Genomic DNA, 64,237 nt, shown 5'->3' on the forward strand with positions numbered 1-64,237 from the left:
CTCACAGACTTCTATGCCCATCAATTCCTCTCTGATTGGGAATTAAAGGGATGTCATGTTCTCCACAAATCCGAGCCAGTGTTTTGTGTCTTCCGGTTCTTTAAGGTTGGGAGTTATGAAGGTACGTCAGATGAAATTGATATTATGATAGAAGCAAGTACATGTAACTTGTCTATCAACTCAATTACGTAAATGTGTGTAGGCGTACCATGTCTTGTACACACCGAAGCGTCTTCTAAATTCTTCATTCGAGCAGATTTTGAAGGACTTCGACATCACAAGGAGATGTAAGTTGATATTATATTAATACTTGGTATGAAAGCGTATGTGTTCTTATCTGTTCACAGTCTCACATGTACATTTAATTTTTAAAACTTATAGAAGTGAGTTTGCTGCACAACACCACATTAACAATGTGATGGGACACGATGGGACAACAATTGAAACAATTGCCCAGGAAGGAGAAAGCTCCGGAACCCATACAGAATCTGCAAAGACGTTCGTCAGACTGTCCGCGGAATGAGGAATGAAAAACTGACGAGAAATAGAAATCAAAATGTTGTTTTCTATTTCAAATATTGGTTTATTTTCGTGAGAATATGTACACTGGTTTTATTGTTAAAACGTACTCTATCCTTTTTATTTTATATTCTAATAATTATTGAAATTGAGATAGAAAATAATGTGGAATTTTGAATATTAAAATTGTTATTATTAGTAGCTATTTCACAAAAATATTAGAAAATGTTCATTTGTTTTTGGACATTAAATAAAGTAAAAGAAATGACCGATTGCTTGTTCTTATTCCTAATAATAAGTAGAATCTTTAATGTTGTATTGTCTTATCAGAAGGATAATTTATTCCCCACACCATAGTTGATGTACGTTGGGAGTCATAATATATTGTGGTAGTCGTCTACGTACAGAAGCTTAAATAATCGTACAATCAATACAAGTGAATAGCAACCCTTCGGATTGATCTAGTTGAGAGGAAGTGATGATAATTACGTAACTGGATACACATCAAATAAACATAATGATGAGAAAACTATCATATCTAAGCAACAATAAATACGACTCTCTTCGAAGTTGTCACATTAGAGAACATACAAATGTCATAGTCTAGGCTTAGGGTTAGCTGATGGTTGAGTTAACGAATTCGAATATAATGAATTTGAAATCCGATAATACGAAACTGACACGTGGTTCGCACTACTTATTTGTTTTAGTAATTCTAATCGAGTAGGCGTGCATGAGAGCTCATAAACCTAAAATGGGTTCCTTCGTAATTAAGTAGTTAACAATAGGGTAATTTAAAACGACGTCATATAGAAACTAGTATAAATTTCCACGATTTTCGCCAAACTCCCCAACCACCTCTCACATCGTAGGTTTTATTAGTGGGCAGGCGGTAGTTTCCGTCTATTTGGTTCTGCACATACTGCACATATTGCTATTAACTCCCAAAAAATGGCGACTTCTAGCCGTAAGAAGACTGATCTGCCAGACAAGATCTTGATAAAAATAGCCAAGCATCTCGTAGTTGATGGGTTCTGGCGAGCAGGCCCATTATTAAAGGCTGGTCGGCGAGGAGTGGATACGGTGCTTGCCCGAAAAGTTCTGAAGGTTGCCAGCATCTACCCAATCTGTGAACATCCTTCTTCATTCCAAACGACAAGGAAGCCAAATGGTGAACTCCAGGAAGAAGGGATTCACATGCGTATTTTCGAAAAATGCTTGGACGCAGGGAACAGAATAGCAATCTACAACGAGGGGCTACGGATCGTTGCCGAGGAGCGAGACATTGAGCGCGGTATCGCACTACTAAAAAACAACGTTCCCGAAGATGCCGAGTCCACTCTCGCATGTGGAATTTTCTCTATGTTATATGGGGACGAGCAGATGGCGGTTCGTTTTCTTCACCAATTTGAGGAACATCACTATCCACTCCAATCAGAGGGAGTACGGCTTATCGGGGAAGATCTGTTCCAACGGTTGAGTATGTTTAAGAAGGCGCGTAAAACACGTACAAAGATTCTTTTGTATATCCCTCCAGTTCGTTGATCCCTTTCCCGGACTGTGCCATGAGTAGTTGTTTGAGATGGGGCAGGTTATCGACCAACACACGTTATTATGACATCATCTGTGTAAATTGCGGAGTGTGGTGGGTGGCCAAATCTATATGTGAAATCCTCTAGGTGTATCGTCGGTTCCCTTCTGTGTTGCGTTTCACCTTGCCACGTATGTTTCATTAGATAATTAAATTACTATGTAATGAAGATGTTAATTAACGTGTATGCCAATATCTGTCGTTTTGGTCGTTTTGCTCCTTTTGTTCCGAAAATGTGTACTAGATGTCGTATTGCTCCTTATATTCCGAAAAAGGTCTAAAATGGCAATTCCCTAGCTTCAAACCATCCATATAGACGACGTGTACTTAGTTTCACCGGGAAAACACACAAAACTATCAACAGTGCCGGCCCAACCAATTTTGCCCATTAACAAACAGTAGGAAAAAAAAGTTCCTACTACAACTTTACAAGGGCTCGAACTCGTGACACTGAAGGACAGTCAAGGCCAATCCTACCACTGTACCACCGCACCTTTTTTGATATTGATTCCCCTAAAATCGCTAATATAATATGTAGCATAAAGCCCTTGATTTACGGGCTTTGTTAAAGGACCGGCACTGTATCAAGCTTACGACGCCGTTCGTATCTAGTGGAAAACGACACAACTTGGAAAAGTTCATGTTGTTTTAGAATACAAAAAACGACACAAAACAGAATGTTCTATAAAAGCTAACCGAATATAATCGATATCTTATAAAATTCAGGGAAATTAGGGTTCATTGAACTGATTTGGGGGAAACAGAGAGAGCCGCTGCCATAGATGTTGGATTAGATTTAGAGAGTTGGATATTCGGTTAATAGTTTAACGTTCCTCTTTTCTTTATTTTCCCTCCTTCAATTACGTTATCAGTTTCGTTCTTAATGTCTGCTTTGGCAAACACGAGTCCAGTCGAGTATGACGATGCAGAGTATGGGATCCCGGCTGTTTGTTATTGTGGTGAAAGGCCAAACCTACAACCTTCTTTTACAAGGACAAACCCAGGGAGGCTCCACTACACTTGTAGAAATAGAGAGGTAAGTAACGTACAGTTTCCCAGAGGTTGATTAAAGATCAGATTTATTTGCATAACTTGAGGTTTTCGTTTTAACAAACATTATAAGCAAAAAAATGCAGGATGGGGACTATCACATTTTTAAATGGTGGGATGAAGCTATGATGGAGGAACTGAAAACAGTGAAGGAAGATCTTCTAAAGTTAACTAGTTTGAATCAAATGCGTGAAGCGCTTTAGGGACAAAAAGAGGAGATTGCTAACATCTTAAATATGCACAAGGAAAATCAAATGGAGTTGGAAAGGATGAAGGCGTTGATTGCGTACAAGAGTGATGGATTAACTATGAAATTAAAACTGACCAATGTGTTTGTTGCGACTTTGGTTATACTAGCAACAATGACCTATTTTTTAAAGTAGTTTGGTCGTTTTATTAGTAGTACTTTGGGTTGTGGTTTAATTGTTTAACATCAAGTTATAAACGTTTTATTTGGTTTACTCCCATTTTTTTATCGTCTAAAAAAAAGACTGTTTGAAACCTTGTCGTGTTATTATTATCGACCAAACCCTTGAAATTAAACATAAACATAAACATTTGTACACGTTTGTACACATACGTCTAATATTAAAGGTTGGCACTATTAGGTAGATGCTTACCAAATAAAAATATATAATTAACCATGCATAATACACACAAACATTTTACATCAAATTATTCCTATCCACGTAAGATAGATTGTTGGGATGTAGGTAATGAAGATAATATAAAGAGTCCAGCAACGTGGTTTAGAATTTTGGAATATAAGCAACATTGACAAATGGAAACATAGGCTACGAATCGTCGTCACTCCGCTCGCGCTGGTCGAAGTATTCCAACCGGAGTTTGAAATCTCTAACCTCAGGGAAGGGTGGTTCAAATATCACTTTAGAGACACCCGGTTGACTAACCACTTCCATCCCTCCTGCGGTGTGGAAAAATAAGGAAAAAGGGTAACCAAAATTAGTTTTATGCAGTAATCTTATATTTAAAAGGTGATTGAATTGTTTTAAATACGTTTGCCTAATCATTACCTCCATCCTTAAACTTGGGCCTCCAGAATCGCAAGACTACAACTGGTTTGCCTCCGCTTAGCCAAAAATTGCGGACGAAATCATCGACCATCTCATCATAAGCCACACATTGCAAGTGATGACCCCTACACACAGAGACACCTTACGTTAATAGCCCGGTATATCTTTAAAGTGTGTGAAAGCTAATAATCGCGAAAACGACTCACTCAAGATTCGTCAATGAAAACCGTATCAACCGGGTTCTCTCGGCAAAACGTGGAGCAGTTAGATCGTCCACCAATATTCTTCGTTCGACGTGAGTAACTTGCCCCATCGTGTCTATGGTGTCATGTCATTAGAATTATGGTACTGGATATGATATTAAAAACCGGAACAACACAATGCAACGTTACCTAAGCAGCAGTTCTGGGTCCAACGAGGCCATCGTTCGTAAATTTGGTCGAAGTGGACGTAATCGATGTAGTGATTGGTCGACAAGCAACGAATGTTGTCCACAACCGTGTCAGCAGTGAATTTGATCCGGTAGTTGGCAGCCACGACCTTCACAGCGGATGTGTCGTCAGTGACGACGAAATTAGAGAAGGTTTTCCACAAACCCTCCTCAATCCCCGCACAGAACTGGGGCAACAGGTCCTCGCTGATTGTTGACTGCATCTTATCTCCCTACGGTGGGGGAAAAAAGTTCAACCATGATGTACATGTATCATTTAATATTAAGTGCATATAATATGATGATGAGACGAGTCACTTACGAAAACATCCGAAACAACCATTTCAAAGGTGACGATGTTCGCTTCTCTCTTTCTCCACTTGCGGATGATCTTAACAGAAACCTTCCAATCAGATTGCCACGTCTGGAGATCGGATAGCCTGTCGAAATGCACCATGACTTTGTTGCACTTATGATTACTTTGTGATGTGATATTTTGGTTTTTGAGAGACGAATACATAGTTCACTGGGTGTGTATTTGTCTTATATAAGCAGCAAACAAACACAAATGGATTATCAATATTATGGCTTTTCAAACGTCGTGACTGCATTCCATACAGATTCATCGCATTTAGATATTTAACATGTGTAACTGCCGGTTAAGCGAAGACGAGAAATCACATGCACTACTTAATTATGACCCTATAGTCGACGTTATATATTGGCGGAAAATATATTGGTTCATTTAACAAACCAATTCAATGTAAAACTTTATAAAACATCAAGGAATAGTGAATGATGGTTTAACCAGACGAATAAAGGCTGATATATAGTGTAAATGAACCAATAACGTTGAAGAACTGTATAATTTGAATAAAAATATTTAAAGAAAAGCTCAGCCATTGCACTATTTATAAATAAAAAAATATTTTAAAATAGTTTAGTAGTAGAGGCAAAATCTTCGTTCTTAGTAATAGACGGAAAACTGAGGCCTCAGGTGCGACGGCGCATTCGGATGTCCGATAGGGTTGTTTTACATCCCGATTTTTTGAATTAAGGTGTTTAGATCTGGGATAAGTACTACAAAACGACACTCCATAGAAGTCGGCGACGGAACATTTAAGGAAGAAGAGATTACAGAGGTCGGGTGAAATCAGAGAAAGGCGACTAGTTTCGATCCCTCTTTCATCACCGGTGTTGAATCAGAAGGTAAGTGTTTCTCTTGGCTTCTTACTTTAAATTGGAAGAGAGATTGTACCCCCAAATTCTATATTAGGTTGGAAGAGTATATAGCAAATACATTTAAGAATTGCTTTGAGTAGCCCAGGATGTGAAATCGATGAATAGTAGTGTATCTGTGGCGGGCAGAGGATAAATAACCGTAAACGTCAACAGAGTTAAACTTTGGTAGACATTGGTATTAGGGTTAATTGGTTTAGTGTACGTACATATTAATATGTACGTTACTTCATGGTGATAGGATGGATCCCGAGGCTGTAGAGATCGTTCCTCAATTGAGCTTGGATCTACCGAGGAGGTTATTTGCTCTTGACCATTACCCTCTCAAAACCAAGATAAATGCGTATTGAAAACCAGAATATCTTTCTACAATACCGAGGGTGCTGAGTGGAACAAAAGAAATGGAAAACTTGTTAGAGTCTCCATTTGGGCAGCTTTTTCGTATCCTTGCTAACAAGATCTCGTTCTCCGGTAAACTAGTTCATGGATTTGTTTGCCGTCAATTGGTGACCAAAAAGCGGCATGAGATGTGGATTGTGTTTGGTGGCAATCCAATCAAGTTTGGATTACAGGAATTTGCAGAGTTGACAGGTCTCGAATGTGGAAATTATCCAAAAAAGAGAGATGTGGAAAGAGCTACAAAAACGGATAAAGGATGTATGACTGTTTGGGAAGTTCTATTCGGGGAAAACATAGAACCAACGATCTCCGAGTTGGTCAAAAGGTTGGAGACTGAGGAAATGGAAACGTGGCAGAAACTAGCTTTAGCGCTGATAATAATAGTTGATGGAGTTCTAACATGCGCCACGCAACCAGTAAAACCAGATCTGAAGACAGTGGAGTTGACCAAGAATATTGATTTTTTTTTCAAATATCCATGGGGAAGGCTGTCATTTGAACGGACGCTGGAGACTATTACAGGATTTAAATGTCCAGCAGACGTAGACAGCTTAGTAAAAACTTTCAAGCAACAATCAGTTGCTGTTCATGGATTTCCTCTAGCACTCCAGCTGCTGGCTTTCCAATCTGTCCCAGCAATTGCAAGATTAGTACCATCTGACGTTCAAGATCAGGCGTTTAATCAAAGATCTATCCACAATCTGGCTAAACTGCGGCCAATCAAGACAGCAGACATCTTCGCATGCGAGGCTGCTAAAGAGGTATGTACTTGGTTGATATAATACGTTAACGACCTGAATCTATCAGTTTCGTCAAATGTATATATATTTGTAATCATATTATAGGTGGTTATTAGACGGATGGTTGGTAGTGGGGAGCATTGTGATAGTGGAGAATTGGAGTGGCGTGACGAAGAGGAAGACCATCAAGTTGACAACATTGAAAATCTTATTAAAGCTGGCCACAAATGGGATGAGGCAATATGGATGGGAGGTGATGTAGGTGTCCAAAACAGACACGTCCCGAAGAGAAAGGTATTAAAAACATTTATACATTACAAAGGGCTTCACTATAAAGATAATTTTTTAAAAAATTAATTGTTAATTGGTGATATAGGTACAGTTGACTGTCGGAAGAGGAAAAGAGCAGACACCGCAACAATTGAAAATAAGAAAGAGAAGAGCACGAGAACTGATGGGCGACCGGGGGGTACGCCCATTGTTGATGAACGTTTGGACGATGACCAATTTGAAAGGTATGCGGCGGAACTAAGCCGGTTCTACAGGAAACAAGAAGCACTGATAAAGGAAAATCAGGCAAACATGGAGATTTTTGTACGTACAGAGATCCGCAAGGAGATAAGAGCTGCACTATTGGAGGTTAAAAGAAACGAACATGGGGAACCTTCTTACGCTTCGCATACAGTTTCAGAGAAGAAGTATTCAAAAAAAAGAAGAGGGAAAACTATAAAGTTTCGAAGAATGAGTTCAGTAATGGTTATGAAAAAAAGGGAGAGAAGGTCAGAAACAGGGGATGCGCTGACACTGCTAAGGTTGATATGACAAATAGCTTAAGGGTTGTAATTTTTTCACTACTTACATATATTAAATTATGTTGCTATCGTGGTGTGCACAGGGTGATCGAAATACTGATGGTTCGAAGGATGCCATAGATGGTCAACACTCTGTCAGTGGTGATTCTTTAGTTGGAGGCCAGGTAATGGACAACAAGATCCTCTTTAGAATGCGACTCAATCAACGTAATGGGGGTGTTTTTGCTTATGCACCTATCATATACGCTTTATATATTTGACCGTAGGATACAACCCGTACTCATATTAATGAGTGGTTAACCGATAATAACGACTGTGGCATGAACGAACCATCCCCGGACAATGGATTTAATGAGTGTCGCCAAGATTATGACGCGGGGGACATTGCTGTCGAGCTATCACCAACTAAAACCGTATCCGATGTAAGTATTTGACACGGAATGGAGATTACAACACTATATTCGTAATAAAGCATTGTCCACCTTTAATTGAACAAATATTGCTGCAGCTGAATACTAAAATGGAACCTGATCTGCATTGTAACAAAATGGTAGGTCAGGAAGTAACCATAAAAGGGATAACCATCTGTGGGTCTCATATATATTCGGTTATTTGTTTATCTCCTCTAATCTACACGTGTGAAAAATTGAGCTTGTACCAAGTTCCTACTACGAACACGCGTCTTAAAAGTTTCATTATTTTGAATAGGAGGATGGGGAAGAACTGCATCAAGAAGGCGGGAAAGTCGAGTGGTTTAACAGTAACGGAGGGGACATAAGACGTCAGGAAGACGAGTCAGATGAGGGTTGTAACAAAACCAAAATACCTGTAGAAAATGAAACTGCAGTTGACGGTCAACAAGAGGCAAGTGTCTAACTTTGATGATTTCGAGTATTTGTGACATTAGTGTACGTAAGTATGAATCTATGTACGTACATCTTATTAGGCCGAAGTCGAAGCACTACAAAAGGAAAGCGATGGCGAGGAGGGCTGTAACAAAACTGATGGACATGTACAAATAGAAACAACAGTTAACCTCCAATAGTGCAAAATTATTTTTTATTTCGAATATTTGCCATATTTATAGTGTCTACTTAGATGGTCCAGTGTACGTCACAACTAATCTATGTAAGTGCATCTTATTAGGCCAGAGACCAAGCAATACCCAACGAACGCGATGTCGAAGAGGGCTGTAAAGAGACTAGAGGTCAACCAGATCAAAGTCCCGGGGAGGAATGTATTCCCGGTGACTCAGACAATTTAGTGCCGCAGTCGGTTATTATTGTGGATGAAACAGGACGCGCAGAAGAAGTGATAATGGAGATACGTGCGAGTCAACCATCCGAAGCCATAGTGATAAAAGCAGGGTCGGTTTCATACGACCCTATGGAAGATGTTGCTGATGGGAAATTCGCCAAATTCACCGAGATGATAAAACAAGATAATGTGTAAGTGTAGTATATATTACTCCGATGACATATTGATATGCTCAATCATTGATATAGGATATTCATAATTACAAAATTTCGCAGGGTACACACCTTTTTCGGATTCCGCAAGGCAGATATCCTATTCTTCTCTACTCTTATATCGTCCCAAAAATGGGTCCATAGTTAGGTACATATTTTAAACTTTAACTACATGATTTTGGGGTGTTCATGGTTTCTTGTTGGATTTAAATCCGACCGGTTTGCGTTTAACTGCATCTGCAGCACATGGAGATGATTGCCCTAACGCTGTGGCACAAAAACGGAGAAGAAATGATAAAACAAAGTACCGTAATTTTGGACTCCGTTCTCTTTTACGAGTTGACAAGAAGGTTCCAAGCATTCAACAGGAGCACGGCGAAACGGAATTTCAGATGGGACAAAGTACTCAGACGGAATTTCAGGATGCACCACGAACCAAGGTTGAAGTGGGTTACAGATGTCGACGTTATATATGCTCCAATGAACTGGAAATCTAAGCATTGGGTAGGAGTGGGCATAAATCTTATAAAGAGACATGTTTCCATTTACGATCCTTTGATGACCTCCTCCAGAGAAACTCTTGCAATGTCCCGGATCAAGCCGGTGTGTGAGATGATACCGTACCTACTTCAGAGGGTTATCGATGTCAATTACCCTCTCGATCCATTTACCGCTGAAAGGGTTAGCCAAGTAGGACAAAACTTGAGGACGGGAGATTGTGGACCTTTTACTATGAAGTTTTTAGAACTGTTGAGCATGGGCAAACCGATGACTGATTGCTTGAAGATCACCGACAACAATATTGACAATTTCCGAAAGAAGTTCGTGATGGACGTCTACGAAGCTGCTATTGGTCCGTTAAATTAAGTAGCGAATAAACATTATTCCTGGTTGTACTTATTACTTTCACGCAGGTGGTCCATATGATCCGTAACAGTCTGTTAGGATGATTATGGTTCGCTGAATTTGAATACAATTTAATCACATCACGCTCATCATATCATAGGATTGCCAGTAGGGACAAGTTAGTGTGCTCAAAATGGATAGAAACTAAGCACCAACCATGGACCTAAAAATCAATTCTATAACGTTAGAAAATCGATTGTACGTACACTGATGAATATACGTACGTGTGTACACAGACCATAAATATACGTACGTGTGTACACAGACCATAATAAGGCCGTTACTTAGTTGATGGTACGTACACATATGAATATACGTACGTGTGTACATAGACCATAATAAGGCCGTTACTTAGTTGATGGTACGTACACATATGAATATACGTACGTGTGTACACAGACCATAATAAGGCCGTTACTTAGCTGATGGTATGTATACATCTGATAAAGGCCTAACATATACTAATACTGGTTAGAAAGACGTCATAATGATACATATCTAGACCCTCCAATATACAAAAAACACTACACCTGAAGAGGGTTTACAAACAACCGATAGGAGCTATGTGAGTGACCAGACCTCGGAAAATCTAAGAACGACATCCTCAAATCCCACATGTTACCAAAAAAATGACCAAACACGCATCTTCTATTAGCAACACGCGTAAAACCAATCTTCAATTTTGCAAAATCATACTGCTCCGGTAATGTACATGGAACCTCTTCAACTTTTTGATCCCGAGTTGAACTCAGCTTCCGGATAATCTACTGTCTCCGACGTAGCATCTAGTTGGAGAAAGCAGTCTCGGTCTGGGACCTCATCAAACACGTCTGCAGCAAGTTTCATCCTAATAGAAGGCATGGTCGCATCACATAGGCCTGTGTAATTTACTCCAAGAGCTATACACTCTAAGCACTTCAACGTGTACACACCACAGTCACCTTGTTGATAGTTCTGTGGGAGTGTTTTCACCCGGTAGTAACTAAATGCCGCCGCCCCGATATGCTCATCTTTGTACCTCCGGTTATATGCTTGTATCAAGCGTGGGATCATTTTTGCGAACGGTTTGCACTTCTTTTGTAGACTCTCGTCGGTTCTACCGCTGTTTATGCTATCGTAAACTCTTAGCCTCCGCTGGACTAAGTCAGCTTCGATGGCTACCCAATGGTTGTTATCGAGGTTGTATGGGAAGAGCAGGGTGTCTACATCGTCAACCCACACCTTGTTTGTCATTCCGTATTTTGGCAGCCTTCCCACGTACGTCTCAAAATAACCTTCTCCAAAAACCCATTGATTAGAGGCTTCCATTTTAGGGAATTCGAATGCCCACATACTAACAAACAAAGGATCAAGAAAAGCAATACGATCTGTTTTATATGGGGATGGCGTTTGCGTCCCCCTAATACGGAACATATGCATACATGTAACCATGTGCTGCAACACGAGTGACATCTATCAGGCATTAGTATACCATAGTTAACTGCGTCAAATGTTATGCTACGAAGCTTACCGCATCCCATAACCAGCCGAATGTTGTAGTTGGCCACAATTGTTTAGGGGTCAGGAGGCGAAAATAAAATTCGGCATTTCCAGTGCAAGGTACTTTAGCCCTAAATACCAAAATTAACAAATCAGTTATAGATCGTAGTCCTCAAATCCGAATTTAGACACTAATTATATACAACTCTAAATGAAGACTTACAAATCATCAGTTAGGAAGGACATCAGCTTTGCAATTTTCTCAGGACTTGCCTCACTAAAAGGATCGTACACTGCGGGAGATAGGACTACAATGTGGCTTTCACGTCGGGTCATTAATGCAGCTCGCATTGATTCGTCATTAGGGTTTAACCCTATGTTGGTGCCCACTGGATCTACTAATAGAAAATCAAGCTCTCTTGATGGAGGAAACACCTTTTGTAACAAATATGCAAAATACCTGGCTTTCTCCTTATCTTTCACTGTATGAGACGATGCAGGACTGCTGGTCCCCTTGGTTAAATCCACAACAGATTCGCACTTTCGATCCGACGAGCCAGGGTTACCACCACTTACCGGATGGATAACATTAATAGGAACGGGTTGAGCACCTGCTCCATCAACTTTGTCATTATACTTTGCTCTTTTATCGCCTTCCTCTGTCTCCCAACTCTGTACTCTTTTGACACGCTGTACACTGTCTACCATCTGCTTTGAAATTCGCTCTACACTGTCCTCTGGTTCGATTTTAATACTCCCAGACCACATGACCTTATCCTTAATGGCTAACGGATTCCTAACACAACTAGCAACTTTATAACCATCCTTGTCCGAATGCTTTATCTGATATAGCCATGACTTGAAACAAAAGACATGTATTTGACGTTATATACAAGACATTTGAAATATAATATGACGCTGTTAAACTAGAGACAAAGTATACAAATTGCTAAATTGTGTGTACGAAAAAAATCATATATCAAAATAATTACAAAATTATACAACTTCACAAAACTGAAATTGATATTGTTTCCTCGAATAGATAAATACAAAGACTTCATACTGAACAATAGATATATAATAACAATTTTATCAATACGGTACGCAGATCATACCTCCTCTATTTTTTGTTCGTCATTTCTTAATGTAAGAGGTCCTTGTGTATGCGCTCCTCCATCCGTTGTGTTGATAACAACTTTCTTCAATAGTTGAACGTCACTCTCAAAGTTACCCATCCTACTCTCCATACCTTGAAGTTTGAACACAACTTCCGCTATTGCTCTAGAAAACGATATCTGAATATTATCCATTTTCGCCCCTAGTGTTTCAACCATAGTAAATAACCTTCCACTACCATCTTCACCCTGCACACCTGAATGCTTATCTCTAGACGCCTTCTCTGCTGAACATTTGTCCCCAACACTTTCTTTCTGCTCCTTCGCATTATTGGGGACATTACGGATGCTGGTTGGGGCTGTTTCAAGGAAATCATCGTCACTTACCCCTGCAACATGTTGCCTCCTCTCCCTCTTCTTCGTATGTTCCCCCTTCCTTTTTTTTACACAATCCCATTCTCTTTCATCCACTTCGCCATTGATCACGTCTAACAGCAGATTATCCAGTTTCTTCTTCAAACCTTCTCCTACACCATACACACAATACTGTCTTGGCCAATCTGGATATATGAACTCCAAAGGTTTAGGTACTAAATGCTTCACCTGAAGCTGCATTTCAGATACCATAACTTTTAATAATCTATCACAAAGAAAAAATGCAGACAAATAATGTATACGTAAATTGAAGGCATACCTCCCCATTATTAAGGAGTTTGCTCCCGGATATGAAGGCTTCGATATCTTTCCTTGGCCTCCCTCCTCTCCACCTTAACAGAGGCAAATCTACACCTTCTCTTACATTCCCGTAGCTAGCCCCTAGCACCTTCACGCTCTCAAATGCCCATATCAGCAATACATGGACACATCCATGGAGGGTATAAGCATTGTTAGGTAACCCAAGGACTTTGATGGAATCAACTAAACTCTTGAATCCAACCCTACCCCATTGAAAACTCTCAAATGCTTCTTCATTCAACGCCCTTTTAGCGTATTCCAGAGAAATCCGACTGTTCCTTGATAAACCAAGCACTCCAACATGAACAAGATACAACCGAGCTATCTGCGTCTTCATTTCATCAGACCACCCACGGCAGCTTCTCAAACCCTCAACTAGCTCCTCCCAGTTGGGTCCATTAAAAGCTTTCACCTTTAAAGCCGCCCATAAAGGTGTATGATCGACTTCAAACTCTGTTTCATCAATCTTCTCACAATTCAAACCACTAATTTCTTCATATTCATATAGAGAGAACCTCAGCGGCTTTCCTCCAACCAAAAACCATACCTCCGAAGGAATGTTTATTGCCAATTGATTGGACAATAGATAATGGATGGTCTTCCCACAAAACAGGTAGTCAGATTCGGCTAGATCCAATAGAACTCCCAGCTGCGAATTCTTTCTTATTTTGTCATACACCTCATCACCAACAAAGTCTTTCAAACCACCAAGATTGGACAAACTACAATCGTGGTGCATGCTTCTCATCGGCAGTGGAAAATTACCAACCCCATACAACCTACTTGGATACCTCTTGCTTGACCCCATATCTAAGACAGAAGCTTTAGTTTAGTTATTAATTCAATATCACAAAACATTTGTTGCTTAGATTAGCAACGAAGCAACATGAAGTCACACAAATATCTTCCAAAAAACAGAGCTCAACAACATACAGAAAACTAACATACAATATACAAGGCCTACTATGTAATACTCGGGTATAAGAAAACTGTAAGCAATAGAGACTAAACCACGATATAGAAATTTACCTCTGAGCAAATCGCTTTATTTCCCTCCTCCTCTACTTCAAACCACCTCGCCGTCAACTCGCCGTCAGTGGTCCTCCAGCCAAACGTCCTCCACACAGATTCTTTTCACGCTGCAAGCTATCTAAAAATAGCTGATCTCAACCCAACAATCGTAAGACAAACAACACAAAGATTCAAGGGATCGACTTAGGTTTATGATCTTTTTATTTTCCCCTTTTAAGATCTTCGTTTTAAAAGAGAATGGCATAAATCGTAATAAAACACACAACTCAGATATAGAAGTAATTTGCAAACTTTTATGTGTTATTCTAGTAAGGCAGAAATCTCAACGTGTTAGTCTAGTAATAAACCTACTTTTATGCAATATTCTAGGTAATTTCCCATTTATGTATTATATGTTACATAAGTAAAAAAAAAACATACAAAATTATGGGCTATTCGTAAAAATACTAGTATATCTTTTGTTCAAAAAAAAATTACTCCTTTTGTTTCATATTATAGGATGTTTTAGAAAAGTTATATTGTTTCATAATATATGATGTTTTCAATTTTCTATGCAACTTTTAAATTAGTTTAATATTTTATATTATGCAGTCTTGTTTATTATTGGTTGAATTTTTTAAAGAAGCAATTTCTTAATCTGCGTGTTTTTACTCAAAACATCCTATATCACTTATTTTCTTTCTTCAAACCAAAAAAAAACTAAAACTAAACTTTACACTTTCAAACTAAATCATATACCTTAAAAACAACCCGTAAACTCTAAATACTAAAATCAAACCCAAAACTTCTAATTATAGATCCTTAATAGTCACTTTTTTTAAGGTAGAGCAAAATACATAGTTCTAAGATAATTTGTTAAAAATACCCTTTTTGGTATATCTCTTTTCAAAAATACCCCCTTTTTTGGCTATTTTTATTTTTGCCCTCCTTTAATTTTTAATGACCATTTTATCCTTAGAAGAAATATATTTTAATCAATAAAAAGAAAAACAAAATTTTCCTGCCAAAAAAATTTCCGACATATTTTCCCGCCAAATAATTTTCGAAAAAAATTTCCCGCCAAAAAAATATTTTGTCAAAAAGACTTTGATAAAAATTTTTGACAAAAAAAAATTTTCCCGCCAAAAAACATTTACAAAGTTTTTAAAAGGTTTTATAAAGTTTCTACCTTATAAAAGCCTTGTAAACACCTTGTAAAGGCTTTTACAAGATTTTGTAAAGAGTTTTAAAAGGTTTTTTAAACACCTTGTAAAAGCGTTTACAAGGTTTTTAAAAGGTTTTTAAAAGGTTTTCAAATAGTTTTTAAAAAGATTTTTAAAAAGTTTTTAAACACCTTGTAAATGCTTTTACAATGTTTTTAAAAACCTTATAAAAACGTTTACAAGGTATTTATAAGGTTTTTAAAAGGGTTTTAAAAGGTTTTTAAAAGGGTTTTAAAAGGTTTTTAAACACCTTGTAAACGCTTTTAAAAGCTTTTTAGAAGCATTTACAAGGTTTTTAAAAGCGTATACAAGGTTTTTAAAAACCTTTTGAAAACCTTGTATACGCTTTTAAAAGTGTTTACAATGTTTTTATAAGTTATAAATTTCAATATTTTTGCGGGAAATTTTTTTTATTTTTGGCAGGAAAATATTTTTGATTTTGATGACTGTACATTCTTGCTATCACTCAAAAAGGGTAATTTGGTCATTTTGTATATAAAATGGGGTAGTTTTAAAAATGGTCAACATGAAAAAGTATTTTTAAAAAGGGATATGGAAAAGGGGCATTTTTGAGAATGCCCCGTTCTAATAGATTTTTTCAGAAGAGGAATAGGATGCATCAACCCTGAGAAGGAGGAAGTATACATGGCGCGAGCAACATTAAATGTTACATTAAGGGAGAAATAATGTGAGGGATGTCACTACAAGAAAATAATTTTATTAAGACGAAATATTTAGTCACAATACAAAGTATTTAGTCACAATATAAACATTGTTACGAATTTGTGACGATTTTTGAATGGTTGCAATACTATGGTCACAAATTTTTATTTGTTACAAAAACGTCACAAGAGTTGCAACGAATATATTAGTAACCATTTTGTCATCAATAACTACGACACCAAAAAGTAACAAAACTGTCTGAATTACAGACTAACAAAACGTCTTTAAATCGTCACAATTCGTGTTTAAAATAACGTTTTAATTATGTATCTTATTGTTACGAAACTATAATCTCAAATGGTCACAAATGATAATTAGAAATTTGTCGCAAAATTTTAACAAATACTCAAAAAACATGATATTTTGTGATTATCGTAATGTCCAATTTTATCATTAGAAGTTATTTTCAAATGGTGTTATTAATAAAAATTCATTGCATATGATAAAAATTATAACTAAAAAATCAATCTCAAAACAATATTATTTTTTAAATTTATTATCATACAAATTTTTTATAATCATAAACATTAAATATACATTATAAGCTATCTTTATTCTTACAAAAAAAAAAATCACAAATTCATCCAGATGAACATATTCGATGATAACTTCCATGTTATAACTCCTATGGAAACGATTTCAGGCATTCTGGAAAGTTAAGACTCAGATCTTTCCAACGGTTGGTAGATCAGCTTCTGGTTCAATTTGTAGCAGTGGGAAACGATTTCACAAGATGACTGATGTTAATTCACGGATCTGCGCAGAATAGGTTTGAGAAAACATGTATAACTTTTAATCTACAAAAGGGGTTACAAAATCTTTTGGGGAAAACTTACATCTATGGGTTGGGAAATTGCTCACCAAAATTCGTCCATAAAAGAGTATGTTTACCCCTTATTTTCCACCATCTCCTAGAACATGTAAGATCTGTCCTTAATCTCAATTGTGGCTCCTTGTTCTCTTTCTCTCAAATGGTTCACTCTCTCTCTCTCTAGGTTATGGAGGCACGAAATTATAAAGAATAAAACCCTAATCATCTCTTAAATAAGTCTGGTTAAATTAGGGTTAGAGACTTGGCTTAATGGGCTTTGTATAAATGACATAACAATTTATACTATTTTATGACTAATGTTTACTCATTTTTATGTCACAAACTGTGACTTGCAGTCATAAGAGTGACGATTAATATTATCGTAGCATATTCGTCACTAATTGTGACAAACTTTTGTTACTGAGTTTTTTCGTCATAATATAGTGACGAAAATACTATGAATTTGTTACAAATAAACTTAGTCATAATATCGTATTTAAAGTGTCACAAATTTGTGATGGAAATTTTTTGTCTCAAAAATACGTCTCAATAAACTTATTTTCTTGTAGTGTGTGGTGTGTTAGCGGAATGGATACGCAGTTGAGATCACTATTCATTTTAGAACGAATACAAATAAAGTATAAGGAGATATAAATGAGAAAATATTATATATACAAAGAATTGAAATTTAATTTAATGACTAAATAGAAACACCGAAATTTATTTAGATAAGAAATAAAACATATAAAAGTTTAGGGATCATTTTAATTTTCTCTTAAATAAAATGAAATATTGATATTATTGATAGTCTCATTTTTCTCCCCAAAATCATATAGCAAGTAAGAAAAATATTTTCCTCATTTTTGAAACATTTTTTCCTCGTTTTTTGATATTTTCTATCAAAAAAAAAAAAACAATTCCTCATGATTAAACCATCTCTCCGTTGGATCGATACAAACATGTCACCATGATTAAAGCTTTAACCAACAACAACAAAACAAAACAAAAAAACGTTATGGCAATTTTTTATATAAATACGTTATGGGTTTCATGTACTTTTTGTACTGTAAAGTCTGTAATGACATCGGAATTAAAACACAAATTCTGTGGACGTACAAATCAAAACAACGAAAAAGATATATAGTTTAATATATTGAGTGTGTATATGAAATACACAAGTATTTGGGACTTTCTGCGCGCGCCTACCAGACTTGGAATTTTCTAGTCATTTCAACTGACCTGTTACACTCAATCTCATCCGTCACTTAATCTGTTCCACTCATCCCAACCGTCAAAACTCCTTTTTCCCGACCCACACGACCTGTCAACAAAATAAATCTTTCAGAAGGCCCATCTCCAAAGTTTCCCGGAAGATCCCTAGAAACCTCCAATGAACCATCCACGACCAAAGCATTCTCTTCTCTCTATTAAAATTATATAAACATTTAATGTTACTACTTACCTACCCAAATAGATGAAGAGATGGCGAGCTTGAGCACGAGCTTGCTCGGAATAAGACGAGGGTCAAGTAACAAGAACAAGGCAGACGATAAGACCAAACACGCAGTGTTTTGCAAGAAGCACCCAAAGCATAGACAATCACCTGGTGTTTGTTCCCTTTGTCTTAACGAGAGGCTCTCTCTTTTTATCAAAGCAGCTTCTTCACGTCGGCCAAGATCTCGTCAAGTCTTGTGTTCTTCCTCAACTAGTTCCTCTCTTTCTTCTTACTGCTCTTCATCTGTATCTTCTTGTCCTTCTCCTCTTCTTGATCGCCGACGGTACTTGCTTATGGCTGCTGGAGGCAGCGGGAGAAGAGAAAAAGGGATTTCGTGGATGACGAAAAGCCGATCGGTGACTTATAAAGTGGATGATGAGAAGAGAAAGAAGAAGAAGAAGAAGACTACGAACAAAAGTAGTTTCTTTTTTGGTTTGATAATGGGCACAAGAAGGGACAATAAGAGAGTGTTGTAGATTTGTTAGATTAGATTGTTCTTGATTGTGTATTTTATGATGCGTTCTTGATTCTTTCATTTTAGTTCGATTGCTACATATAGATCATGACTAGATCAGTTTAATGTTTTTGGTACGTGAAAGTTAGAGAGATTCTTGATTAACAACGATATGAGAAAGAGAAGAAAAAATATACTCTGTGCCTGATAGATTAATTAATGTTCTATAATTTATTTTTGTCCCTCAAAAATTGATGTTGTAGAGTAAAAAACTAAAATAATTATATTACTTTATGCTTTTCGACATATGTCATTTGTCTATTAGTTTATGGTTTCTCTATCTACCAAAAAGTAATTATAAATTAATTTGTAACTAAAATTTAAATTTTTCTTAATATGTGTGATAGTGTTGAAACATGATTTATTAGGGACCGAAGGAGTATATAATTAATGAGGTTGCAAAGTCATTTTTATACGTACTGCAATTGATTCCTTGAGCTTGCAGTTTAGGGGTAACGTAAAATGTATGCTAGTCCAGGTTTAGTATGCATTGAATTTATAATTGTTTACGCTAAAACAAAAGATTTAAGACACAATTTTTCGATGTTGTTTTTAGTTTGACCCAAAAACAAAAAAAAATATTCTTGTTTCACACTTACTTGAAAGAAAATTTAGACTTTTCTTTGATAAATTATAGTATAAAATTATTGTTTGCCCAAAAGATAAAAGCATAGAACTAATCAAATATAAAATTATAAATATTTATCTTTGTATTCATACTATTGAGAAACTCTTCTCCAATTTGATTTAGTAAAGCGTCTTCTAATATATTTTTTTTTATCCCCCGTTATAAAACATATATAGAAACGCAAAACTCTACATTCATATTTTGTCGATAACTATGTCCTATCAGGCCAGCAGGGTTCGAGATACCAATGTTTTAATTCTTTTAGAGCTGCGTGCTCTAAATTGTCAAGATCTTTGTTTATAAACCATTTCATACCAATTTAATGTTTACGTAAAATTATTTGAAATTTTAAACAACAAATATTGAAGGGGTCGGGCACTGTTTTTTTTGTTTTTTGTTTTTTTTTTTTTTTTTTGAATATGGAGGCATGACCAAAATCAAACCGTAACCGTATTTCGGACCGTAACCGGACCGTATTCGAACCGTAACCAGACCGTAACCGTATAAAATGGTTAAAAACCGTAACCGTTAACCGTAAATAAGTGGTTAAATTATATTAACCATAACTGTTAATTAATCGTAACCGTATCAAAACCGTTGGTTAACCGCATAGTTAAACCGTAATTTATTAACCGTAACCGTTTAAAAATGTAATAAAATATACTAATAATTATTTATTTAATATAAATTATATGATATATAGAAATATGAATACACTAAAAAAACATATTAATTATAAATAAATAATATCAGTTATACTATATCATCAAATAATATTAACCGTATCATATTATCAAATAACCGTAACCGTATATAACCATAACCGCTTCAACCGGAACCGTATTCAACCGTAACCGTTTAACCGTTTACTAAACGGTTATGGTTAAGGTTAAACAGAATTTCTAACCGTAACCGGTGGTTGATAAACCGTAAACGTGATAACCGTAACCGTGGTCATGCCTAAGTAGTTCCATTAGAACTACCCTATAGGCAACTTGTCGAAGGAAAAAAAACGTATATACCTTCTGAATCATTCAGATGCATTACGTAATGTAAAATTAGATAGCAAACTTGTCAACAAGTGAAACTACTTTCAGATGTTCACAATGTATAGTTATATATTTGTCAGTCAAGCTCCCATGTATTTATCTGGAAATTCTCTATTCCTTTTCTTTGGAATATCGAATACCTTACTTTGTACTTGTTGGGTTTTCCAAGCCCAAACCAACTCTCCTATTAGTATGATATTGTCCGCTTTGAATCCATGTGGTAAAACCCGCACGGATTTCTTATTGGACTCCTTCCCAAAAAGCCTCATACTAATTGGAGTTGGTCTTGGCTTATATATTAGAAACTTATTTTATAATCTTCAGATGTGGGATATTGTTTGTATCTCCCTTCAGCGAAACCAGGTACCTATGCTCCGGTACCCCTTTATTCCTGAAGTATTCTTGAGGCACCCTTAATCATGTCATCTTTTTTGAGAGATCCTCCCACATAGCCCACACCTACTCCCCTAGGTCCACTTTTCGATCTAGGCTCTGATACCAATTATTGGGCTTTCCAAACCCAAGCCAACTCTCCTATTAGTATGATATTGTCTTCTTTGGGCCCATGTGGCAAAGTCCGCACGGATTTCTTATTGGGCTCCTTCCTAAAAGGTCTTATACTAATTGGAGTTGGTCTTGTCTTATATATTAAAAACTTATTTTCTAATCTTCAGATGTGGGATATTGTTTGTATCCCAACAGTACTTTTTTTCCACAGTTTACAACCATCCAGACCTCTCTCTTTTGAGTACAATCTTGCTTTATAACTTTCTTTATTTAAGTTCAAAAACCTTATAGAATTAAGTATCTTTTTCAAGGAAACCTAATCAGTAAACACATTTATATAAGGATTTAAAAGTAGTCTTGTGAGATTTTTTTTTAATATTGAAAAACCCTAAAAGACACCACTAGTCTTCGTCTCACATCTGAAAATGGCCTCCAAATATTGATCCGACTAAAGCATGGCGACGGTGGCACCGTACAAATGAATGCCAATATAATGTGAAAAGACTCGCTGCCATAGCCGCCTCATGTCCATTAATCTCCTTCCAGTCACTCTACGCCTACGGAAGCATCGCCATCACTACAATTCCAGTACCAGCCGTAATGATGGCTCCGGTTAGAGATGTCAATTGGTCTCTAAAACCATGGGCTGTCCGGTCCAAATTAATTTGGACTGGTTTGGTTATTACCAAATTTAAAACGGTCAAATGGGCCTAAAACCAATTTAGCCCATTTATATATGGTCTAAACTAGTTTGGACGTGGGCTGTCCAATAATCCTAAAAAATTGGGGTTTTTACTATTTGGGGGATTTTTTTTTTTTTATTTCGCCGCTTCTCTTTTTCTTCGTGTATTTATGAGTATTATAAGTGTATTATGAGTGTATTATGAGTGTATTATGAATTTATAAATCTTTAGCTTTATAATTATGAGTTTATAAACCTTTAGCTTTATAATTATGAGTTTATGAAATTATGAATTTTGCTTCAATCTGCAACCAATGGACAGACCAATTGGTCATGGTCCTATTTGGTTTGGACATATTTGGGTGTGGGTGTATTTGGGTCTTGACACATAAATGACCATAAATTGTATGTGTCCAAATAGACATGCCCATTTGGTTATGGACAGACCAATTTACAACCCTAGCTCCGGTCCATACATTGTAAACTACGTCCACGCTCAAATCTCAAACCACAGCCGTCAACCTTAGGTCATGCCATTTCCCATATCCCTCGTGTTTCAGGTGGTGGTACATACCGTCCGCGTCCTGGTCAAGCAACTTACGGAAACATGTGTCGTAGTGGCCGAGTGTTAACTCCGACTAAAATCTTACGACGGTTACATCGTCGTGTTAATGTCAAGATGAAAAGGCACGCCATTGTTTCCGCAGTCCCTCCTACCGCGGTTTCCTCTTTAATTATGGCTCGTGGTCACAAGATCGAGAGTGTTCCAGAGTTGCCACTTGTTACTTGTAGTAATTTTATTGAATCCGTTGAGGGAACTTCCCTAAGTGGTTATGTTTTTGAAGCGGATAGGTGCTTTCGCTGACGTGGAGAAGGCCAAATGAGGAATCGTCGTTACATATCTGGGAAAGGTCCATTGATACTTGATAGTTTATGATACTGAAGGATCGTTTTTGGTCAAAGGCATTTAGGAAGATTTCTGGAGTTGACATTTTGTAATGTGACGAGGTTGAATTTGTTGGGTTTAGCTACTAGTGGTCATCTTGGTAGGTCTGCGTTTGAGAAGGTTGAGTCTATTTATGGTTTCTTTGAGAATAAGAAAGGATATGTTTCGCCACGGACGAAAATGTTTAATGCTGATCTTGCTAGGATTATAAACTCTGATGAGGTTCAGAGAGTGTGGTGAAGCCAATGAAGAAGGAAGTGAAGAAATGAGTGATTATGAAGAACCCTTCGAAGAATTTGAATGTGATGGTGAAGCTTAATCCATATGCTAAGACCGCAAAGAGGATGTATTTGTTGGCTGAAGCTCAGGGAGTGAAAGCAAAGAAGGAGAAGCTTAAGAGAAGAAGAGGAAACTCATCTCTGAGGTATCTTTTGCTTAAAGCAACTCAACAAATTTTCTGGTTTTTGCATCTTCCTGTTCATATGATTAACGTTATTTTCTCTTGTTATCATATGTGGTGTTTACAGGAGGAAGCAATGAGGATCAGAGAACAGCGCAAGGAAGTCATGGTCCAAGACAATGATCTCTGACAGTGACTACACCGAGTTTGATAACTTCTCGAAGTGCTCGGTTCGAATTAGTGAAACTGTTGTATCTCTAAACTAGCTCTTAATCTAGAGAGAAGCAGTACCTTTTTTATCTTCTCTGTTACTAGTAGGTTTTGTTTTGTTTTGTTTGCAATGGCCTTTGTGTCTTTTCTTTACCAGAATAAGGAGACTGCTCTACTTTTTTCCAGCGAAACTATGAGATCAAACATTTCTCAATTGGCGAAGGGTTATTACAAAAATGCAAAGGAGAAAGTCGTATATGGATTTTGTGCATCACTTCTAGTGAACCCTATAACGCAATTTGGGTTAATGATCGCCCGCACCAACGAGATGAAGGTTTTATCACATGAGCGGCGACCAAACTTGTTAATTTACATTCTTTTGTCTCATTACAACATCTCGTAAACCCATGAGTCAACAAGTGTGGCTAGTATTGATTATAAATGTAACAAAGACTGTAGGTTCTTCTCAAATTCGTACAGATACAAAGATTGAAACAAGACATAAAAGCATGTGTATCCCTGCAAATGGAAGGGGTGTGCCGTAAACTTCACTTACATTACGATCTATTTGAGGACTTTGCTTTGAGCATACATCCAAGAGTGTAACAACGAACACTAATTTACTTTCTTTTTTTTTAGACTCCCTCCTACTGTTGATTGAAAAGAGCATTCATGTTTGTTGGTGGTAGATGCTTAGCTCCGCATGTGTTTCGTTGTAACGCTGGGTGAGGTACGTCGAACATTTGATCGGTGGATATCTATGCATGCATCAAAATCATTAACAATTTTTAACAACAGTTGTTACCACTCAAAAGGTCTTGGTATAGAACTAGCTGAAGTCTTACTTAGGGAGGGTACTTTCTGACTTGCATGTTGGGAGACACTCCACTAGACAGTCATGATTCGGTTCCAGGAAGAATGGAATCTGCGTTGAGAAAAAATTAGATGCAACATTGATGTTATACATGTTACTTTGCTAGACTCGGTTCTGAACTCTGAACATGTCAAACAAAAAACTAAACTGTTGAGAATATTATGACCAAGCATATGGCTAAAAAGCAAAAACCCTCTCTAATAACCCTGAAAGATCAGAAACAGATAAGTCTAGTAAGAGCCTTACTGAATATCGTTCCTGACCGTTCCCAAGAACCCGATGTAATGTGGACATGTAAGGTCACAATGTATGGGAGAAAAATGTCAGCTAGAAAAATTTACTTCAAAATCACAATCCCTTGTAAAGCTAGAAGTATTACTTGAAAAATCCATTGCTCCACCGTTCCAGCATATCGCCAAGATTCACAATAAATGCCCTGGAGACAGATGAAACAAATAAATCCACCATATTGACACTGAGTTTTGATCAGATGCTCAGAGTTGAACACATATGTAATAAACAAAAAATTCTTAAGCTAGTCAGTATATAGGATACAAAGTTGATAAGATGATGATGGATCCAATGAACCACTAGAAAGGTCTTTCGTTATACCCTCTAATTGGCGGTACATATTCCCACTTCTGAGGCGTCGCCTTCTTATCTTTGCATATCTGCCATCAAGTTTTAGCAAATTACATAACTAACTAACCAGACTATCTCAAAAAGGTATATAAATAACAAATCTGTGTTGCTTAATACCTGGAGTCCTGTTACACTATCTGTGGCTAACAGAGTCATCATCCCGAAGTCAGAATGTGCTCCACATGCATATATTCCATTTGAGGGATCAGAAACCCCTTAATATAACAGAAGAAGCCAACGGGTAAGTATAACATTTGACCATACATACAAAAAGCTTAAGGAACAGTAATGCTCTGCGATCTCTTCATAAGAAAAATACATTACCCTGATAGCGCAACAAACGCATAGTTGCAATAGGCTTTCCAAGCATTTCCGTCCTATCACATCCAAGTCCAGGGCTAACGCCAATAATCTTGCAATATCCTTAGAAATCCTCCTGACCATACCAAACTTTCAGTAACATGATTCGTTCCTATAGAGTTATCTTTCTTCAGATTTTGTCAACAATTAAAACAGATGAATGTTTCAACTAAACCAACGAATTCGACTAAAAGGGCAAACCAAAGATGAGGACTTACAATGCTTCTTGATGATATTTCTCCATTGTTTCTCGCCAACCGGGTAAAACATCTACCAAAAACATCAAAGTTTATTCAAAGAAAGTGCCATGAACAAAATCAACAGAGAGAAAAAGAAAGAAAACACCCTAACCAGCATCAGGCCAAGGGTTAGGGCCATAGAATGGTTTAATCCAGTGAGGGTCATCTTTAGGAACTTCAATTCCAATGTAATAACCTTCTTTTTTATCCCATGAACTCTTCGTCTATCCCATGGTTAATCACATAGAAAAATCCAGAATCCAAACATGCCTAAACCCAAAATTACCCATAATATCATGGAATCAATATTTTTTTTCTTGATTCTAATCAATGATCAAAACATGCAAAATCGAAAAAAACTGAGATTGGGGGACAAACCTGTTTGAGGGAAACAACTGAGTTATGAAGATCATCGTTGGATAGATCGATACAGTTAAGAGATGAAACATTCATGGTCGAGTCTTTCGTATGATTCTCCATCTCTCTCTCCCTCTCTCTCTCTCTCTCCCTCTCTCTCTCTCTCTCTCGCTTTCTCTGTCGTCTGTTTTTTTCCTCCACTCGAGAAAGAACTAATAAAGAAGGAATTGCAGCCGTCCCGACATATCAGCTACCTTGTTGTCATACATTCAACGTAGTCAACAGCCTAATAATTAGAATCTTTTTTTTTCGGGTACGACCTAATAATTAGAATCATTATATGCCAATTTTTATTTTGTTTTCTTTATAAAAGGGAAAGGAAAATGCTACTTTATGCATATTTTTTTTTTCCTTCCAATAATCTTATTATTGAACAGAGTTTACATCAAAGTTTACAAGCAGCTATAGAAAATATGGACAGGTACAATAAATTTCCTATGGTGAGGGGTGTGTGATTGCTGTTTTTACTAGAATATCAGCACAAGTATTGCTTTCTCGGTGACGGAAAGAGAACACCATAATAGAGCCAGACTTTGTTCTATCAAGGAAGTAACAGAAATAGATGAGAATAAGAAGAAGAAGATGAGAAATCAGAAGAAATGAAAGGAGGAAGGAGAAGAACAAGAGAGAAGAAAGTGTTTGAATGTTTTGATTGATCTTTTCGATCATGTTTACAGAGAGAACTAAGCAACTTAAATACAAAGAGACTGGAATTAAACCATAAGCCTTGGACGAGGCCCACAAAGGCCGAATAATCTGATCTGAGTCCTAACAATACTCCCGCCATGAAGAACCAACTTGTCCTCAAGGTGGAAGGAAGTGAAATCTTTGGAAAAGAGACTGAACTTTGGTTGTTCCTGCACAAATAATCTTTGTCCTGCCATTGAAGGTCACGTTGATCTCATGAAGAGTATCAACAAACGGCTTCCATCCAATGTCTTCAACTTGTGTTTCCCAAGTGGTTTGGCCAACTGATGATGAAGCCAGTTTTGAAAAAAACTCGCTCTGCAACTCGCAACACATAAGAACTCTATTCTGCACTTTTGAAACAGCAAGCCAAGTCTGTTTATCAACCCTCACAGACCATATGTGTAGTGGCTTATCAGGCTCCTCTTCTTGATCTTCAACCAATACATCAACAACAAGTTGAAGTGTAAGAGACTGATCACTCAAAATGATCTCTCTTGAAACTTGTGAACTCGCCGCAATTGCATCATCTTTGTTTATTTCGAACAATATACTTGCAATCTTCTGTTCTACCATCAACAAGGATGTCGGAGTCAACAAGGAAGCTTCTTCTCCATTCTTAAAGCCTTGTGCTCCTTCTCTTCTTTGTCGATTAAACCACTGAAACTTGGAGCCTTCTTCAGATACTCTGCGCCTAGCTTCCACTCTTCTGCGCCTATCTTCTACTCTTGATACTCACCATTCACCATTTGTTTATGAAATGCATCATTAACATTTTTGCCATTTATCATCATACTTCCCTTCAAAACTATCTTGTCCTCAAGATAGTAAGCAACATTTTGAATGATTGTTTGCTTCATCTTCTTAATCTTCTTTTCTCTGACAGCACTAATGCTTAGCCACAACTCACTTCCAACGTCATAAGAAACTTTTCCCAGATCAAATGGTCTTTTGTCGCAAGTAAAGATGTAACATCCGCGAACCGGATTATGCGGTTTTGGTAGGAGTGTCGATCAACACCCTAGTGGCATCGATCAACACCACTATTTCTAGGTTCATCGGGTTTGTTTTAATTCACGATTTTGGTTTGGTTGGTTTGGTTTAGTTATCTAAACCGAGTATATAAGTGGAGAAGCGACAAATTAAGGGTTTTAGGGTGTCTGGTCGCCGTTTGCAGAGATAGAGAGAGAGGAGAGAGAGCCTATTGTGGTGTGAAGGAGATTAAAGGAGAAAGAGCAGAATCGTTAGGGTTTGAGAGGAAACAGTTTCGGCATAACAAATCGTTCTCAAAGGTAATTAAATTTGGTAGGTTTATTCCCAAGTCTTTCATCGTCATTCTCCTTTTTACAGAAGTAGTTTTGGATTTAAACTCGATGAGTTATTTGCAGTTTCGTGAGTCACGTTTTCTCAGCCGCGAGTTGGAACCATCGGGATTGTAATTGAGATCGTGGTCTCGTCTGGTTCCTGATCGTGCTGAAACTTTTGTGTGAAGCTCCGTGACGTCTAGGGATAGCTTTTCACCGGAGAGATTTGTTAGTTAACGGTTGGTTTTCATTTTAGGGTTTCGTCTTTGAGACTGTTCTTTTCTGATGTTTCTGTCCAGTTTTGCTATAAGTCGTTTTTGGTTGTGTTGCTTGTTGTAGGGCGTTTCTGGGCTGTTTCAAACGTTAGGAGGGTCTCAACTGGTTGTATTGGTTGTTATAATCAGTTGATAAGGTGAGTGCATGACCATGGCTTATCTAAGCCTGAGAATCCTTTGTTTGCTTGATTTGTTGTGTTTTGTGGTGTTGTTCTTGCTTGTGGTGGTTGTTTTATGGTTATTATAGGTTCATGAGGCTTTTGGGAGAGTTTGGGACAGATTGTAGGCGGATTGAAACGGAGATTCGTCGTTCGGATTCGTGCAGTTCGCGTCTGTGAAGGGAGTGTCGATCGACACGAGTTAGGTGTCGGTCGACACCATGTTTGGCCAGTGTCGATCGTCACCTCTCTGGTGTCGGTCCACACCAAGTTGCTTCTTTCGTGATTTTCCTGGTTTGTTTGTGTTTGGTTGTCATTTGTTAAGCATTAATTTCTCAGTTTCTTGTGTGTATAGCCTAGTAGATGGGAGGATTGCCTCACTAAGTATTTGTGATAATACTTACGCATCTCAATTGTTGTTTGTGGTGTGCAAGTTTGTGTTGTGGAATCATGGCGATGAGGAGGAGGATGATCTAGGGTCTCGTTTGTGTGTTATTGGATTGTTGGATATGTTGTTGGAACCTTGGATAGAGATATGCTAGGTTGATGGATAGAATGCTTAGGATTGTTATTGTATTGATGTTGTAATGGTTTTGTATGGTTGGTATGTTTCCGCTGTGTGTACTGGTTGTTATTAGTTTAATGAGGAGTCGTGGTTTGGGTTGGTTTAATTTAGTAGTATAGGCTGCATAATTGTTTATATTGTATTTAATTATTAAAAAAAAAAGGTCGGGTTGTTTCAAAAGATCCCGAGCACATTTTCCCGCGCAACCCCTTTACTGCTTCCGTGACTCTCCTTAACCCAGCATGTATCATGGTAGACATGCATAGTTTCTGTCTTTAATTTATCACGAGTCCTCCACGGCTTCATGTGTTCGTTAAGAGCAGAGTCGACTATAATCTTTTCAGAACCCCATATGCACCAATTTGTTCTCTAATGACAAATGTGAAGCTTCAATAGTGTTGTTGGAGCGTAAGCGTGTTCCCTCTTTTCCTGAAGAAGATGTCTTACACATATCATTATCCCCTGTTTCAGCTTAGGAGTACCCCAACTTCTATCATTACTTTTGATAACCTGCAGTTTATGGTTCATATAAGCACCATTCACCCAGATCCCACCAGGCTCCCCCACACGGGCAGTACATGATGGAATAGTGGAGCGTTGCTCTTCATATGCATCTTTACTCTGGCTAAGAAGCACCAATTCTGATGAAGTTATCAAGCCTGCATTTGACATTTTGATCAATATTGTTGTGCTCCTCTTCTTATGACCAACAACCTGTAGCTTGTTATCCTTGTTAATTGTCAACTGCTTATAGTTCACAAATATTCGATACACCTCCAAGCCGCTTTGTAACCCTTCAATGATGGTTCTTCCATCTTCAATTTCTGTGACCCTTCTACTCTGCAGCTTCATGAACATCTGATCATGACAGTAGAATTCTAAGATTCCGTCTAAATTAGCTTGTTCAGCTGTGATCTCTCCCGGATCCCACGCTCGGCTCACGACAGATGATTCAGAAGGCTTATTTCCAATCTTATGAAGCTTCAGTCTTAATCTTAACACACCACAACCAATTTCCACCTTCTCTAGCCAATGCCACCAAGATTGTCTAAACTCTATACCACCAAATTCCCATATACAAGTAGCTCTTTTAGAATCACTGCGCTGTTTGAAGCAGTCATGTAGAACTTGTTCAACAAAAAGTTCTCCAGGATCCCACACTCGGCTCAGAACAGAAGATTCATAAAGCCAATCTCCATTCCTGAAAACTCTCTCCCTCTTAGAAAATCTAGTGATAAGCAACTTCTCATTCTTAAAGCTAAGATAAGCAAGGGTATAAAATTCTAGTTTTGCTTCAAGCTTCCCATTGTGAGCACCAAGACAGACCAACATTTTCAAAACGCCATCCATTATATCATTTTGAAATTCTTTGCACCACTCTTTCAGCTCTCCTAACCCCTTGTATCCACCTGGTTCCCAACTGTAGTTAGCAATTACCTGGTTGCAGGGTAGTGTCTTGTTCGTTCCAGCATGAATTGTTGAAGTCATAGCATCATCATAATGACATTGTAGAGCCTACGTTGTCGCTTGAAGTTCCTTGACCTTACAAATGATTTCCTGAAATGCATTCTCTTGAATCCTTCGCAGCTTCCATAACCTTCTATCACAACCCAACAAATCCATCAACGATCCATAAACATGTCGATCAATTAATCTGCTTCGTTTACACACTTCCTTGGCAAGAGAAAATTTCAAGCACACTTCGCCAATTGTGTGTTTAGTATTGGTGTGAGATGACACAACATTATTACTCACAATCAACTTATTCAGAGGAGGAAACGAGAATGTCAGAGTATTGTTTTTCTCCTTTTTCTTTGCAACCACCCATGAGTAATGCTTCATTCTGAATGAAGCTATCACCACTCTATATCTTTCCCTTGACCTTCTTTTCTGAATTTGGTGGAATCGTTGTTTGAAACAAGCTCTCCGAGTTCCTGCATTGTGATTATCATTTGCCATATTCACTGCCATTGAATTAAACTTATCGTCACCAAGATGCAACCGATGTCGTGGCGAGTGAACTCTAAAGGCTAGTTGTAAAGAGTTAGAACAAAGATCCTTCTTCATTCTTCTTTTTCGAACCTTGTGGTAACTGCGTTTGACAGGAACCTTTGCACGCTGAAACTTGGAAACTCCATAATCATAAGAAACTTTATGGGTTGAGACGCACACCACTTGTTCGACAGAATTCCCAATAGAAATTTTTGTGTTCTTCAAAGTGTTGTGTTCACATCCTGAAATCTGGATGTCTGGGAGCTTCTAGATAGTGTTCTTGTGATTGATCATTGACATCATATGTTCCACATGAGCTAGCGTTTGTTGCATAAGATCATAACTCTCTTGAGTAAAATGCATTTTTTAAGTAAACCTTGAGTTCCTAAAACCTCTCAATGTAAAACACCAATTGATAGAGCCAGACTTGGTTCTATCAAGGAAGTAACAGAAATAGATGAGAATAAGAAGAAGGAGGTGAGAAATCAGAAGAAATGAAAGGAGGAAGGAGAAGAACAAGAGAGAAGAAAGTGTTTGAATGTTTTGATTGATCTTTTCGATCACGTTTACAGAGAGAACTAAGCAACTTAAATACAAAGAGACTGGACTTAAACCATAAGCCTTGGACAAGGCCCACAAAGGCCCAATAATCTGATCCGAGTCCTAACACACCATTGAGATAAAATTATGTCTCCATCCTCGTATAGTGTCCAAAAACCTTCTCAGTCTTGGATTGTGGCCATCTTCATTAAGTAGTCTTGTGACATTTATGTTGTCCCCATCAAACATTATCGAACAGTATCCCAATCCCCAGCATGATTGTATTGCCCATACTAAAGCAGAGCATTCAGATTCTTCTATAGTCAGATGTCCTTGAAATTTACCCATAGCACAGTGTAGCACTTGGCCGTTTGAATCCCTGATTATCCATCCTAGTCCAGAGTCTCTGTCACCTTCATGAGGTAATGCATCATAATTACACTTTACCCAGCCTGGTCGGGGTCTTGTCCATCCAGAGCATCGCTGTCTAGTTCTCATGTGATCTGGTTGGTTGTTCGTTGTTTCTGTATGAGTAAGCCAATCCTCTGTATCCGATATTGCTTGGTTGATGAGAGTACTTCCACTTGTTAACTTCTTATTAAAAACAATATCATTTTGACATTTCCATAAACGCCATAAAAGCCAAAAAGGTTGATATCGAAATGTTGCATCAAAGGCCTTATCTTTATATAGAGCAATAAGTGACAATAACTTCTCTTCAGCCAATTTGTTAGGATCGCATAGTTGGGAAATGGGAAAACCTGCCTTTCTCTAGACTTGAATTGCGTATGGGCATGAAAACAGCATATGGTCTGTTGTTTCAAGTATAGAACAGCACCTTGCACAGTATGGATTCACCTTGATGTTTCGTTTAAGTAAATTCTCACCCACTCCAATAGCCCTTGATGCCACTTGCCACAAAAAAAAATATTTTTGCTTTGGTGTTATCTGCATATGCCAGATTCCAGTTGCCAGTGACGGTGAAGTTGACAATGGTGGTTGTGGTCTCTCTTGATCCATCCTTGAATTCATCGCCAGCCAATAGCCATATTTAACTGTATAAGTTCCATCTTTGGTGTGGCTCCATAAGTAAGTATCAGATGATGGTTTTGTAGGGAGGAATAGTTTGTAGATCAGATATCGATCTTCAGGCAGGATCACTTGTTGGATTTTATCTTCATCCCATTGCTGAGTCAACGGATTGATACTGTCTGACACCAACAAAGTAGAGTCGGACATTGGTAGTACCCGTGGGGGCCTAGCAGGTAATGTTGGCAACCATGGATCAGAAGCAAGGTTCGTAGTAGAGCCATCTCCAATACTTGTTTGGATTCCTTTTTCCAATAGTTCCCGACCAAATAGTAGCGAGCTCCATCCATAAGAGGCTTTGTTCCTCTTTTTGGCCGTGAAAAAGCTTTCATCTCTGAAATATCTCACTTTTAAGAGTCTGAATAAAAGGCAGTGGGGTCTATTTATTAGTTTTCATGCTTGATTAGCCAAAAGAGCTTGGTTAAACATGTGTAGATCCCGAAAGCCTAGACCACCATTCCTTTTAGACACAACCATCTTCTTCCAAGCTACCCAGGAAACTTTACGTTTGTCTTTTGTAGTACCCCACCAAAACCGAGCCATCATGCTATCTATGTCTGAACAAATCTCCATTGGAAGGTGAAAGCAATTCATGGAGAAAACAGGCACCGCATAACCTACTGCCTTGATTAGAGTTTCTTTACCCGCTGCTGTTAAGAATTTTGTATGCCAGCTCTCTGTCCTTTGTTGAACATTATCTTGAATATATTTAAACATCTCTATCTTCCTTCCATTGAATTGTTATGGGAGACCAAGATATTTACCTCCCCCAGCCGTAGTAGAGATATGGAGAATGTGTTGCACTCTGTCTCTTGTATGTTGATAAACATTTGCACCAAAGGTGATTGCCGATTTGTCCAAGTTTATCATTTGACCAGACACTTTCTTATAAACCTTGAAGATCTTGAGAAGGTTTGAACTGTTCTTATAATCAGCTTTGAGGAAAAACAAAGAATCATCAGCAAATAACAAAGTCGAACATTAAAAAAAAAGTTTTTTAAAAATTTTTATTTTATAATCTGCAACATTCAAAAGTTATTCTCTTTCCGTTTTGTATTAGAAAATGATTAGTTGAAGTTCCTAGAGACCTGTTGACTACTTCTGTTCGAAAGATGTTTGATAGCTTCTATTATTTTTATGTGTAATCGATAGACTCCATCCTATCTGTTTTAATTAATATTTTTTTTTTTAAGTTTCGTCTAATTCGATTATTCTCCATTTTATCCGGTTATTTTTAGTTTACAAATATACAATAATTTTTTTTCCGTCTGTTATTCAACATTTAGATTAAAATTTTGTGATGTTTAACAATAATGCTCATAAAACCATAAACTTAGTTTTTAAAATATGTTTTCATGTATTTACCACAATTTAAAAAAATATTATAGTTATGTATTTTAAATTGTTTCTTCATTAACAGGAGCTGAACTATACATATAATTGATATCATATATACATATATATATATATATATATATATTAGTTTAATAAATTTTTACACTAATTTTCGATTAATCCGACTATCACCTAGTAATTTTTCAAACAAAAGTTATATTATACACCAATACATGGTCACACACGTATAAACAATATAAATATTTTGTTAATTATAAAAGTTATTGTCATCACATAAGTTACATAACAATATATATAAACAAACATGTATGATGTGTACAAACACTATAACTATCTAATTTCGATGCTTTATTTGTAGTTCTGATGTTGATCAGTGTTGACCGATGTTGAAAAAAAAAATTCTTTTTTTATAAATAACCAAAAGTATAAAATAATTACATACTTTTCCTTAAAAGAAATATATAATATTTTATTAGAATTAGAAAGTACTTTGGTCTAACGTTGGTTTTTCAATTAGAAAAAGGTAGTTATATAAAGATGGAAGATTTCTGATTTTTGCAGGCAGAGCCGGCCCAAAGGCCAAGCCAATGAAGCATGAGCTTGTGGCTTTATTTTTTGCTGTGTATTTTATATATAACTTTCAACCTTATTTTCAGAAAAGTGTGTTTAGTCTAGTGGTATTTGTATTGGTTGGTTGGAATGAGTTCTTCGGTTCGTCTTTATTAACTTAGAGCCGGCTCTGCTTTCAGGATCTCCCTTCATTCCAAATTTACTAGAATAGTTCCGCTCCAGTGCTATGTGAAGCCAAGTATGGCTTTTAATTCAAAGGAGCGTCGAAATCATTGGAGAGGCATGAAGTGGCTTTTATCACCAAATGCCAAACATGTCAAGAGAACAAGTATGTTACATTGTCACCAGCAGAGTTTTGTCACCTCTCTCAATCCTAAAACATGTATGGATTGATGTGAGCTAGATTTTGTTGAAGGCCAAACGCTTTAACTATATCATGGCGATGGTGGACTGTGAGAGTATATGGTGGACTGTGAGAGTAAGTACAACCCCTTCATTGCTTTGAAACACATGTTCGAGAAAGGTAATGGCAGAAGCCTTCATAAGAGAAGTGGTGAAGCTCCACAAATTTTCTGAACCATTGATATCTGATAGAGACCGTATTTTTCTCAGTAGTTTTTGATGTGAGAGCTACTTAAGCTGCAAGGATCAGTATTGCACAAGTGTACTGCATACCCATCCTCAGATACATGTGAGAGCTGCTTTCAAAACAGAAGTAGTCAACAGGTCTCTAGAGACGTATTTACGTTGTTCTAAAAGCAGATGTATTTACGTTGTTTTGAAAGCAGAAGACCTTCTTCTTGGATGCAATGTTTTCCTTAAACAGAAAACTGATACAATTCATCTTAGTTTTTTTCCATTCAAAACATGTCATGGATTTTTAATTTTTATCTATGGCAGTGAACCTCCAAGGTTGTTCAGGTATGAAGACACCACAGATTAATCTTCATGTAGAGGAGTTATTGAAGGATAGTGAGAACATTCTGGTGAAGCTCAGTTAAAATTTAGAGGTAGCTCATGATAGAATGCAGAGGGAAGCTAATAATTAAGCACCGCAAAAATTTTGAGTTTGAGTGGGGAATTGAGTGTATTTAAACTTTAGACCTTATAGGCAGAAGTCTCTGGTTCAAAAAAGGAACGAAAAGTTGACACATAGGTATTTTGGTCCTTAACAAGATTTCAGCAAGAATTGGCCGGGTTGCTTACATACTGAAGTTTTTTCAACATAACAACGTTCCCCGAGTTTCAACTGTCCCAGCTTAAAATTGCAGTACCAACTACCAACATAGTACATTGTCCAAGAGTTTCTAAACATCCTTACTCCATCACTTGAGTGGACTATTAAGCTAGAAAAATTCATAAATAGCGTAAGGCTGTGGAAAATAATACAACAAAACTGTTGGTACAGTGGAAAGGGCTTTTCTGATTTGGAGCACTCAACTTGGGAACCTATGTCAAACTTGTTGGATTTATTTCCCAATTTCAACCTTGAAAACAAGATTGGCCAATTTCGGAGGAGTATTGATAGACTAAGAGCTCTCATGGCCTGTATGAGAAGAAAACTCATAACAAAAGAGAAAAGAGCTTGCATGGTGGCTAAAGTCAAGTGGGAGCTAATTATAGAAAAGACTCTTTAAGAGAGAAAGAGAGTTAAGTCTTTATCAATAAATAATGTCTAAACGTTCCGTTTAAGTTAATATACAACTCGGATTTGTATTTAAGAAGGTCTCTCATTTTAGGGTTTCCTTATCAATCTAAGAACATAAATTATCACCTCTCTTTTATTCTCTTATGTCTTCTTCTCTTCTCTAATCTCTATTTCTTCTATGTTACTCTTAACTCTTCTCTGTTAGACTCGACATCTAACACATTGGTAAAAAAAAGGTTTAGAATTTAACATTTTACTCATTGGGTAATAAGTATATAGGTTTTGAGAAAGAAAAAAACAATTTGCTCGAGGTTTAGATATTTGACATTTTTGTATTTCTTTAATTCCTATGTCTTTTTTTTTCTTATTCTTTTGTTCTTTCCAAGACAAAACAAAAACAATTCAAATATTGTCCCGCCACCAGAGTTCGACTACGGGGATTCGAATTTTAACATAGTTTCCTCCGGTCCCAGGAAATTAGTCTTTGGACCTAGAAAGCCTTTATGATCACTCCTGAGTTATTAAAAAATATATATATAATAATAATAATAATAATAGTACTTCTTTGGGTTTCTGCTAACAGCGAATTGCGATGTTTGTGTCATCAAATTATAAGTTACAGAAGTAACTAAAGTTATTACAAAATTGAAAGAACAAGAGACATAAGATAACTAGAAAATGATTTTATATTATATAATTACGTGATAAAATAAATTATAAAATTAACGGTTGTAGTAATTTTTGTGGTCAAATAGTTAAAAATAAAAGACTATGAAAAATATTTGAAGTCAAATTATGATTGTGGGCAGTCAAATTTTTACCGCAAAAGTTATAAGATTTTTGAATTATAAGAATCATTGATAAAATATCTGCATAGACTTCCTCTTTTCTTAATAGATTGATATTTTGACAATTTTACATATATTAAAAAAAAATTATTTTTTTAATAAATTAATTCGTAATTACTTTTAGTAGAAAGAGAAAATATAAATCTTAGATAACATGATATGTTGGAAAAAAAAAACAGAAAGTAAAAAAAAAATTCAGTTTTTTAATTTACAATATAAATTTCTTAGGAACAAAAAAAATTCTAAAACATCAATATATTAAGAACTGAGGTATAGTATTAGACTATTAAAAAATCAATCATATGTAAAAATTTATACATATTGCAAAAAATAAAAATAAATTGGAGGACAAAAATTGACAATACATTACATTTTAATTTGTAAGGATGATACATACATTTATTAATACATTTATTAATGTATACCCGACGCACGGGTTAATTAGTATTTAATACTAGTATTGTTTTTCCATATATAATATTCTAAATATTACTAATTAAACTCAACGATAATTGAAAGTAAAAATTTCAAGTTTAAAATTATATTATCTTAAAATATCCTTGAAAATTATAAAACCAAAATCTAACACATTACTTCAAATAAATAGATGAAATAGTGGACCCAGGATGAATTTTATACCAGGTCAAACACAAGTAAAAGTTTTTTTTGATGAGAGTATATGTGTTTTTTTCTCATTAACCATTACGAAAATTTTAAAATTTACCCAGGTCATGTGACCTGCTTTACTTGAACGTAGGTCCGCCACTGTGAAATACGTATTACAATTTTATAAAAACAAAAAATATAAGAAGTACAACCACAATGGGTGATCGAAAATCACCGAATATAAAGAAGAAAAAAAAAACAGTAAAATATGAACCAGCACGGTACGCTTCGGCTGCAAACAATGTTTACGTACTAATTCTCTTAACACTGTTCCATATAAAGATTAAGCACTAATTAACTATATACAAGGTTCTGCAATTGTTGAGCAAGATTGGAAAATTCCACTGTATATATATAGTGCCGTAAGATAAGATAATTGGATATAGTTAGGGCTTAATCTTTGAACTATATGTACAATCATTGTCCACTTTAACCAAGTCGCTTTAGTTTAGTGGTAAAGGGAAAAAAATCCTGCCATCTAGGTTCGAGTAGCATTTGCCACGAGGGTTCGAAATTTAACATGGTTTCCCCTGACCCCAAGAGATTAGTCTTTGGGCTTTAGGATAACTTCTGAATTATCAAAAAAAAAAAATACTTACTCTTAATAGTATTCCACTTTTGAAACAATTTAGACGACTAACAAGACATCATCGACAAAATCATGGAGAGAAATTTAAATTTGTAGAACAGCATGCTTAGTATATAAAATACCCATTCGTTATTACCTAATGCTACGAAAACCACTTTTCCAATAAACTCATATAATTAAGCCATTTATATTCCTCATCCTCGTAAGCCTAATTAATCTACATAAGCTTAATCGCTCAACCACATATATCTATCGCTCGACACGTAAACCTTGTTGCTCGGATCAATGTACAATCCATATATATTGCATGAAATATATATGTTGTAAATCTACTTATTCACTGTATATTCAAAACTCTGTTACTCGTATTGAATAAAATGAAGCAAAAAAACTAAAAAAGCTGTAACTCTTTTCAAATTTTGTTGCAACATTGGAATAATAATATTCATAAATCTTTGAAAAAAATATTATGTTTACAAATCATAGTTGATAAATTTATCTTAATAGATTCTTGAAATGATCCTCTTTAAATAAATTATAGATAAAATCAAATTTTTATATTTCCTTTATTCAAAATAACTGAAAAGCAAATAGGGTTTGAATCCAAAAGAAATTATTTAAAACATAACATTTGCGAAAGACAGGAAATATAGTCTTGAAAAATTATTTTTCAGATCTTAGCCTTCCCTTTCGCGTCGATCACCATGTCTTTGAGACCATCATCAGAATCGGTCTCCTCATCTTCATCTTCATCAGAACTCTCAGATTCCTCCATATAGTCATCATCTGATCCTGCCTCCTCATCTTCAGTATCTGAAAGCAAGTTCTCCCTTTCCATTGTTAGCAAAAGGGGGTCGTCAAATCTGTCAAGCACATTAACGAAATTAATTTGAAGAATTAGTGTTCTCAAAGGATATATGAACTATTAACAAAATATACCAGAAGAACTAACACTATTGTATTCTTAAAATTTTTCGATAAAATAGATCATAGTACATACCTTAGTCTTCTGAGAGGGTCTGGACCAAGGTCAGCATAGCAGATTGGACAACAGTGCCAGGCATGTTCTGTTATCTTGCCATGAATGCATTTCCAGCAAACTGTTTACAGATATATCAGAAAACAAAATTACTCGAAGATAAAATATGTATATCTTTGAATCAAATCTAATAAATATAAGAAATAAATGATTCTAGTATTAGAAAAATTAATTCTCGTACTGGATAAACAAATAATATCAAGAATAAATGAAGACTCACACCAATCATGATTGGTCTGAACCCTAAACTAATTCCCAGTGATTCTAGTATTAGAACAAATTCAAGTCCAAGACGACTAGCTAATTAATGAGATGAACTTGGTCTGAACCCTAAACTAATTCCCAGTTATTAAAAAAATAGTTTTTTTTCTTTCTTTTTGTTATTAGGAGTCTACGATAGTTAAAGGAGCAAATCAAAATTAAATGAAAAAAGAAACTCAATGTAACACTGGACTCGCGAAATAGAAAGAGAGTTAACAAAATAAATCATACCAAAGGTACATAATACATTGAAATCCAAAAGCCTAAATGACTAAAACAATATAGTTAGAGGGTACTGAGAGAGCTTACATATGTGGCGACATCCATTCAGGGCTGTTGCTTCGTCGAACAACTTGGTACAGATGACACAAGTGTACAGCTTCCTCATCTTGTCATCCATCTTTGTTTCGGTCTCTTCCCACTTTCTACCAACAACAACAAAATTAAACCACAAATTTTAACCTCAACATCCAATATATATACCCAAAGATGTTTCTCATAAGATTCGTTATCCCTATTTGTTTGAGAACTAATTAGTTTATCTATAAGATACAGTATATGAACAATCATATTGAAATCAAAAGAGACAAATATATGTGTGTCAAACCGGTGTAAGAACATAATTCAAAACAATTGTTTAAGAAAAAAAAAACAGAAGTTCATACAGATCTACAAAATAAGGAGCATACCCTGATGTCAAAGAAAAAAAAAAAGAAGAAGGTCTTACAAATCTAGAAAATAAGAAGAAGCATATGTACCCTGATGTTCAAAAAAACAAAAAAAAGACAGAAGAAACACACCTGTGTGTTCTTCTTAGTAGTGATAGCCTATATGTCTGGCTTTAGTGGCATCAGGTAACAAACAGATATATAAGTGTCAATCAGGAAATATCTTTTTTCCAGAAAAAAAAAAAAAAAAAAACTGGAAATATAAATTTACTATTTAAAAGATGCTTCATATTTCACCTAAACTAAGAAAGAAATCTTTGTATTCTAAATTTCACAAAGAGGTGACTAAAGTCAATGAAACAAATATAAATATAATTAAATGCATTATATCATTTTCTTCAAATTTCTATGTATCCAAGATAAGGTTCATCATGGACCAAATCATTTTTAGTAAAATATAAATTTGTAGATTTATTCCAGCAAAGCATTTGTTTTTTGCCAGCTAAAAAAATAATATAATTTTTCTAATTTTCACCTTTCATTTGTTACTTTTTTTTTCTTTTTGTTTGTGCAAAACATACTTGTATTCATTCAATCAACCCAAGAGAGGAAAGCAAATGGTAGATAAAAATACATAATCTTGGAACACAAGCTTATAACAAATATGACAGATAACATAAACAATAAACATAAATGATAGGTCTATGGAAACTCGGAGAGAGGCTAGCTAGCAACATGTCACATGCGATATCATGCTGTATCAAAGACAATTCCGTGAACAGTTTAAAAATTTTAGAGATCGACACTATCAATAGATTTTGTGACTTTGATAAAGGGTACTTAGCCACATGCATCGCCGGGGGAACCACCATGGAGCAGCTACTTTTGTTGTTCTTTAGATATCACATAGTTCACAAGAAAAATAATTAACGAATAATTAGCTTTATACACTTTATTCATATGAAGGATTTGTGGTGGTATATGTATGCAATTTCAGATAAAATTCATTTGAGTTTTTTTGTCAATATTATTATTAATTATTCAAATTTCATACATTGATGATTTTCTTTGACTACCACATATTAACTTTTCTCTCAGTGCAACAAAAAGATTTTCTTACTGAAGAATGGTACATGAATAGCTTTAATCATATACTATAGTTTAGTATAATTGTAAATACAAATTAAAGATTACTCACAAAATTTTGTTTCAACATTGTACCATTTTCTTTAACCTTTTGATAATAAGATTTTAAAGTGTTTCAATTAATTATATTAGCGTCAGAGCAATAATCAACATCCCCTATATATTAATAGAGAAACATTCTTGAAAAAATGCTGATATGTATCGTCGCCAGAGAGCTCGAAGCACATTTTAGCAAATAACCCTCATTAATTATACTAATTACATCTATGCCACTATAGATTTAAATCAAAATTCATTAAAACTATTTGTAGCCATTTAGTTTGAATCTATATTACTGTTCTTTAAAAAACAACAAATTATTTTTTAAAATTGATAATTATTCATATTTTATTAAAATAAAGTCCATACAAATTTCTCCACCATGTTAAAATTCTTTTCTACATTCAAATATTTCACGGTTCACAAATTTGAATATTAATAAAAATTAGTTACATATTTTGTTTTATACAAACGAATCTTAGATCTCAAATAATAATTTTACTCATAATAATTTTATTTGAATCGATTTATCTGCACTATGTGCGGGTTGTTTACCTAGTACTTTTTATTGTGAGAGTATTACTGAGTGCAAAACATAATATTATCCCTATCAACATGAGAATAATTACAAAGAACACTTTTGTGACTTTTTCATCTAAACCTATATTGATTATTATGATTTTACTCATAATAATTTTATTTGAATCGATTTATCTGCACTATGTGCGGGTTGTTTACCTAGTACTTTTTATTGTGAGAGTATTACTGAGTGCAAAACATAATATTATCCCTATCAACATGAGAATAATTACAAAGAACACTTTTGTGACTTTTTCATCTAAACCTATATTGATTATTATGATTTATGTCTAAATTATTCTTATAATGGATTTAACTAAAATTTTATATCAAAATAAAAAAGAACAACATGTTGATAAGAAAGATAGAAGAAGATTAACTCGATTGGTGTTTCTTTTTAATAGTTCGTTTATACCTAATTTGGCTATTATACTGTGAGCTCAATATCATCATTCTTCATGATAGAGTTTGTCTTTTTACTTTATCGTGTTGACAACCGCTAGAAATCCATCTTGGTTTACGCAAGTTCATGAAAAACTAACCCGTCAAGTTCCCAATAAACTCTTAATCATTTTTTAATTTATATCGTAATCGATCTATTTAGTTTTTATATCGTTATCGATCTATGAACATCAGTTTTTGTTGGGCAGGGACATTATCCTCATAAATATTTTCTCGAAGGTTTTAACATAATTTGGTGTGTTAAATAACCTAAAATCAGAAACTATGTAGCTAACCAAGTTTTACTGTTGGAAACAATAATACATGAAGAATTTTTAAGATAATATTTTATGAATTGTGATTATAATAATCGTGTAGTCATTGACTTATTCATTCTTGAGTATTTGTTTTGCAATTTTTTTTTTGTTCATTTTTATATTAGAGTCCAAGAGCATGCATGATGCATGCATTGCATATCTTCGTATTTTTGAGTATTTTATTAGATATTACGAGTTATTTGGAGTTAATTGGAAAACACACCGTGGATGGAAGAGTAAACCAATGGTAATCAGACGAGCAAATTTTCTCGTAAAGAGGTCAACTATTCCATGTAGAAAAAAGGAAGAGGCGTGGAAAAATCATGTAAGTTTCATAATCAAATCGACAAACAATTTTTTGAATCGACCATGCGATCGGTCGAACAAATTGACTCTGTTTTATGGGTTTGATCCTACCAGAGTAATTTGACTCTATAAATACAACTTTATGAAACTTAAAGCCTATATAGTTTTCAGAAAAAAATTTAGTTCTTGTTGCAACTCTTTAGAGCTAAATTCTTAGGAGGTAGGATCCATTATGTTTATGCAAATCTCTTAGATTTAATTGTTTTTCTTTCCATTTATTGTATTTACTTTTAGCTTTTCATTAAAGTAACAAGATGCAAGCTCAATATATGCAATGAATTTGGTAGTAAGATCCATGTATGGTATGATAATTTGTTACTACATGAAAGTTTACTAGAAGAAATAATTTTATTGATTGTAACGTTCTATTTGTTCAAGGAACTAATCAACATGTTGAATGAGAGCATACTTGATTATCTGATAGACCAACCTAACGAAAGAGATCATGGAAGGAATAAGTGAAGGTGAATCAGGAGCTCTCAGTCTCTCACTACAGAGACCTAGCTAGTAGTATACTATTTTGTGCAATCGTACATATCAGTGAATTTTTTTAATTATGTTGTGCCTAGAGGTTTTTTTCTGATCTGCCTACATAACCCTTTTTAACCTTTTCTCCACAACCCTTTTTAATCTAACACTAATTAGATTGTAATAACTTAATGTGAAGATTAAGATGACAATGAAAAAAACTAATTAATATAAAGAAATACTGCAAAATTTGAATGGTCATACAATATTAATAAAATATATCGAACAAATATTTCAAGAAAACTCAAATAAAATAAAACAAACATACACATAGTCATATACACACACACAAAAAAAACATCTTATAGATATACTATTGTAAACTATAGTATATTTCTATTGCACATCTCTATTCACACGGCAACTAAATCAGTTTGCCATTGGTGAGCCATTATTCAATAACTTAGCCGATTGGTTGGGAGCTAGAGTGAATAATACTTTTGAGCTCTTTGGATCGAATTTAATTATAGAAGTTGAAGAATAAAGATAAAATAAATGGGGCCGACCTCATTGAAGAATCCAACTAACATACACCCAACTCACAATCTTGGTCTATTAAATAGCCCCCCATAAAGACCAAAAGCATAAAAAGATCTTAGATAACAAAGTCGTGTGTGCTCTGTGAACCAGAAAGATTAGACGAAAAGGGAGAGATCAATGGAGGAAGAATACATAAGAGTAGTAAACATCACAGTGATTGGAGTAATCTCATGGGGTCTCATGTTCATTATCATCCGACGAATCTTCTCAAAGTTTTCCTTCGACTTCAGCACTCGTCTTGTCTCGACAGTTCACGCAACAGTCGCTGTCGTTTTAGCAGCACTCTCGATTCAAGATTGGTCTTGTCCTGTTTGTCCCATTGCTTCAACCTCATCTCTCCGGCAGATGGAAACGTTGGCATTTTCATTGTCATACATGATCTACGACCTCCTATGTAGCCACTTTGATCAAGCCATTAGTATTGATAATGCGGTTCATCATTCTGTCTGCATTCTTGGTTTTGTAGCTGGACTTTTCTACCGAAAGGTAGTATACTTTTGATTATGATACTACTTTATAATGCTAGTGCGTTTCGGAGAAATCAATTATTATTATTTTTTAAAAAAATTTTGGGTGAAATTAGTGTGGATCCGAGATGGTGGCAGCAATTTGGATAACTGAGATATCGAGTCCGTTTCTTCACCTCAGGGAGATTCTTAAAGAGATTGGTTATAGAGACACCGATCTAAATCTTGCAGCCGATGTGAGTATATTTACTTACATACATAGTTTTTACTGAATTATAATTAGTAGTAATTCTTAGCATAACACTTAATGAACTATAGATTATAGTTATAGTTTTGTGGCTTAGCATGTGGAAAAAGGAAATGAAAAAACTATCGTATCTAAGACCTCAAGTTATCGTATATATATATAATATATATATAGTTATCTAAAACCTCAAGTTACATATATAGTCAAGTCTTCAATTCTTGAAAGTTTTGCAAATTAAATTTGCTATATTATGGCTAGTTAATTGAATAATATTGTTCATGTGATGTTGATACCTAGAAAATTTTAAATATGCAGATGTTAACTAAATGAAGTAATACGAATAATGATTGTGGTTTAGGTGTGTTTTGCAACAATCTTCTCGTTGGCCAGAATGGTGGGTGGACCATACCTCGTTTACATAACAATATCAGCTGATAATCCTATTCTCATCAAGGTATATATATGACACATTACTGTTCTTTTCTTTTTTCCTTGGAGGGTTTGGTCCTTACTTGTTACGTACCATTTCATCTTTTTTTTTTTTTTTTGTGTTCTTATATATAGGCAATGGCGTTGGGGTTACAACTTGTGAGCGCATTCTGGTTCTATAAAATCCTCAAAATGATGAGATACAAATTAACTAAAAGATCAAAATCTAACAAAAAATCTACTTAGTTTAAATTCTATAAAATTCTATTATGCAATACTGCAAAAGTGCAAATTTTATGTGTTCTTCTTATAACCTTTGTATGAATGGATGGTGAAACAAGGATTTTTTCTAGGTCTAATTATGCAATGAATGTATGATGACATGCAAACAGAGACATAAATAGTGATGATCAGAATGTATGCAAGGTGTTTCAATACCTTTATGATGTTGTAGCATAAAGGATGTCAATCCATAAAGAGTGTGATATGTAAGCAGTCAAGATGTCATCAATGCATTCAAGTTAAGCCAAATATCAAGTTGATTTGTTTCTAACAACCTAATGACAATAATGAAATGCAATGAACTAAGGCAACTAATTAAGACAATAGTAATGCTGAATTAAACTGTAGAACAAGTGCAATAAACAATACTAAGCAGAATTGACTAATAATTAGAAGAAAACAAGAATAGAACAATGCATAAACAAGAAAGTAAACTAGAGCTCGACCTAGCACTCGGTCGAGTGCATGGTCGAGTGGGTGGTCGAGTTGACAAGCGAATGAACAGAACTGAAACAGAGCATCAAACAAAACAGAGCAGAACGAAAGTAAACAAACAGCAAGCGATTAAACAGGATTCAAACAGGTAAATCAATAGATAAAGAGGGTCCTAAGGATGGATTCATGGGCTGGACTCAAGCTATGATTATCTAAACTAGCCAACAAACCTCAATCAAACATGAGCTATCTCTAGACAATGATCTCCTAATACAAGTTAATCCAATCTCTTGGCAATAACAATCAAGCTAAGATACTCCCAATTTAGCTATCACTAGCAAAGATCATATAAAAGCAGGCATTAAACACAGATCATTATAGTCAAAAACCAACAAAACATCTAATCTCTTAGCATGCTTCATGATAATCTCTAGCATTAGCCTTATCTAGCAACTTAAACATTGGTGTGATGCTAAGAAGCTTAAGATCTATTCTTACCCTCTCAGTATAAGAATAGCATTGAGCATATCTAATCTAGAAGAGATATTTAAACAATCAAGCTTGATCAGTTTAAGCAACCATAACTATTACCCAGCCTAATCCATCCCTAAGATCCTAAGCCACTAATAAGATCTAAAAATCATCATGAAGAACACAAACCCAGAAAATGATGATATAGACATGGATGGATAGATAATGATGAGATAAACAATTTAATACAAAGAAGTGAAAGAAAATACTCAATAGATTCAAAGTTGTGAATGTTACAAATCTATGAAAATCTAGAGAAAAGATAAAAGATGATGCAATAATGTAAAAATAGCTAAAAATGGCAAAAACTAGGTTATGAGGTGTCTACAGGGTCTCTCCTTTTCGGCCACAAGTGCCAGCACATATATATAGTAAAGAAGGAGAAGCCCTAGTTAGCTAGAGGACAAAACAGATAGTTGGCTGCAAGTGCTCGACCATGCTCGGTCGAGTGCATGGTCGAGTGGTTGGTCCGTCAAGTAACTCCAGTCTTCGATCTGGTATGATATCGGTTCAGTAAAACAGGTATAACGCTTGCACAACAGCTCCGATTGCCTTGAAACCACCGGCATTGGAAAGATAGCTCGATTTCCGACAACTCTCATGAATAAGGCTGAAGCTGAATCGCAACCGAAAATCTACATTTGGATTGATCGTTGAGGAGCTCGTTATGAACCCGACTATGTACTCGACCGTGTGCCTGTTCGAGTGGTATGGTCGAGTGCCTTCTTTTCCCATCCTGATACTTCCAATCCTCTTGTTTAGCTCCAGAAATAACATTAAGTCCTTCCTTACCCTTTTAGAGCTCCATAACACCTAATAATACTCCAAATGCACAAATGTATGCAATGCATGCTTCTAAACATCCTAAGTGCATATTTGGACATAAATGGCTATAAAACCTAAGGAATGACTTCTATATGATGCAAAACATGAACTAAACAAGGCCATAAATATGGTAAAATATAGTGACATCAACACCCCCAAACTTAGTCTTTGCTTGCCCTCAAGCAAACAAATAAGACAAGAGAGAAAAGTGAGGTTTGAAAATGGGATATCAAAGCCTAAAGCTTGTTAATAAACTAGCTAGAATCAATGTCCAAGTTACTAGTACTATGATGCAAGGTGAATGAGCTGTACTTAAAGATTTTAGACGAGCCTATCACAACCTTTACTGATTTGAGCCTTAGATGTCCACATGCATTCAAATCAACCATTTCCTTTAACATTCATTAATCAAGAACATGAATCAATTTATGCAATGCTTAAACTCATTTGGCTTGGTAGTAAAAGGTTTTAGAGACAATGATGGTCTCTTTTTAGAGTGGGGCTTATCAATATCAAGGTTCTCTCATAAAAAATGGATGGAGCTTTAGAAGAATGCTAAAGGTAAGAACACTTAGACACATACAAGAACAAAACCTTGTCTACCCAAAGATACCCAAAGTGTTTATCCTATCAATCTAAACCCAAATTGTCCTAGTTCTACCCTTTATCTTCTTCACTTCTCTTTCACCCTTTTCTCTTTTGATTTTAAAGTCTTAGGAGAGGTTTCTTATTTGATCTTTCTAGTGGAATGGGGTATTCTTTCTTATTGCTATGGTTTCTTTTCTTCTTATTCTTAAGACATAAAAGCATTTTGCTATACTCTTTTTTTCTTTCTTTCTTTTCTTTAACTAGAGCCAACTTCAACAATCTTATACTTCCCATTCTTTCACTAGACTTTGATTTTACACATTCCCCTCTTAAAGACTCTACCTTTTTCTTTCTCTTTTTCTCTTTTCTTTTCAAAACAGCCAAGTCCCAAACCCAACAAGTGATCCACCTAGTCCTATCTAGTTTGGAAAATGCAAACTAGAACTACACAAGGTCTTACTCTTGTCAGTTCAAACCTAACACATTCTACCAAGCTCAATCCCAAAATAGGCCTTACACACTCAAGAATAAATTTGGCTTGAAAGAAGGATAGGTTAATAGTAGGGAAACTGATTCTTAATGAGGAAATCAGCTACTTGGATCAACAAGAGCGGTAAAAGGAAAAAGATGATCCAAATATGTATATGGTATCCATGAGTTTAAAGCAATGCACAAGTTGATAATTGAAAATCAATAGTAGGTTCTTATAAGTAGGAAATGACATCAAATCACAACATGCTTCAATTTAGACCAAATGCAATGCAGGAATTCAAGGCTTGGTTCAATCTTATGCTTCTAACTACTCAACTAGCATCAAAGTACTATTAACTTGGGCATTGATCCTAGTTTAGTGAATTTAAACAAGCTAACAAGGCAAAACTCATCATAGATCCCTAATGCAAATATTAAACAGTCCTATATGAAACATGCTAAACAAGATCCTAATATGCAATGCAAACTACATGAACACTCTTTTTTTTCTAAAGATTTTTGCAAAAATTTCAATTTTTTAGGGTTTTTCTATGCCTTAGATGCAATGCAAGTATTAACATGATTATGCTAAAAATTTGAAATAAGAAAACAGAAAACAATGTCAAATGCTATCTCAAACCCTCTCCCAAACTTAAATTACACATTCCCCTGTGTAAGAGAAATTTGAAAGAGGATTCAAGAATCAAGAAGCAACACAAAATCAAAATGCAATGGTATATACAAAGATAGAGTTAGAGTATTACTTGGGATGGGCTGAGGGTGGGATTCATTTTTGGAATATCACCAAGTGTCTAAAAGACCTTCATGCTACCTGATCAACCATAACACAAAAGAAAACAACATCAAAATAACAAGAAACCTAAACCAATATGTACATGGATACCTTTGGGACTTCCTCCCAAGTGAGCTTGTTTAAAGTCTCTAAGCTTGACTTTGCATACTTCTTATGCTTTAGAAGGGTGATATAGAGGTGATGAAGTCCCCTTTGTTCCCAAAGATTGTATTGCTCCTCTTATTCTTGGGTCAACGCTAAAAGAGCTGTGTCTGCTGATAATACTCAGACATTGCCTTGCTTTCTTTGGAGAAGAACTTCTAACTTTACCATGAAATTTCTTGATTTGCCCACTTATCTCCTCATCCTTAGTTGTTAATTCCCTCACAGAATCATGTAGAATGTTGATAGTTTGAAGCTCAGACAAACCATCAGAGAAGGGGTTTCTTGGCTCTTGTTGTTGGTGAAGCTTGGGGATGAAGTCTGGGCATTTTGGGTGACTTGGTACCACTCGGTCGAGTGACTTAAAGGGCTCGGTCGAGTGGTAGGTCGAGTGGTAGGTCGAGTGGTAGGTCGAGTGGTAGGTCGAGTGGAAGGCCGAGTGACCTAAAATCTCTGTTTCTACCCCATTCACACCCTCAAAGATTCTAGACTCAGTTTCATGACCTTTCTCTTCAAGCCTGATGGTCTGCCCATCAATAGTTGGCTTCTTCTGCTCAAGCTCTTTAACTTGTGGCTTCTCATTCATTTCAACATCTTGTAACAAAGGTTCATGACTCAAGACCATCAATGCTTGCTTATCAATAGAAGCCTTGTACTTTTTCAGCATTTGCTCTTTAAACCGTCCTGGAAATGGCAAAGGTGGCTGATAGGGAGGAGGAATGAACTGAACCGGCTTGCTAGATTCTTGAGCAATGACTCGATCAAGCACTCGACCAGGCACTCGACCGTGTGCATGGTCGAGTGTATGGTCGAGTGGTGTCTCAAACTCAGTTTTCTTCTCATTCTGCACCTCTGGTTGGAGCAAATCCTCCCCATCTTGGCTGTCACTGTCCTCAGGGAGCTTTGAAGATATTTCTTTGAGAGAGATAGCTTGGGCAGTGGCAAACTCCTTTAGATTGTTAATTGATGTCCCATGGAGTTGTCTAGAAGAAGAAGAAGATTCACTCTTGCTCTCTAGGAGAAGCATTCTGCAAGTTAAAGCTTCAATCTTAATATTAAGGTCACTGTATGTGCAGTCCACCTTGTTATTCATCTCTGTGAACTTCTTACTTGTTTCCATGGCTCCATTAGCTTGACTTTGTAGGAGTTGCTGAAGCATATTCTTCATCTCATGAGCTTGAGCAGGAGCTTGATGGGGTTGTTGTGAAGGATAAACTGGGACCATAGACTGCTCATCTTCACAAACAACATGTACCTTCTTTTGCTGGGAGTCCTCTCTTTTGTGTAGAAAGAGCTTATCTAGCTTCTCAAGCTTCTCATTCAAGGCTTGTAGTTCCCTTCTATGCCAATCCTCAGAATCAACACCTCCCCTTAAGCTTCTATCATACTCCTTACTATGATTTCCATTGCACTGAGCAAGATTCTCTACTAATTCCAAACCTCCAGCTACATCTCTATTCATAAAGCTTCCATTGGAGGCTGTGTCTAGGAGCATCCTTATCTTGGGAAGAACACCTCTATACAAAGTACACAACAAATATTCACTGCTGAATCCATGATGTGGGCATTGTGTTTGATAGCCTTTGAACCTCTCCCATGTCTCACAAAAGGTCTCATTGTTCTTTTGTAGAAATCCTGAAATTTCATTCCTTAAATGTGCAGTCCTTGAGCTAGTGAAGAACTTTGCATGGAAGACCTTCTTACATTCAACCCAAGAGGTGATTTTTCCAGGAGGTAGAGTCTTCTCCCACTGATGGGCTTTATCTCCTAGAGAAAAAGGAAACAATCTCAGCTTCAATGCATCCTCACTAACTCCATCTATATTTGTGAGGCTACAGAGCCTATCAAACTCATCAAGGTGTGCAAGTGGGTCTTCAATAGGCAGGCCATGAAATCTGCTGCTCTTAACCATTGAGATCAGACTAGTCTTGATTGTGAAGTTTGTGTTGTGGATAGGAGGAGGCACTATCCCATATCTTTAAGTATGAGTAGTGGCAGTATCACTATCACCAATCTTCCTTCTCCTGTGAGCTTTAGTCTGATCATGTGGAAGTTCCATTGCCACCTCTTCTTCCGTGTTTTTGAGACTCTGAGCAGGTGCTCGACCAGGTACTCGAACAAGCACTCGACCGTTTGCTTTGAGGTACTCGGCCGAGTGCCTGGTCGAGAGGTACCTGAGAATCAAAACAGAACACCAGAACAAGAAAGAGGTGAGTAATAGAATAAAAATTAACATAGCTTAATCTTGAAACAATGAAATCTCGACTGGAACATATAAACACCCTAATGGCAACGGCGCCAATTGAAACAAGGATTTTTTTTAGGTCTACTTATGCAATGAATGTATGATGACATGCAAACAGAGACATAAGTAGTGATGATCAGAATGTATGCAAGGTGTTTCAATACCCTTATGATGTTGTAGCATAAAGGATGTCAATCCATAAAGAGTGTGATATGTAAGCAGTCAATATGTGATCAATGCGTTCAAGTTAAGCCAAATATCAAGTTGATTTGTTTCTGACAACCTAATGACAATAATGAAATGCAATGAACTAAGGCAACTAATTAAGACAATAGTAATGCTGAATTAAACTGTAGAACAAGTGCAATAAACAATACTAAGCAGAATTGACTAATAAGTATAAGAAAACAAGAATAGAACAATGCATAAACAAGAAAGTAAACTGGAGCTCGACCTAGCACTCGGTCGAGTGCATGGTTGAGTGGGTGGTCGAGTTGACAAGCGAATGAACAGAACTGAAACAGAGCATCAAACAAAACAGAGCAGAACGAAAGTAAACAAACAGCAATCGATTAAACAGGATTCAAACAGGTAAATCAATAGATAAAGAGGGTCCTAAGGATGGATTCATGGGCTGGACTCAAGCTATGATTATCTAAACTAGCCAATAAACCTCAATCAAACATGAGCTATCTCTAGACAATGATCTCCTAATACAAGTTAATTCAATCTCTTGGCAATAACAATCAAGCTAAGATGCTCCCAATCTAACTATCACTAGCAAAGATCATATAAAAGCAGGCATTAAACACAGATCATTATAGTCAAAAATCAACAAAACATCTAATCTCTTAGCATGCTTCATGATAATCTCTAGCATTGGCCTTATCTAGCAACTTAAACATTGGTGTGATGCTAAGAAGCTTAAGATCTATTCTTACCCTCTCAGTATAAGAATAGCATAGAGCATATCTAATCTAGAAGAGATATTTAAACAATCAAGCTTGATCAGTTTAAGCAACCATAACTATTACCCAGCCTAATCCATCCCTAAGATCCTAAGCCACTAATAAGATCTAAAAATCATCATGAAGAACACAAACCCAGAAAATGATGATATAGACATGGATGGATAGATAATGATGAGATGAACAATTTAATACAAAGAAGTGAAAGAAAATACTCAATAGATTCAAAGTTGTGAATGTTACAAATCTATGAAAATCTAGAGAAAAGATAAGAGATGATGCAATAATATAAAAATAGCTAAAAATGGCAAAAACTAGGTTATGGGGTGTCTACAGGGTCTCTCCTTTTCGGCCACAAGTGCCAGCACATATATATAGTAAAGAGGGAGAAGCCCTAGTTAGCTAGAGCACAAAATAGATAGTTGGCTGCAAGTGCTCGACCATGCTCGGTCGAGTGCATGGTCGAGTGGTTGGTCCGTCAAGTAACTCCAGTCTTTGATCTAGTATGATATCGGTTCAGTAAAACAGGTATAAGTCTTGCACGACAGCTCCGATTGCCTTGAAACCACCGGCATTGGAAATATATCTCGATTTCCGACAATTCTCATGAAGAAGGCTGAAGCTGAATCGCAACCGAAAATCTACATTTGGATTGATCTTTGAGGAGCTCGTAATGAACCCGACCATGTACTCGACCGTGTGCCTGCTCGAGTTGTATGGTCGAGTGCCTTCTTTTCCCTTCCTGATACTTCCAATCCTCTTGTTTAGTTCTAGAAATAACATCAAGTCCTTCCTTACCCTTTTAGAGCTCCATAACACTTAATAATACTCCAAATGCACAAATGTATGCAATGCATGCTTCTAAACATCCTAAGTGCATATTTGGACATAAATGGCTATAAAACCTAAGGAATGACTTCTATATGATGCAAAACATGAACTAAACAAGGCCATAACTATGGTAAAATATAGTGACATAAGATGGTTTTCAATTTCATTATTTCAACCCTTAATTAAACAAATTATTTACATGAAAATGAGCTGAAACCCTTTTCCGATAATTTATGTCAAATATGTCAGGAATCTTTTGATTAAGGATCACTGTAATAATCTTTTTTTTAATTACAACCTGTAATCTTTATTTTTTATTTTATAATACAACATGTAATCTTCGTTGACATATTTAAGAAAATACAAGTTGTAAACTTCTGTCTTTGTCAAAATTACAAGGTAAGGAATCCATTATAATAGGAAAATGAAGCATAATAATGGGAAGAAAACTCGTGGTAAGGAATTCGTTACTATGTAGCCACATGGATATGTGCTATTGTTTATGGCCTATTTGAATAATCCAGGAAGAGAGTCTATCCGTGGGCTGTACATTCCAGGAATTAGTTTTGGGCCCCTCTATTGGTATGGGATTTACCAGAGTTATCAAAAAAACAAAAAAAAAACTCGTGGTGTTAAAAAAAAAAAAAATCTCGTGCTTCTCAATATCTCATATATCTTATCTTTTAAAAAAAAATTATTGCAAATTAATAATTTATATTATAGTTTTTTACATGACTGCTATTTTCTAATTTCAATCTGTGAATCTATTTTATTGTAGTCTCGAACAAAAATGGGCCCTGTTTTTTTTACAAGTCTGGTTATTTTTTAAAGACTTTACAAAAAGTTTTGATTCTCAAAATCTGAAATATTTTTTGGGCCCAGAGCACCTGCAGTGTTGCACACCTTCCTCCCCTTAGAACTGTCCATGATAAATAGGGATGAGCAATATACCATACCCAAAAATTCAAACCGAACTCAACCTGAAATATCCAAACCGAACAGCAAAAATTACTCAAACAGATGTGAAATCTTTAAACCTGAAAACCGAATTTGAACCAAATCCAAACTGAGAATAAAATGCGTAACCGAGTTATATAGCTTTTCTAGAAAAGAATTCTTTCTAGACTCACAAGTCACAAGCAAGCTAGGCTGAAAACAATCCGAGTTACCACAAAAATTAGAATAATTAGAATACCCAAAATAATCTAAATATCTGAAAATATTTAGTTATATTTTTTAAAGTTTAACCAAATTATTTTTCATATCTAACAATTTTTAAAATAGTTTATCTAATGTATTATACCCCCAAACCCGACCCAAAAATATAATATTCTGATCATATCTTATACCCCTAAAAGGCTAAAACCAAATAACTGGAATAACCCGAACTGAATATGATTAGTTACCCCAGTGCCCACCCTATTGATAACATTTGTCATTAAAAGGCTTATCTTTACATTGTTACACATTCCATTTTCACTAATTACTCTTTGCACAATATATTTCAAAATGATTAATTACTTTATGGATTAATGAGTAGGTTCTTTTCATCATAAGAGAAAAGAAAAAAAGGTAATAAAAGAAAAATTCAACCTCTCCCATTCACCCCCTCTTTAATAGCCAATTAAAATTTTGTTTTGTAATATTATATTTTAAAATAAATCAAAATTAAAAAGAAAAAAAAGTTATTAAGGATATATATTACTGAGTTTGAATAGTAGTTTGAGTTTATAATAATAGTTCAAGTTTAGTTTTTACAATTAAACAAATATATATATATATATATATATTAGTTTGGATTTTTAAAAATGTGATAGAGTTTACATTTTACAATTAAACAAAATTATATGTCGGATTGGGTTTATAAAGTAAAATTAAGATTTAGGTTTTGCAATTAAAATAAATTATGTGTCAGTTTGGATTTACAAAAAAAAAGTTAGGATTTAAATTTTAGTTAAAAAAATTATATGTCGATTTGGATGTACAAAAGAGTGGGGAAAATCGTCATTTCATACCCATGCAATTTTCAAAGTATCAATTTTTATCTGCACAAACGCACAGTGCCAATATATATTTATACTCAAATAAAAATCAAATTTCATACTCAATTATTATAAATTTGCCGATTTCAGAGTGAAAATCAATTACAATCATATTTAAGTTTTTATTTATCTATTAAACTACCATATGTTGATTTACTTCAATTGCTTTAATTATTAAGATGATATTAAGTATTACATAGATTACCTGACAAATTTTGATTGGCTAATAAAGAAGAGGTGAATGAGAAAGTTTCACCCCCCTTCCCCCCTCAAAAATGTTCGTAGTAAAACTAGTTGTATAAAAATCAAATCAACAAAATTAACTATTGATGACAAAAATTTAATACAAATGATAAATTGTATTTGTTATATCAAATAATAATGAACATAATTTGTATAAGGATGGCGCAAAAATTGTGTTGTGTATGACGATAATAATTGACACACTGATCATGTTAGGATGTCATCGAAAAGCCAATGGAATGGAAAACATGTAAAAAAAAAATACTTCATACACAATCACACAACCGATTATTAAAAATCAAAAGAAAATATGACTTGCATGAGACAACAACAAAAAAAAAGTAATAAACTTCACAGTTCACATATTTTCAAACTTGGATGCATTATCTCAAATTTTATTAAATGGGTTTGTCATTCCTGATTTATGTATCTATCATTTTGTACAAAGCAAAGTTATACATATGCATATAACGAGAGTTTTCACTAATTAATAACAGCAGCACTAAACCGTGACTTGTGATAAACTTATTAGTTCAAAACTTCAAATTGATCAATCATGTCCAATCAATTCCAGCTCCGTACGGTAACGAACGGGTTTGTGTTCTCTAGTATCAGTGTATCACAATAGGAAAGAAATGGACTGAACCGTGATTGATACAAGCTTTAAACTAGTTTTTGTAACCGTTCAAAGCTTTATCAGCGTCATCATTAGCAAGCCACCCATTATTAAACAGTTCAACCCTAAGCAAACACAGTTGCAAAACATGTGTACAAAGGACGCATCACCGGATGAATGGCAAATCATTAATAAGAGGGAGAATACTGAGTTTCAGTACACAAGGCATAAACCTAAAATGCAATCAATCAAGAGAAAGGGAAAAGAAGAAGAAAAAACAGATAAAAATCCAGTAGCATCCACGATTAAGAAGAATAAAAAAAAGCAAACAAGGACAAGAATTAGACGGCCTTACAAGCTTCGGGATAGCAATAGGAAGATTAGAAAAACAAACCACCAAGCAGAAACATAATTTATCAGATAACTTTAGAATAGAGTGAATAACAAAACAAGTCACAAACTTAGGTCTCCTTCTGTTCTTCAGCAGACTTTGGTGCTGCTGCTGCTGCTTCTTTGATCTCCTCAGCACCTTCGTCCTAATTAATCATCAAAATTAACACAACAGACTCATATTATCAACACAAGGCTGAAACATCAATCAGACTGTTATCATAATGCAAAAGTGAACCATCTGAATGAGTGATTTCAAAACCTATGATTATATCTAGAGAATGATTACAGAAACAAAGCTCTCCATATCATAATCCACTAATGTTCCATTATCAGTTTGATTGAAACACATAAGGTGAAACAATGAACCGTTTCAACGAACGGAAGATGTGTTTAGCTACCTGCATGTCAGAAGTCCAGAGAGTAAGGTTGTCACGAAGAAGCTGCATGATCAAGGTACTGTCCTTGTATGACTCCTCGCCTAGAGTATCTAACTCAGCAATGGCTTCATCAAACGCCTGTTTATATACGTACGTACTTCGCAATTAATCAATATACACATAAAGAGTACCAAACACAATTGACTCAAACCCTCAAAACAGATCAGAAACGTTTTCAATCACCTGCTTAGCGAGATTGCAAGCACGGTCTGGAGAGTTAAGTATCTCATAGTAAAACACAGAGAAGTTCAAAGCCAAACCAAGACGAATCGGGTGCGTTGGAGCCAATTCAGAATTCGCAATATCCTACAAACAAACAAACAAACAAACAAACAAACAAACAAACAAACAGATTCACAAACTATAGATCTCTAACCAAATTCTAGATTCCAAATTTCAGATCGGAGAATCAATCACCTGAGCGGCTTTGTAAGCGGTGAGAGTATGTTCAGCGGAATCTTTCCTCTCTTGACCAGTCTTAAACTCAGCCAAATACCTATGATAATCTCCCTTCATCTTAAGGTAAAAGACCTTGGAATCACCATTAGCAGAAGCTGGAACAAGCCTAGTGTCTAGAAGCTTAAGGATACCGTCACAGATTTTGGATAACTCAGATTCAATCTTGCTTCTGTAATCACGGATCGTGGCGACATGGTCATCGTTACCGCGGCTCTCTTCCTTCTGTTCGATCGAAGAGATGATACGCCACGAAGCACGGCGAGCGCCGATTACGTTTTTGTAAGCGACGGAGAGGAGGTTACGTTCCTCGACGGTGAGTTCGTCTTTGTCGACGGCTTCGGTGACTTTTTCCATGAATTCTACCATTTCTTCGTAACGCTCCGCTTGTTCGGCGAGTTTCGCGAGGTAGACGAACTCTTCCCTCGACGAGGAGGATGATGCTGGTGGTGCCGCCATTAGAGAGATCGGAGATGATGAAACGATTCAGATCTGAGAGAGAGAGATTTGTGTGTTTTTTTTTTTTTTTGAATTGTGATTTTGATTTTTTTTTCGTTGGTGCTGTGAAAAAGATATTTTTGATTTTTGATTTTTTTTTTTATTTGAGTGAGTGGGGAGCGATGATTGCGAAAAGAGAAGGAAGGAGAACCGTTGGATTAAATGTGTGAGTCATGTTGGAGAAAAAGTACACGAGATGATTTGTATTATTTATATCGGCACTTTTTGGGTTAGTTTTATTTTATTTTTATTTTTTTTAAATGTGAAAAAGGTTACTTTTGTTAAATTCTTCGTTATGATAGATTTTCTTAATGGGCCTATTGGTGCATGTTTGTGTTTTTTTTGTAAGTTCTTTTGACTTAGCAATTTGTTTTTTTTAATGGTTTAATGAAGAAATTCTCTATTTAATAAAACGGAAGTACACGATTTCAATTTGTAGACTATATAATTTTAATAGTGGGTTATAAATAGGTTATAAAAAATTTGTATTAATTTGTTATAAAATAGGTGTGCAAAGAAGATTTTAGGAGATAATCTTAATTCTCTTTAACACCTAAATATTTAAAAAAGCATAAAAATCGTGAGCATATAAAGCATACGATAGGTAATGACAGCATATTATTTTATTTGATTAGAAAACCAATAAATAGAATATTCTGAATCAATTCTCCACAAAAAATACTGATAAGCATAAAAAAGAATAAAATCTAAGCAAATAATCACAATTAATCTTGATCCTAATATCTTAATCTACGGAAGAATCTTCAAAACTGCCAATATAAATAATACAAATCATCTCTCACAAAAAATATCTCGCTCATATTCATATACCTAAACACACACAAAAAAATGATGATGGTTTCTCAGTTCACAATGTTAAACCATCTGAAACCCTACAAAAATTCATGGTGTATTCGGGCAAAGATACTGCATACTTGGACTAATTATTCCAAGGATGTTGGAATGTCATTTGAGATGGTTTTGGCGGATCAAGATGTAAGTATTGTTTATCAAAATCATGCAAATTTTTTTCTCTCTTTACTATTATCTTTAATCTATAAAGACTATAAATCTTATATTATGAGCATTGATTTTTTATATTTTCATCTTCTTATTACAGGGTAACAAGATCCAAGCAGGGGTAAAAAAAGAGGATGTTACTAAATTTAAGAAACATCTTATAAAAGGAGATTGGAAGATCATTGAAGAATTTTCCGTCACTAAAGTCACTGGACAATATTGGTCAACAAACAATCCTTACAAAATTAATTTTTTGTATACAACAGAGGTTTCTCCTTCAAAACCTATGTCCAATAACATTTGGCTTGATTTGGTTAACTTTAACAAAATCAACCAAGGTAACTTAGACCTAAATTATTTGGTCGGTAAGTAAATCTGACGTTTTGTATAAGAAATATTTACTGGTTTATATTTTTTTATATAGGTACTAATTTCGACTTTTGTAATTGTAGATGTGATTAGTCAAATGGTAAACGTCAGAGAAATAGAGCTGTTAGATGTTCAAGGAACCCCAAGGAAGAAGATTGATTTCCAATTACGAGATGTTAAGTAAGTCAATTACGGAATATACCATAAATTATATCTAATTAATTAAACTGATAATGCATATCTGTTTGAAATTTATTTCCAGGAATAACATCTTAAACTGTACTCTTTGGGGAAAATGGGCCGATCAACTGAACCAAATATCTAAAGAATTGGTTGGTGGGATGGTCATATGTTTAATTCGATGGGGCAAAGTAGTAGAGTACAAAGGTTATTCATTTATATATATTAATCACTATATAGAATAACATCTCTTACTCACTATATATAATAATATATAATAATTAAACGGTGGAAGTATGCTCTTGATCATATTCGCTGAAGTAATTTAGTAATAGGTGTGAGGAGTGTTGCTTCTTCTTTTGATGCATCTGATGTTTGGTTTAACCCAGACATACCGGAGGCAGTGGATTTCAAAAACCTGTAAGAATTGATATCATTACAAATATAAAGTCGTATCATTAAATAGATGCTGAAACACTAACTAACTATATCTCAGGTTACCATCGGATGGTCTTGCCGTATCCATTTTGGGACCTAAACCGAGATTGAAAAACCGGAAAATAACTGATCAAATGGCAAGTCTGCTTCCATTGAGAATAGTTGCGGAGCTGATGGACTCTTATGAGGTTAGGATTTTATTACATCAATCATTTATTCTACATGTGTTTATGTATACTAATCTGTACAATGTGGACAACAGCCTGAAAATGTTCGCATCAAGTGTTCAATCCTGGGATTTGACACTGACTGGTCATGGTATTACTACTGTCATGTGACCTGCAATAAAAAGGTAGGAAAGAAAGCCGGTATTTCTACCGACAAGAAACAAGTCTATGTTTGTCAAAAATGCAGGCTAGAAGTGACAGAAGTTGTTTTAAGGTGATTGCTTTGTAATGCTTTAGATACCCTGTACAAGTTCTTAAATTCAGAACAAACTAAACATTAGAACTTATGCAGATACTGGCTACATTTGCTAATAGAGGATAGCACAGGACAAGCGAAGGTATTCTTATTTGATAGTTCTGCGAAGGAAATCATTGGGCAAGAAGTCTCTGAACTCATGGAAAGCTGCGGGCCTGAGGTATAATACTGATTTACTCAACATCTAAATTTATTATCTTAATATTGTTTCCTAATTAAAACACTATATTAAGATGAATGTTTAAAATTTCAGATAGACGACCCATGTTGTCTACCGGATGTACTTAAAAAACTAATAGGTCAAAAATATCATTTTGCCATCTCAATCGGGAAAGACAATATAACTAGAAGCGATGATGAGTACAAAGTAGAAGAAGTTTTACCTTATCACACATTCGATGATGATTTGTCTGCTACGCATTCACAATGCCCAATGGAACTATCTACAGTTAGTTCTACAGACCAGGTAGCTATGTGATTAACTCAAGTTCAATAATTTTACTTTGCTAATTTGTTTAGATTGACAGTTGTGGGAATAATCGTTATATTGAATTTGATTCCAGGTTTTAATGCTTACTAATAGTGAAGAGAAATCAGATAGCATAATGAATTTGGTGGCTACTCCTTCATCAAAACGAAAGGAAGACTGCAGTGACGAAAGAAATCAGTCATCGACAAACCAAAAAAAAACTAAGGGAAGTAGCGACCAAGAGATTATAGATGATACCCCAAAGGTTGCTGATGGTACCAATCTCATGCAAAAAATACATGCTGTGGCTGACAATGAAGCACGTGATTCTGAAGAACTAAAGAAAATCATGATGAAGAAAGTTAAGATTGAAAAGATTGCTGAGTTAAAGGAGTAGGATTTCATGGGAGCTGTGGTGGATCAAAAGGAGTAGCGATAAAGAAACATGCTTTTTTAGTCTATTTTATTTGAATAATTTGGGTGTGTGTGTGGAGCAATTATATTATTATAATTACTCTATAGATTCCACCTAAAAAGTGTTTTTTTAAGGTCTTATTTTCAGTTTAACTATTTTTGAGTACTTGAATTTTCTTAAAGGGGATGCTTTATGATGGCTTTTCAATTTAATTTATAAATCTAATCTCTATTTTCTTTCACGTGAAATTCAGCTAAATTATAAAATAACAGGGTAGATAATATACCTCATAAAAACAGTACCATCACTTAGCAAATATACTTGACGATCAAACACCTTACTATCCTCATCGCACCCATTCTGCAATCCTACAATAGTTAAATAATCCAAAGTTAAGATTGAATAATAATCACACATATATGTTAGAACAATACAGAAGTTATTTGAAAATAGATTATATATGACCCTCAACTTGGAAAATTTGGAAAAAAAAAGGAATTATAAGCATCTAAAAACGAGTTAACAAATGCTTATTGCGAAAATGGTGGAAAGAGGTTTCCTTTATAAGATCTTTAAAATATCCTCCGAATATGGCTACCAGTAAATTAACCATACTATCCCAAAAATATCGTCAAGGTGGTATTACTAGGGAAAAGGGCTATTTCATACCCGTACACACTCCGAAAGTGCGAATTGCTACCTGTACAAATAAGGAGGGCCAATTTATACATGTACCCTAAGACATTTTAAATTTCATACCTATACTCACAAAATTGAGCCAATTTCACAGTCCACGTTAACGGAATTAAGTCAACCGTTAGAGATGCTGACTCAAAGTCCACATGTGTATTGACTGCCATCGAAAATGCAAAAACGACGTCGTTTTGTTTTCTTTGAAAAAAACTTGTGGAATAACCACACACTAGAGGTTCAAACCCACGACCTCTTCCGTATTTAGCATAGGACTTAACCAGTTTATCCCACAACAATTCTCGATAGAAACCAACAAACTTATTAATATAAACCTAAGGTAGCATCCATCGAAATCCAAAAAAATTGTGGAAATCCTCACTGCCGCGGGTCGAACCCAAGTACTCAGATACAAACAGCATAGGACTTAACCAACTGATCCCACAACAATCCTTGGTAATAACACACAACTTTATCTTTATAAACCTATAAGGTATCTAAGTCCCAATTAAATGAATTTGAATTGGGGGAAAAATAAAAATCCTAGGATTCTTCTTCTTCTCTCAAATATAAATGATAAATTTATAAATTTATATTTAAATTATAAATTTATAATTTATAAATGAGAATTAAATATAAATTTATAAATTAAATATAATTGAGAATATATTTGTAAATTTAAATTTATAAATTAAATTTATAAATTAGATTAAATGAAATTATAAATTATAAATTTATATTTAATTCTCAGTTATAAATTATAAATTTAATATAAATTAAATATAACTGAGAATATAAAGATAAATTTGTATAACTGTTAAATTTATAAATTTATAATTTTAACTGAGAATTAAATATAAATTTATAAATTAAATATAACTGAGAATATATTTATATTTAAATTAAATTAATTTATATTTAAAAATTAAATGAAATATTTATAAACCTTAAACCTTAAACCTTAAACTTTAAACATTTCATTTAACTGATAATTTATAAATTTATAAATATATTCTCAGTTATACTTAATTTATAAATATCTATTTAATTCTCAGTTATAAATTATAAATTTATAATTTAAATATAAATTTATAAATGTATCAGTTATATTTGATAGAAGAAGAACCCTAGGATTTTTATTTTTTCCCTAATTCAAATTCATTTAATTGGGACTTAGATACCTTATAGGTTTATAAAGACAAAGTTGTGTGCTATTACCGAGGATTGTTGTGGGATCAGTTGGTTAAGTGCTATGCTGTCTTTATCTGAGTACTTGGGTTCGACCCGCGGCAGTGGGGATTTCCACAATTTTTTTCGATTTCGATGGATGCTACCTTAGGTTTATATTAATAAGTTTGTATGTTTCTTTTGAGAATTGTTGTGGGATAAACTGGTTAAGTCCTATGCTAAATACGGAAGAGGTTGTGGGTTCGAACCTCTAGTGTGTGTTTATTCCATAATTTTTTTTCGAAGAAAACAAAACGACGTCGTTTTTGCATTTTACGTGGACTCTGAGTTAGCATCTCTAACGGTTGACTTAATTCCGTTAACGTGGACTGTGAAATTAGCTCAATTTTGTGAGTATAGGTATGAAATTTGAAATGTCTTAGGGTACATGTATAAATTGGCACTCCTTATTTGTACAGGTAGCAATTCGCACTTTCGGAGTGTGTACGGGTATGAAATGGCCCTTTTATGTTTCACATTCGTTTCCACACACAACCCTGCAACCATTACTACCTGTGATTGTATAC

General features: G+C 35.3%; 6 protein-coding genes, 2 non-coding genes and 3 pseudogenes across 10 annotated transcripts; 6 read left to right on the forward strand and 5 right to left on the reverse strand.

Annotated features, from left to right (window-relative positions):
- Window positions 1-3,954: 3,954 nt before the first annotated feature.
- LOC147924453 (uncharacterized) lies at window positions 3,955-5,081 on the reverse strand. Its single transcript, XM_087496784.1, has 5 exons — window positions 4,947-5,081; window positions 4,587-4,857; window positions 4,401-4,512; window positions 4,195-4,319; window positions 3,955-4,085 (listed from the first exon to the last, which is right to left on the reverse strand). Exons 1-5 carry the CDS (start codon window positions 5,079-5,081, stop codon window positions 3,955-3,957), a joined length of 774 nt encoding a protein of 257 aa, XP_087352910.1.
- Window positions 5,082-10,912: 5,831 nt separating this feature from the next.
- On the reverse strand, window positions 10,913-14,326 carry LOC104773652 (uncharacterized). Its single transcript, XM_087496785.1, has 7 exons — window positions 14,066-14,326; window positions 13,478-13,984; window positions 13,233-13,392; window positions 12,784-13,142; window positions 11,892-12,511; window positions 11,700-11,799; window positions 10,913-11,623 (listed from the first exon to the last, which is right to left on the reverse strand). Exons 1-7 carry the CDS (start codon window positions 14,324-14,326, stop codon window positions 10,913-10,915), a joined length of 2,718 nt encoding a protein of 905 aa, XP_087352911.1.
- A 4,376-nt stretch (window positions 14,327-18,702) lies between these two features.
- LOC104773647 (protein SALT UP-REGULATED GENE C) lies at window positions 18,703-19,486 on the forward strand. The gene has a single exon (XR_015585855.1). It is a non-coding gene; the product is annotated as a protein SALT UP-REGULATED GENE C (transcript).
- Window positions 19,487-22,082: 2,596 nt separating this feature from the next.
- Window positions 22,083-23,697, forward strand: LOC104773653 (large ribosomal subunit protein uL4z pseudogene; annotated as a pseudogene).
- A 428-nt stretch (window positions 23,698-24,125) lies between these two features.
- LOC104773649 (kihadalactone A synthase LFS-like) lies at window positions 24,126-26,444 on the reverse strand (annotated as a pseudogene). Its single transcript, XR_015587767.1, has 10 exons — window positions 26,211-26,444; window positions 25,945-26,102; window positions 25,812-25,863; window positions 25,558-25,669; window positions 25,351-25,448; window positions 25,204-25,262; window positions 24,971-25,027; window positions 24,838-24,883; window positions 24,563-24,642; window positions 24,126-24,475 (listed from the first exon to the last, which is right to left on the reverse strand). The product of XR_015587767.1 is annotated as a kihadalactone A synthase LFS-like (transcript).
- Window positions 26,445-39,078: 12,634 nt separating this feature from the next.
- Window positions 39,079-40,710, reverse strand: LOC104773650 (E3 ubiquitin protein ligase DRIP1-like). Its single transcript, XM_010498295.3, has 4 exons — window positions 40,637-40,710; window positions 40,146-40,261; window positions 39,537-39,636; window positions 39,079-39,399 (listed from the first exon to the last, which is right to left on the reverse strand). Exons 2-4 carry the CDS (start codon window positions 40,234-40,236, stop codon window positions 39,207-39,209), a joined length of 384 nt encoding a protein of 127 aa, XP_010496597.2. The 5' UTR covers window positions 40,237-40,261; window positions 40,637-40,710; the 3' UTR covers window positions 39,079-39,206.
- Window positions 40,711-44,363: 3,653 nt separating this feature from the next.
- On the forward strand, window positions 44,364-46,134 carry LOC104773651 (uncharacterized). 2 transcript variants are annotated; one of them, XR_015585726.1, is made up of 4 exons: window positions 44,364-44,946; window positions 45,044-45,163; window positions 45,490-45,628; window positions 45,739-46,134. XR_015585726.1 is itself a non-coding variant. In XM_010498296.3 (4 exons), exons 1-4 carry the CDS (start codon window positions 44,578-44,580, stop codon window positions 45,847-45,849), a joined length of 696 nt encoding a protein of 231 aa, XP_010496598.1. In that variant the 5' UTR covers window positions 44,364-44,577; the 3' UTR covers window positions 45,850-46,134. The 2 variants fall into 2 exon arrangements, 1 of the variants encoding a protein (XP_010496598.1); XM_010498296.3 differs by having other exon boundaries at window positions 45,533-45,628.
- Window positions 46,135-51,240: 5,106 nt separating this feature from the next.
- LOC147924454 (small nucleolar RNA R71) lies at window positions 51,241-51,346 on the forward strand. Its single transcript, XR_015587899.1, has one exon. It is a non-coding gene; the product is annotated as a small nucleolar RNA R71 (small nucleolar RNA).
- A 5,463-nt stretch (window positions 51,347-56,809) lies between these two features.
- LOC104773654 (14-3-3-like protein GF14 phi) lies at window positions 56,810-58,629 on the reverse strand. The gene is made up of 4 exons (XM_019242712.2): window positions 57,883-58,629; window positions 57,649-57,771; window positions 57,427-57,543; window positions 56,810-57,171 (listed from the first exon to the last, which is right to left on the reverse strand). The coding sequence occupies exons 1-4, from the start codon at window positions 58,378-58,380 to the stop codon at window positions 57,097-57,099; spliced, it is 813 nt and encodes a 270-aa protein (XP_019098257.2). The 5' UTR covers window positions 58,381-58,629; the 3' UTR covers window positions 56,810-57,096.
- Window positions 58,630-59,268: 639 nt separating this feature from the next.
- LOC104773655 (replication protein A 70 kDa DNA-binding subunit B) lies at window positions 59,269-61,775 on the forward strand. Its single transcript, XM_087496786.1, has 10 exons — window positions 59,269-59,415; window positions 59,540-59,777; window positions 59,892-59,988; window positions 60,071-60,195; window positions 60,324-60,408; window positions 60,485-60,614; window positions 60,689-60,867; window positions 60,946-61,069; window positions 61,163-61,375; window positions 61,473-61,775. Exons 1-10 carry the CDS (start codon window positions 59,269-59,271, stop codon window positions 61,773-61,775), a joined length of 1,641 nt encoding a protein of 546 aa, XP_087352912.1.
- Window positions 61,776-62,334: 559 nt separating this feature from the next.
- LOC104773656 (uncharacterized) overlaps window positions 62,335-64,237 on the forward strand; it is an 8,008-nt pseudogene continuing 6,105 nt past the window's right edge.

The sequence above is a fragment of the Camelina sativa genome, chromosome 17 (assembly GCF_030686135.1).
Source record: "Camelina sativa cultivar CO46 ecotype springtype chromosome 17, ASM3068613v1".
Lineage (NCBI taxonomy): Eukaryota > Viridiplantae > Streptophyta > Magnoliopsida > Brassicales > Brassicaceae > Camelina > Camelina sativa.

Coding starts and splice junctions, on each gene's coding strand:
- LOC147924453 (XM_087496784.1), bottom strand. CDS start 5,081: ATGGTGCATTTCGACAGGCTATCCGATCTCCAGACGTGGCAATCTGAT. Junction 4,513..4,586: donor GACCCAGAACTGCTGCTTAG/GTAACGTTGCAT, acceptor ATGACACCATAG/ACACGATGGGGCAAGTTACT. Junction 4,320..4,400: donor TTTTCATTGACGAATCTTGA/GTGAGTCGTTTT, acceptor CTCTGTGTGTAG/GGGTCATCACTTGCAATGTG.
- LOC104773652 (XM_087496785.1), bottom strand. CDS start 14,326: ATGGGGTCAAGCAAGAGGTATCCAAGTAGGTTGTATGGGGTTGGTAAT. Junction 13,393..13,477: donor AACTCCTTAATAATGGGGAG/GTATGCCTTCAA, acceptor TCTGAAATGCAG/CTTCAGGTGAAGCATTTAGT. Junction 11,800..11,891: donor TCCTTCCTAACTGATGATTT/GTAAGTCTTCAT, acceptor TTTGGTATTTAG/GGCTAAAGTACCTTGCACTG.
- LOC104773650 (XM_010498295.3), bottom strand. CDS start 40,236: ATGGATGACAAGATGAGGAAGCTGTACACTTGTGTCATCTGTACCAAG. Junction 39,637..40,145: donor GAATGGATGTCGCCACATAT/GTAAGCTCTCTC, acceptor ATCTGTAAACAG/TTTGCTGGAAATGCATTCAT. Junction 39,400..39,536: donor GACCCTCTCAGAAGACTAAG/GTATGTACTATG, acceptor TGTGCTTGACAG/ATTTGACGACCCCCTTTTGC.
- LOC104773651 (XM_010498296.3), top strand. CDS start 44,578: ATGGAGGAAGAATACATAAGAGTAGTAAACATCACAGTGATTGGAGTA. Junction 45,164..45,532: donor ATCTAAATCTTGCAGCCGAT/GTGAGTATATTT, acceptor ATTGTGGTTTAG/GTGTGTTTTGCAACAATCTT. Junction 45,629..45,738: donor ATAATCCTATTCTCATCAAG/GTATATATATGA, acceptor TCTTATATATAG/GCAATGGCGTTGGGGTTACA.
- LOC104773654 (XM_019242712.2), bottom strand. CDS start 58,380: ATGGCGGCACCACCAGCATCATCCTCCTCGTCGAGGGAAGAGTTCGTC. Junction 57,772..57,882: donor CCGCTTACAAAGCCGCTCAG/GTGATTGATTCT, acceptor GTTTGTTTGTAG/GATATTGCGAATTCTGAATT. Junction 57,544..57,648: donor CTTGCAATCTCGCTAAGCAG/GTGATTGAAAAC, acceptor GTATATAAACAG/GCGTTTGATGAAGCCATTGC.
- LOC104773655 (XM_087496786.1), top strand. CDS start 59,269: ATGATGATGGTTTCTCAGTTCACAATGTTAAACCATCTGAAACCCTAC. Junction 60,196..60,323: donor CAAAGTAGTAGAGTACAAAG/GTTATTCATTTA, acceptor ATTTAGTAATAG/GTGTGAGGAGTGTTGCTTCT. Junction 61,376..61,472: donor CAGTTAGTTCTACAGACCAG/GTAGCTATGTGA, acceptor ATTTGATTCCAG/GTTTTAATGCTTACTAATAG.